The sequence below is a fragment of the Arachis hypogaea genome, chromosome 3 (assembly GCF_003086295.3).
Source record: "Arachis hypogaea cultivar Tifrunner chromosome 3, arahy.Tifrunner.gnm2.J5K5, whole genome shotgun sequence".
Taxonomy (NCBI): Eukaryota; Viridiplantae; Streptophyta; class Magnoliopsida; order Fabales; family Fabaceae; genus Arachis; species Arachis hypogaea.
In genome coordinates this window covers 76244300-76316388 of record NC_092038.1, presented here as the reverse complement: position 1 = coordinate 76316388, position 72089 = coordinate 76244300, and the positions used below count along the sequence as shown (strand labels likewise).

At 38.4% G+C, this 72089-nt stretch overlaps 2 non-coding genes across 2 annotated transcripts; one reads left to right on the top strand and one right to left on the bottom strand.

The window, feature by feature from the left end:
- Positions 1 to 21210: 21210 nt before the first annotated feature.
- Positions 21211 to 21318, bottom strand: LOC112793526 (small nucleolar RNA R71). The gene has a single exon (XR_003198213.1). It is a non-coding gene; the product is annotated as a small nucleolar RNA R71 (small nucleolar RNA).
- A 24355-nt stretch (positions 21319 to 45673) lies between these two features.
- On the top strand, positions 45674 to 45780 carry LOC112793000 (small nucleolar RNA R71). The gene has a single exon (XR_003197714.1). It is a non-coding gene; the product is annotated as a small nucleolar RNA R71 (small nucleolar RNA).
- Positions 45781 to 72089: the final 26309 nt, after the last annotated feature.

Here is a 72089-nt window from a genome sequence, read left to right as displayed (position 1 = left end):
GATGCGGTCGCGTCGCACGCCCTTTTTTTCACTCTCTCTCTCTCTCTTTAAATTTTTTGTGCAGTTATGTAATTATGCAGTATGCAGTGCTAAATGCAAATGTTATGAATAACATCCAGGTTCAATAGAAATAAAAAATATAAAATAAATGAAAATGAAATAAAATGGAAACAGGAACGATCATACCATGGTGGGTTGTCTCCCACCTAGCACTTTTAGTTAAAGTCCTTAAGTTGGACATTGGATGAGCTTCCTGTTATGGTGGCTTGTGCTTGAATTCATCCAAAAATCTCCACCAGTGCTTGGAATACCAGCATCCTCCGGGGTCCCAAACAAAGTACGTAAAGCCCTTGTGTGAGTTCAAACAGGCTTGTAGGCTACCGGAGTGTTGAATGTCAGAATAGACTCCAGCATCCCAAATTTTTCTTCTACACCCGTCTTTGTCTTGATCTGCATTGTTCCAGTCGAGTGGTGAGTAATCTGAATTCTCACTGCAGTGACCAAACAGCTTCCGAGATCCTTTAAACTGAGCTTGACACCAATTCCTGCACCTCAAGTTGAAGCGTGGAACCTTATTGAACCTTGTAGACCAGCTCTGAGTGCGAGCTATTTCCCTTTTTCTCTTACAGCCGCAAAGAGCTCTTAGCTGGCCATCTGTTTCAAGCAAACCATATTCAAGTGGAAAAGTAAAGATAAAAGCTAAGGATTTTACCCACTTGAAGTCTGTAATTGGTGGTAATGGCCTTGGGATAGGTGTTTCCAGTGGTTCTGCAAGCTCTACTCCCTTGTGGTCTTCAGTGAATTCCTCCACTTCCTTGCAAATCTTTTCCATCCCAACCATGTTCTGGTCAAAGTCGTCTATATCTTCCACATCACTTGAGTCATAAATAGGAGGTTGAGAAAAGTCGACTTCTACATCATCTTCGTATTCACTTGGGGAAGATTCTTCTGTTTCAAAGAATTCACTTGCGGGTACAAGTTCATCACTAGGAGGACTTGATTGGTGACTATCATCATCAAAGAAACATGCGTCCTGAGTTACTCCGTCCAGTTCTTCATAAGATATCCGCATTGGAGGTTGTGCAACATCCTCTCTAGCGTCAATTGTAACATCCTTGACGGGGTCTTCCATGACTCTATATTCCCGTGGAGGTTCAGCATCTCCTAAATCTTTAACCAACTCTTCTTCTTCTACAATGACAGCATCCTCTACTTGTTCCAGTACGAAGTTATGCTTTATGCTGTCCACTGGAGCCTCTAGTGTCTTCTTCATGCTGCGTTCTTCATTGGATTCTCCACATAAAGCCATGAGAGTCTGTTGAGGGGCTGAACGTCTGGAAGATAATTGATTTATTGCTTGCTCCAGTTGATGAAGGGTTGCTGTGAACTGGTTTACTAATTCTTTGAAGCGAACCTGTGATTCTTGGCTTGATGAATGTGAACATGGTGTATAAGGGGGTGGTGGTTCTCGGGAGTAATTGGATTGGTGTTGAGGTGGATAAGGATTATACGATGGTGAATGGCGAAAATAACCTTGTGAGTATGGTGGATTGGGACTGTGTTGAAGGGATGGTCTCTGAGCATAGGGTGGGGCTTGTTGGTAGCTACAAGGCGGTCCACCAAATCTATCAGTTGGGCATGCATTGTAAAATGGTATTTGTCCATGATATCTAGGATGATGTTGTTGCCCAAAAGGGTGATCAGATCCTTGTGGCTCCATCCATCTTTGATTGTTTAGACCTTGATGCATAGTCCTATTATAGCTTCCATTCCTTGCAATAAAATTAGAACCAAACTCAAAGCGAGAGGGGTGAGAATTCATAATAGCTATCAGAAATAAGGGAAAAAAGAAGAAGCTAATAAACAAGTAAAAGAAAATTTTTTTTTTGAAAAATATTTATAATAACCAATAATAAGGCACACGTTTGCAATTCCCCGGCAACGGCGCCATTTTGACGTTAGGATTTTTGCTAGTAAAGAATTTTATAAAAAATAGTTGCGTTGTAGATATAGATTCTAAACCAACAGAAATTTCTTCGTGCAAACGTTTTGGTTGTCATAAGTAACAAACCCCTTTAAAATTGATAACCGAGTATTTAAACCTCGGGTCGTCTTCTCAAGGAATTGCAGGGAAGTATGTTCTTATTATTGGTTATGGAGGTTGTAAATTGGCGTTTTGAGAACGAAGAATGAATATGGCAATTAATTTAAACGACAATTAAAATGAATAAATACTGTAAAACAAACTTTTTGGCAAGGTATGAGAAATTGGAAGTCCAGACTTAGTTATTCTTGTCAATAATAATGAAAGTTGAATCTTGATTCCACTTAGTTGACCTTTGCTAAAGCAAAGGAAAATCAAGGGACTAATTAGTTTGACCTTCGAATCCTATTTATTTCCTAAGAAAAGGTTGGGATTATTGAAGTTCAGTTCAATTAACAAAGATAACAGTTATCAATTATGTTGAGCTAAGATAACTCCTGAGTTACTGATTTCTTAACCAAGACCCAAAAGGGAAAAGTAAATTAATTCTACTGGAATGAAAATGTCTTCAGATTGGGAATAATCAATGGCATAAATAAAAGAAGGCAATATTAAACTGAAATACCTCAAATAACATTAAATAAGAAAATCATCATGAGTGTGGCATAAGCCAAATAGGCAACATAACTAATATAAGCATTAAAATATCTGAAAATAAGAAATAAATATAAAGTAAAAGAATATTGAACCTAGGATCGAGAGTCACTCCTAAAACTAAGAGAAGTCCTAAATCCTAATCCTAAAGAGAGAGGAGAGAACCTCTCTCCAACTAAACCTAAATCATGGAAAGTAACTAAAAATTGGATTCTCTCTTGAATGGATGCATTCCCACACTTCATAACCTCTGGTCTATGCCTTCTGGACTTGGATTTGGGCCAAAAAGGGCTTCAGAATTCGCTCTGAGCATTTTCTACAATTTCTGGTGCGTGGCCTCTGCCACGCGTCCACGTGGGTCACGCGGTCCCGTCAATTGGTGTTTTCCTTATCGCGCGGTCGCGTCAGTCATGCGGCCGCGTCATAGGTGTTCTTCTTTAGTTGCGTGGTCGCGTCAGTCATGCGACCATGTCGCTGCTTCTTCGCTCTTGGCACGCAGTCGCGTCGTCCATGCGACCGCGTGGATGCCAGTTTCTCCAAAACTCCGTTTTTTGCTTTCCTTCCATTTTTGTATGTTTCCTTTTCCATCCTTTAAGTCATTCCTACCTTAGAAGATCTAAAAATACTCAACACACTAATCATGGCATTGAATGGAAATAAAGGTAATTAAAATAATTAATTTTAAAGCATAGGAAACATGTTTTTCACATACATCACATAATAAGGAAGGGAAAGTAAAACCATGCAATTAATATGAATAAGTGGGTGAAGGATTGAATAAATCACTCAAACTATGCACAAAATATATCACAAAATATGGGTTTATCAATACTCATACTTCATTCTAGGACATTCATGATCCATCGTAGACCCCATCACCATTGTTTTAATTGGTGTGGAAAGGGGAAGAATAGGAGGAAAAGGGCAACAACAATAAAGATGAACTACAAGGTGGTAAAGTTCCTTTTTCCTCTTACTTATTTCTAGCACTTTAAATTGCATGATTTTCTTATATTTTCTTTAATAAGCATAATTTGATATTTGATTTGTAACATGTTGCTATGATATCAGGATTATCATATTGAGTTTTACTTGCACCCAATATCTTTAAGAATGCAACAAAAAAATCATTATTTTGAAAGGAAAATATTGAAGAATTTTATAAATCATGGGGCAAGCAAAAGATTAAGAGGAGTGGAGGTTTTGATTGTATGATTTTGTATTGAAGTTGCATGTTTGTGAAAACTTGCATGGGAGCTCATAGACAGGAAATGAAGTTTAGAGAAGTATTATGGAATTTCTCAAACATCTATTGATCCAAGAAGCAGTAACAAAAGAAAAATAAAAGAAAAAGAAAAACAAAGAACAAGCCCAAGGCTCTAAGTATCAATTTCTAGGAAGAAAAAGAAAGAAACAAGAGCTTAAAGAGTTATTGTCCTAGTTAAATGCTTGTGGTGGATTTGTATCAAAGAGAGAGCCATAAGCAAGTAAATCCTAAAGGGTGCTTCAACACCTAATACCTTAGACCAATTGGTTTGGGAGTATTGATTGAAAGCTTATCTTAAAAAGCCGCTTTGATACATGACACCTAGAGTCGAGGCCAAATTCCACAAAGAAAGAAAATTCTAGAAAATAAGTGCTGCTTCAAGGTGACAATCTATAAAGAGGATTCCATAATATCATTTGAATGGAAGTCCTAAGATCTAAGACTTCCAAAATGTGAGGACTAATGAGCACTGTAATCCTTGCTAAGCATACAAATTAGAGTTCACCCCACTGTCACTTATTCAGTTCACCCACTAAGGCGTCATAAGCAATTCTTCAATACATTCCAATTAAGAGAATTCTTTGTGCATAGTTCTTTTCTTGCTTGGGGACAAGCAAGATTTAAGTTTGGTGTTGTGATGTCAGGGCATCTTGGCTAGTTTTACTAGCCATTTTTGTATGCTTTATGTTGGTTTCATGTATTTTCTTAGGAAATAAGCAAGTATTTGGTTGAAAATGCAATCATACCATGATTCAAGCAAACATTGTGAATTTTGAATGATTTCATGAGAATTATGCATGAATTGAATGATAAATTGGATGATGCATGATCCCATGATTAAGAGCAAGACTTTGATGCACTTTGTTTGATTGATTTTAGGTAACAAGAAGCAGAGAAGAGCCACGTTAGTGGCTATGTTAGTGCCACTAACGTGGCTATTAACGTGGAAGAAAAGAGAAGCCCCAATGTTAATGAGAAAGTTAATGGCATTAACTTTGAAGAAGGAAAGCATGGAACGTTAGTGGTAAAAGTAAACACCACTAACATTAGCGAAGGGGCAAGAAGACCCACGTTAGCTTCCACGTTAGTTACATTTACATGGAAACTAACATGGAAGGAAAGGAAAATGCCAACTTTAGTGGAAAAAGTGAACGCCATTAACGGTTGCGAAGCCAAGAACACCCATGTTAGCTTTCACGTTAGTTACATTAACGTGGGAACTAACGTGGAAGAAAAGGGAAACTCCAACGTTATTAGAAAAGGTGAACGCCACTAACGTTTGCGAAGCAAAGGAAGACCCACGTTAATGGCCACGTTAGTTACACTAATGTGGACACTAACGTGGGCAAAAAAATCTCACTTGGCAGTCTAACCATGCCTTTTTCAAACAAGTATAACGTGAGCCCCAAAGCTCCAAATGAGGTGATTCTAATGGCGTTGGAAAGTAGGATTCCAGATCTTTCCAAGCATATATGGCACTACATGGTGGACACTGAATTTAAGGGAGAAAACCAGCCCCGAAAGTGCAAAGATGAACATGGTATCAACCTGTAGTAAGGCCAGCTGACCACTTCCCCTTCCAAGAAGTGTAACTTGAGCTTTAGAGCTCTAAATGATGCGCTTTAAAACTTATTGGAAAGTAGACATCTAGGGCTTTCCAACAATATTAATAGTATGGGGTGGACATTAAGTTTGAGCTCCAGAATCTGGCAATATTAATCCCCTTGATCGCTGACGTTATTGGCACTCACTTTTTCCAATAACGCCACCGACTGTGCCAGCGACCTTGTCCACTTCAAAGGAGAATAACTTGAGATGCATAAGTCCAATTGAGGTGATTTCAGTTGCGTTAGAAAGATGACATTTGGTGCACGAAATTGCAATCACACTTTTGCAATCCTGCACAACTAACCAGCAAGTGCACTGGGTCGTCCAAGTAATACCTTACGTGAGTAAGAGTCGATCCCACGAAGATTGTCGGCTTGAAGCAAGCTATGGTTATCTTGTAAATCTTAGTCAGGATATCAATAATTATCAGGGTTGATTGTGAGAAGTAAAAGAACATGAAATAAGTACTTGTTTTGCAGTAATGAGAACAGGTTGAGGTTTTGGAGATGCTCCATCTTCTGAATCTCTGCTTTCCTACTGTCTTCTTCTTCAAGCACGCAGGGCTCCTTCCATGGCAAGCTGTATGTAGGGTTTCACCATTGTCAATGGCTACCTCCCACCCTCTCAGTGAAAATGTTCAACGCACCCTGTCACGGCACGGCTATTCATCTGTCGGTTCTCAATCAGGTTGGAATAGAATCCAGTGATTCTTTTGCGTCTGTCACTAACGCCCAGCCTTCCGGAGTTTGAAGCTCGTCACAGTCATTCAATCATTGAATCCTACTCAGAATACCACAGACAAGGTTTAGACCTTCCGGATTCTCTTGAATGCCGCCATCAGTTCTAGCTTATACCACGAAGATTCTGATTAAGGAATCCAAGAGATATCTACTTAATCTAAGGTAGAACGGAGGTGGTTGTCAGGCATACGTTCATAGTTGAGAATGATGATGAGTGTCACGGATCATCATATTCATCCGGTTTAAGAACAAGTGATATCTTAGAATGGAAGCAAGCATGATTGAATGAAAAACAGTAGTAATTGCATTAATCCATCAAGACACAGCAGAGCTCCTCACCCCCAACCCTGGGGTTTAGAGACTCATGCCGTAGAAGGTACACAAAGAAACGTGTAAAGTGTCATGAGGTACAGATACAATGTCAAAAGATCCTATTAATAGTGAACTAGTAACCTAGGGTATACAGAAATGAGTAAATGACGTAAAAATCCACTTCTGGGTCCACTTAGTGTGTGCTTGGGCTGAGCATTGAAGCTTTCATGTGTAGAGACTTTTTCTGGAGTTAAAGCCAGCTTTTATGCCAGTTTGGGCGTTTAACTCCAATTTTTATGCAAGTTCCAGCGTTAAACGCTGGGAATTCTGAAGCTGATTTGCAACACCGGTTTGGGCCATCAAATCTCGGGCAAAGTATGGACTATTATATATTTCTGGAAAGCCCAGGATGTCTACTTTCCAACGCCGTTGAAAGCGCGCAAATTGGGCTTCTGTAGCTCCAAAAAATCCACTTCGAGTGCAGGGAGGTCAGAATCCAACAGCATCTGCAGTCCTTTTCAGCCTCTGAATCAGATTTTTGCTCAGGACCCTCAATTTCAGCCAGAAAATACCTGAAATCACAGAAAAACACACAAACTCATAGTAAAGTCCAGAAAAGTGAATTTTAACTAAAAACTAATAAAAGTATACTAAAAACTAACTAAAATATACTAAAAACATACTAAAAACAATGCCAAAAAGCGTATAAATTATCCGCTCATCACAACACCAAACTTAAATTGTTGCTTGTCCCCAAGCAACTGAAAATCAAAGTAGGATAAAAAGAAGAGAATATACTATAGACTCCAAAATATCAAGGAAACTCAGCTCCAATTAGATGAGCGGGACTAGTAGCTTTTTGCTTCCGAACAGTTTTGGCATCTCACTTTATCCTTTGAAGTTCAGAACGATTGGCATCTATAGGAACTCAGAACTCAGAGATAGTGTTATTGATTCTCCTAGTTAAGTATAATGATTCTTGAGCATAGCTAGTGTATGAGTCTTGGCTGTGGCCCAAAGCACTCTGTCTTCCAGTATTACCACCGGATACATACATGCCACAGACACATACTTGGGTGAACCTTTTCAGATTATGACCCAGCTTTGCTAGAGTCCCCAATTAGAGGTGTCCAGGGTTCTTAAGCACACTCTTTTTGCCTTTGATCACAACTTTATTTCTTTCTTTTTCTTCTATTTCTTCTCTTTTTTTTTTGAATCACTGCTTTTTCTTGCTTCAAGAATCAATTTGATGATTTTTCAGATCCTCAATAACAGTTCTCTTTTTCCTCATTCTTTCAAGAGCCAACAATTTTAACATTCTTAAAATAACAAATTCAAAAGACATATGCACTGTTCAAGCATTCATTCGGAAAACAAAAAGTATTGTCACCACATCAAACTAATTCAACTAGTTTCAAAGATAAATTCGAAATCCTGTACTTCTTGTTCTTTTGTCATTAAAGCATTTTTCATTTAAGAGAGGTGATGGATTCATAGGACATTCATAGCTTTAAGACATGAATTTTAAATTTTATTAATTATGAATTAAGAACAAGACTCAAAAATAGATATAAGATGAGACTAAAAAAAATAGAAAATAAAAATTTAAATAGGCTTCTAATGATAGAGATTTTCACAGAGTTAGGACTCAACAACCTTGATTTTGAGAAGTGGATGCTCCCTCAAATTGATGGGAGAATTTTTGGCGTTTCAGTTCTTGAAGTTCACGCCCCTGCTTCTCTTGTTCCTTCAGTAATTTGCAGAGCATGCAGTTCTGATTCTGCTGTTCTTCCTTAAGTTGCTCCATAGTTTCTTGCAACTTGGTGATAGATGCTTCTAGGCTGGCCCAGTAGCCAATTTCAGGAAATTTAGGGAGGAACTCCTGCGCCCTCCTTTTGATAGAGTTGTCTTGCATTTGTCCTTCCATTGACTTCTTGGTGATTGGATGTTCAATGGGTATGAATTCATCTACTCCCATCTTTACCCCAGCCTCTTTACAGAGCAAGGAGATCAAGCTTGAGTAAGCCAGTTTGGCTTCAGTGGAATTCTTATTTGCAATTGTGTAGATCTCACAAGCAATCAGATGATGAACCTCCACTTCTTTTCCAAGCATAATGCAATGAATCATCACTGCTCTCTTGATAGTGACCTCAGAACGGTTGCTAGTGGGCAATATGGAACGCCCAATAAAGTCTAGCCAACCTCTTGCAATTGGTTTGAGGTCTCCCCTCTTGAGTTGGTTTGGGACACCCTTTGAATTGGTTATCCACTTAGTTCCAGGGAGGCATATGTCCTCTAGAACTTGATCCAACCCTTTATCTGCTCTCACCATTCTCCTATTAAAGGATTCAGGATCATCTTGCAGTTGAGGCAATTTGAAGATTTCTCTTATTTTGTCCAGATGGAAGTAGATAACTTTCCCTCTGACCATGGTTCTGTAAGTATGGAAAGCAGTTCCAGTCATTCTCTGCTTATCTGTCAGCCACAGATTTGAGTAGAATTCCTGAACCATATTTCTTCCAACCTTTATCTCAGGATTGGTTAGAACTTCCCATCCTCTGTTTCGAATTTGCTCTTGGATCCCCGGATATTCATCTTCTTTCAGATCAAATTTAACTTCCGGGATCACTGACCACAGACCCATTATTTTGTGATAATGGTCTTCATGTTCTTTGGTTAAGAACTTCTCTTGATTCCAAAGATTCTTTGGATTATTCTCTTTCTTTCCTCTTAAATTGGTTTGTTTTCCCTTAGGAGCCATGATCTTGATGAATCTTGGCTTAGTGATCACGAAAAAGCACACCAAACTTAGAGGTTTGCTTGTCCTCAAGCAAAAGAAAGGAAAGAGGAGAGAGAGAAGAAGAGCAAATTCGAATGGTGTGGGGAAAGGGGAGGCCGAACGTGCATTTATAAGGGGGGGAGAGGTTTCAAAAAAAATTGGAAGGAGATTTGAGAAGATATGGAGAGAATTTGAGAGAAGGGTGAATTTTTGAACAAGATTTGGGATTGATTTGAGAGAGATTTGAAGAATGATTTTGATTTTTGAAGATTTGAAGGTGAATGATGAAAGGTTGAAATGTGTTTATGTAGAAAAGTATGGGTCAAAAAAAAGAAAGTCTGAAAAAAATTTGATCGGAAAGCAAAATCTCAGTCCCCCACCTTTCTGGCATTAAACGCCCAGAATGGCATCCATTCTGGTGTTTAACGCCCATTTGCTAGCCATTGTGGGCGTTTAACGCCCAGCCAGGTGCCCTGGCTGGCGTTAAACGCCAGAATTCCCTTTGTCACTGGGCGTTTTGCTAAACACCCAGGATGCTGCACACCTGGCGTTAAACGCCCAGAATGGTGCCCATTCTGGCGTTTAATGCCCAAAGTACCCCTTACTGGCATTTTTTCACTAGTAAGCTCTTTTTCTCTGCTTTTTGCACTGAATCCTTCTGTAACTCTGTGAATTCCTTCATTTTTGATACTTGCCCTTGTAGAAACAAAACATATAACCTGCTAATGACTGGGTTGCCTCCCAGCAAGCGTTTCTTTACTGTCTTTAGCTGGACCTTCACTGAGAATCACTCAAGTCTCAGTTTTGAGCATTCTTGCTCAAAATTGTTTTCAAGATAATGCTTGATCCTCTGTCCATTAACAATGAACTTTTTATCAGACTCAGCATCCTGGAGCTCAACATATCCATATGGTGATACTCCTGTAATCACATACGGACCCCTCCACCGGGATTTAAGCTTTCCTGGGAACAATCTGAGCCTAGAGTTGAAGAGCAGAACTTTTTGTCCTGGCTCAAAAACGCTGGATGACAATTTCTTGTCATGCCACTTCTTTGCCTTTTCCTTGTAAATTTTTGCATTTTCAAAGGCATTGAGTCTGAACTCCTCTAGCTCATTTAGCTGGAGCAATCTTTTTTCACCAGCTAACTGAGCATCCATGTTTAGGAACCTGGTTGCCCAGTAGGCTTTATGTTCCAGTTCCACGGGTAGATGACAGGCCTTCCCATACACCAGTTGGTACGGAGAGGTTCCTATAGGAGTCTTGAATGCTGTTCTGTATGCCCACAGAGCATCATCCAAACTCTTTGCCCAATCCTTTCTTCGGGCTATCACAGTCCGTTCCAGGATTCTTTTTAGCTCTCTGTTAGAGACTTCAGCTTGCCCATTTGTCTGTGGATGATACAGAGTTGCCACTTTGTGGCTAATTCCATATCTGACCATAGCAGAGTATAGCTGTTTATTGCAGAAATGAGTGCCCCCGTCACTGATTAGTACTCTGGGAACACCAAACCTGCTGAAGATATGTTTCTGGAGGAATTTCAGCACGGTCTTGGTATCATTAGTGGGTGTAGCAATTGCTTCTACCCACTTAGATACATAGTCCACTGCCACCAGAATGTAAGTGTTTGAGTATGATGGTGGGAATGGACCCATGAAGTCAATCCCCTATACATCAAACAACTCAATCTCTAATATCCCTTGTTGAGGCATGGCATATCCGTGAGGCAAGTTACCAGCTATTTGGCAACTGTCACAGTTACGCACAAACTCTCGGGCATCTCTATAGAGAGTAGGCCAGTAGAAGCCACATTGGAGGACTTTAGTGGCTGTTCGCTCACTTCCAAAATGTCCTCCATACTGTGATCCATGGCAGTGCCATAGGATCCTTTGTGCTTCTTCTCTGGGTACACATCTGCGAATCATTCCGTCTGCACATCTCTTAAAGAGATATGGCTCATCCCATAGGTAGTACTTGGCATCTGAAATTAATTTCTTTCTTTGCACTCTGCTGTACTCCTGGGGTATGAACCTCACAGCTTTATAATTTGCAATATCTGCAAACCATGGAGCTTCCTGAATGGCAAAAAGTTGCTCATCTGGGAAAGTCTCAGAGATCTCAGTAGAAGGGAGGGACGCCCCAGCTACTGGTTCTATTCAGGACAGATGATCAGCTACTTGGTTCTCTGTCCCTTTTCTGTCTCTTATTTCTATATCAAACTCTTGCAGAAGCAACACCCATCTTATAAGCCTGGGTTTTGAATCCTGCTTTGTGAGTAAGTACTTAAGAGCAGCATGGTCAGTGTACACAATCACCTTTGATCCCACTAGATAGGATCTGAACTTGTCAATGGCATAGACCACTGCAAGTAATTCTTTTTCTGTGGTTGTGTAATTCTTCTATGCATCATTTAGAACACGGCTGGCATAATAAATGACATGCAGAAGCTTGTTATGCCTCTGTCCCAACACTGCACCAATGGCATGGTCACTGGCATCACACATTAGTTCAAATGGCAATGTCCAGTCTGGTGCAGAGATGACTGGAGCTGTGACCAGCTTGGCTTTCAGGGTCTCAAATGCCTGCAGACACTGTGTGTCAAACACAAATGGTGTGTCAGTAGCTAGCAGGTTGCTCAAAGGTTTTGCAATTTTCGAAAAATCCTTTATAAACCTTCTGTAGAATCCTACATGCCCCAGAAAGCTTCTGATTGCCTTATCATTGGCAGGTGGTGGTAATTTTTCAATTACCTGTACCTTTGCCTTATCCACCTCTATTCCCCTGCTTGAAATTTTGTGCCCAAGGACAATTCCCTCAGTCACCATAAAGTGACATTTCTCCCAGTTTAAAACCAGGTTAGTCTCTTGGCACCTTTTCAGGACAAGTGCTAGGTGGTCAAGACAGGAGCTGAATGAGTCTCCATATACTGAGAAGTCATCCATGAAGACTTCCAGGAATTTCTCTACCATATCAGAAAAGATGGGTAGCATGCATCTCTGAAAGGTTACAGGAGCATTACACAGACCAAAAGGCATTCTCCTGTAGGCAAACACGCCAGAAGGGCAAGTAAATGCTGTTTTCTCTTGGTCCTGAGGATCTACTGCAATTTGGTTGTAACCTGAATAGCCATCCAAAAAGCAGTAATAATCATGACCAGCTAGTCTTTCTAGCATTTGGTCTATGAATGGTAAAGGAAAATGATCCTTTCTGGTGGCTGTATTGAGCCTTCTGTAGTCAATACACATACGCCACCCTGTGACTGTTCTTGTAGGAACCAGTTCATTTTTTTCATTATGAACCACTGTCATGCCTCCCTTTTTGGGGACAACTTGGACAGGGCTCACCCAGGGGCTATTAGAAATAGGATAAATAATCCCAGCCTCTAGTAATTTAGTGACCTCTTTCTGCACCACTTCCTTCATGGCTGGATTTAGCCTCCTTTGTGGTTGGACCACTGGTTTGGCATTATCCTCCAACAGGATCTTGTGCATGCATCTAGCTGGGCTAATGCCCTTAAGATCACTTATGGACCACCCAAGAGCTGTCTTGTGTGTCCTTAGCACTTGAATCAGTGCTTCCTCTTCCTGTGGATTTAAAGTAGAGCTTATAATCACTGGAAAAGTGTCACCCTCTCCCAGAAATGCATACTTCAGGGATGGTGGTAGTGGTTTGAGTTCAGGTTTGGGAGGCTTATCCTCCTTCTGAGGAATTTTCAAAAATTCCTTTATTTCCTCTGGTTCTTCTTAATCAGGCTGAGCATCTTTGAAGATGTCTTCAAGCTCTGATTCTAGACTTTCAGTCATATTGATCTCTTCCACCAAAGAGTCAATAATGTCAGCGCCCATACAGTCAATTGGTGTGTCTGGATGCTGCATAGCTTTTACAGCATTCAACTTGAACTCATCCTCATTGACTCTCAGGGTTACTTCCCCTTTTTGTACATCAATGAGAGTTCGTCCAATTGCTAGGAAAGGTCTTCCTAGAATGAGAGTTGGACTCTTGTGCTCCTCCATTTCCAGCACCACAAAGTCAGTTGGAAAGGCGAATGGCCCAACCTTGACAATCATGTCCTCTATTATGCCTGATGGATATTTAATGGAGCCATCAGCAAGTTGGAGGCATATCCGGGTTGGTTTGACTTCTTCAGTCAACCCAAGCTTTCTGATAGTGGATGCAGGTATTAGATTGATACTTGCTCCAAGATCACACAGGGCTGTCTTGGTGCATGGTATCATAAAGCTTCCTGGATCTTGAAGCTTTCTGGTAAGCTTTTTAGAATAACTGCACTGCATTCTTCAATGAGAAATACTTTTTCAGTCTCTCTCCAATCCTTCTTATGGCTTAAGATCTCTTTCATGAACTTAGCATAAGAAGGTATTTGCTCAAGAGCTTCTGCAAACGGAATCTTTATTTCAAGAGTCCTTAGATAGTCTGCAAAGCGGGCAAATTGCTTATCCTGTTCCGCTTGGCGGAGTTTCTGAGGATAAGGCATCTTGGCTTTATATTCTTCAACCTTAGTTGCTGCAGGTTTATTCCTTACAGAAGTGGTTGAAGAAGCCTTTTTAGAGGGATTACTGTCAGCACTCTCAGGTGTCTGATCCTCCCTTGGCGTTTGAACGCCAGGATTGGGTGAAGATTGGGCGTTTAACGCCAACTTCTCTCCTTTCTCTGGCGTTTGAACGCCAGAACTAGGCAGGGAATGGGCGTTTAACGCCAGCTTTCCTCCCTTTTCTGGCGTTTGAACGCCAAAAGTGCTCCTCTCTGGGCTCTTACTGTCCTCAGAAGGATTTTGAACAGTGGTTTGGTTATCCTCTGTCAATTGTTCCTTGTTTGGCTTTTTGCTACTTTGAGCAGTGTTATTCAATGTCTTCCCACTCCTCAGTTGAACTGCTTGGCATTCCTCTGTTATCTGTTTAGATATCTGCTGTTTTGCCTGATTCAATTGCAGTTCCATATTCTTGTTAGCAATTTTAGTTTCTTGGAGCATCTCTTTAAATTCTGCTAATTGTTTTGTCATTAGGTGCAATTGTTGATTAAGCTCAATCATCTGTTCTTGAGGATTAGGATCAGTGGCTACTGCCATGACTTCCTCTTTTGTAGAGAACTCATTGCTAGAGTATAAATGTTGATTTCTAGCAACAGTGTCTATAAGCTCTTGAGCCTCTTCAATTGTCTTCCTCATGTGTATAGATCCACCAACTGAGTGGTCTAAAGACATCTGAGCTTTTTCTGTAAGCCCATAGTAGAAGATGTCTAACTGTACCCACTCTGAAAACATTTCAGAGGGGCATTTTCTTAGCATACCTCTATACCTCTCCCAGGCATTGTAAAGGGATTCATTATCCTCTTGTTTAAAACCTTGGATGTCCAGCCTTAGCTGTGTCATCCTTTTTGGGGGGTAAAAGTGATTCAGGAATTTGTCTGATAACTGTTTCCATGTCTTTATGCTTGCTGTAGGTTGGTTATTCAACCACCTCTTAGCTTGATCTTTTACAGCAAATGGAAACAGTAATAGTCTGTAGACATCCTGATCCACCTCTTTATCACGTACTGTGTCAGCAATTTGTAAGAACTGTGCCAGAAACTCAGTGGGCTCTTCCTGTGGAAGATCGGAATACTGGCAATTTTGCTGCACTATGATAATGAGTTGAGGATTTAGCTCAAAGCTGCTTGCTTTGATGGGAGGTGTACAGATGCTACTCCCATATGCAGCTGTAATGGGGTTAGCATATGACCCCAGAGTCTTTCTGGACTGCTCAATTCCACTTAGGTCCATGATGGAGAAAGGGAATATGATATGAATTCACAAGCAAAGTATATTTTTTTTAAGGTGACCGAAAAAAAATAAAATAAAATAATTGGAAAATAAAATAAAATTTCAAAAATTAAAAGAAAATAAGATCAAAGCAAATTGAAAACTGAATCAATTAGTTAATTAAAAAGATTTTGAAATTAGCAATTAAAAAGATATGATTGAAAAAAAATTTTTTGAAAAAGATTTGATTTTTGAAAAGAGGAAAGAGAAAAACAACAAAATGACACCAAACTTAAAATTTTTAGAAAATCAAACACTAATTTTCGAAAATTTTAAGGGAAAAACACAAAGAGGACACCAAACTTAGAATTTTTAAGGATCAAAAAGGGACTAAGGACATGCAAATTCGAAAATTAAAAGAAAAATAAAAGCATGCAATTGACACCAAACTTAAAATATGAAACTAGACTCAACTAAAAGACTCTAAACCAACAAAAATAAAACAGTCCTAATCTAAGCAACAAGATAAGCCGTCAGTTGTCCAAACTCGAACAATCCCCGGCAACGGCGGCAAAAACTTGGTGCACGAAATTGCAATCACACTTTTGCAATCCCGCACAACTAACCAGCAAGTGCACTAGGTCGTCCAAGTAATACCTTACGTGAGTAAGGGTCGATCACACGAAGATTGTCGGCTTGAAGCAAGCTATGGTTATCTTGTAAATCTTAGTCAGGATATCAATAATTATCAGGGTTGATTGTGAGAAGTAAAAGAATATGAAATAAGTACTTGTTTTGCAGTAATGGAGAACAGGTTGAGGTTTTGGAGATGCTCCATCTTCTGAATCTCTACTTTCCTACTGTCTTCTTCTTCAAGCACGCAGGGCTCCTTCCATGGCAAGCTGTATGTAGGGTTTCACCGTTGTCAATGGCTACCTCCCACCCTCTCAGTGAAAATGTTCAACACACCCTGTCACGGCACGACTATTCATCTGTCGGTTCTCAATCAGGTTAGAATAGAATCCAGTGATTCTTTTGCGTCTGTCACTAACGCCCAGCCTTCAGGAGTTTGAAGCTCGTCACAGTCATTCAATCATTGAATCCTACTCAGAATACCACAGACAAGGTTTAGACCTTTCGGATTCTCTTGAATGCCGCCATCAGTTCTAGCTTATACCACGAAGATTCTGATTAAGGAATCCAAGAGATATCTACTTAATCTAAGGTAGAACGGAGGTGGTTGTCAGGCACACGTTCATAGTTGAGAATGATGATGAGTGTCACGGATCATCACATTCATCCGGTTTAATAACAAGTGATATCTTAGAATGGAAGCAAGCATGATTGAATGAAAAACAGTAGTAATTGCATTAATCCATCAAGACACAGCAAAGCTCCTCACCCCCAACCATGGGGTTTAGAGACTCATGCCGTAGAAGGTACACAAAGAAACGTGTAAAGTGTCATGAGGTACAGATACAATGTCAAAAGATCCTATTAATAGTGAACTAGTAACCTAGGGTATACAGAAATGAGTAAATGACGTAAAAATCCACTTCTGGGTCCACTTATTGTGTGCTTGGGCTAAGCATTGAAGCTTTCATGTGTAGAGACTTTTTCTGGAGTTAAACGCCAGCTTTTATGCCAGTTTGGGCGTTTAACTCCAATTTTTATGCCAGTTCCAGCGTTAAACGCTGGGAATTCTGAAGCTGATTTGCAACGCCAGTTTAGGCCATCAAATCTCGGGCAAAGTATAGACTATTATACATTGCTGGAAAGCCCAGGATGTCTACCTTCCAACGCCGTTGAGAGTGCGCAAATTGGGCTTTTTTAGCTCCAGAAAATCTACTTCGAGTGCAGGGAGGTCAGAATCCAACAGCATCTGCAGTCCTTTTCAGCCTCTGAATCAGATTTTTGCTCAGGACCCTCAATTTCAGCCAGAAAATACCTGAAATCACAGAAAAATACACAAACTCATAGTAAAGTCCAGAAAAGTGAATTTTAACTAAAAACTAATAAAAGTATACTAAAAACTAACTAAAATATACTAAAAACATACTAAAAACAATGCCAAAAAGTGTATAAATTATCCGCTCATCAACATTCAGGGCTTTCCAACGATATATAATACTCTATAGTGGGCATGACATTAGAGCACAAACAATAGGCATCCTTGAAACCCCAAAAACACCAACTGGGTAGCAAGTGTGACGTTAGTGATGAGCGGATAATTTGTACGCTTTTTGGCATTGTTTTTAGTATGTTTTTAGTATGATCTAGTTAGTTTTTAGTATATTTTTATTAGTTTTTAGTTAAAATTCACTTTTCTGGACTTTACTATGAGTTTGTGTGTTTTTCTGTGATTTCAGGTATTTTCTGGCTGAAATTGAGGGACCTGAGCAAAAATCTGATTCAGAGACTAAAAAGGACTGCAGATGCTGTTGGATTCTGACCTCCCTGCACTCGAAGTAGATTTTCTGGAGCTACAGAAGCCCAATTGGCGCGATCTCAATGGCGTTGGAAAGTAGACATCCTGGGCTTTCCAGCAATATTTGATAGTCCATACTTTGCCCAAGATTTGATGGCCCAAACCGGCGTTCCAAATCACCCTCAGAATTTCCAGCGTTAAACGCCGGAACTGGCACCAAAATGGGAGTTAAACGCCCAAACTGGCACAAAAGCTGGCGTTTAACTCCAAGAAGAGTCTCTACACGAAAATGCTTCAATGCTCAGCCCAAGCACACACCAAGTGGGCCTGAAAGTGGATTTTATGTCATTTACTCATCTCTGTACACCCTAGGCTACTAGTTTTCTATAAGTAGGACCTTTTACTATTGTATTAGGGAGATCTTTCAATCTTTCAATCTTTGGATCTTTTGATCATGTTTTGATGATTGAACCCTCATTGGGAGGCTGGCCATTCGGCCATGCCTAGACCTTGTTCTTATGTATTTTCAACGGTGGAGTTTCTACACACCATAGATTAAGGTGTGGAGCTCTGCTGTACCTCGAGTATTAATGCAATTACTATTGTTCTTCTATTCAATTCCGCTTGTTCTTGTTCTAAGATATCACTTGTTCTTCAACTTGATGAATGTGATGATCCGTGACACTCATCATCATTCTCACCTATGAACGTGTGACTGACAACCACCTCCGTTCTACCTTCGATTGGGTGAATATCTCTTGGATTCCTGATACACGATGCATGGTTGATCGCCTGACAACCGAGTTCTCGCCTGACAAATGAGCCAGCCATTTCGTGAGATCAGAGTCTTCGTGGTATAGGCTAGAACTGATGGCGGCATTCAAGAGAATCCGGAAGGTCTAACCTTGTCTGTGGTATTCTGAGTAGGATTCAATGATTGAATGACTGTGACGTGCTTCAAACTCCTGAAGGCGGGGCGTTAGTGACAGATGCAAAAGAATCACTGGATTCTATTCCGGCCTGATCGAGAACCGACAGATGGATAGCCGTGAGGTGACAGGGTGCGTTGAACATTTCCACTGAGAGGATGGGAGGTAGCCACTGACAATGGTGAAACCCTTGCTTAAGCTTGCCATGGAAAGGAGTAAGAAGGATTGGATGAAGACAGTAGGAAAGCAGAGAGACGGAAGGGACAGCATCTTCATACGCTTATCTGAAATTCCTACCAATGAATTACATAAGTATCTCTATCTTTATCTTTATGTTTTATTCGTATATCACCATATCCATTTGAGTTTGCCTGACTGAGATTTACAAGGTGATCATAGCTTGCTTCATACCAACAATCTCTGTGGGATCGACCCTTACTCGCGTAAGGTTTATTACTTGGACGACCCAGTACACTTGCTGGTTAGTTGTGCGAAGTTGTGTTTATGCCATGGTAATGAATACCAAGTTTTTGGTTTCATCACCGGGGATTATTTGAGTTGTGAAAAGTATTGATCACAATTTCGTGCACCAAGTTTTTGGCGCCGTTGCCGGGGATTGTTGAGTTTGGACAACTGACGGTTCATCTTGTTGCTTAGATTAGGTATTTTTTTTCGGAATTCTTGAAGATGAATTCTAGTGTTTCAAGATGATCTGTTGAAGTCTGGCTGGCTGTGAAGCCATGTCTAATTTCATTGGACCGAGGTTTCAACTTATCATCACAAAAGCTTGTTGATTTCTATCAATCTTGCTGTTGGAGCAGTGATCTGCTAAGGCTTGGCTGGCCATTGGCCATGTCTAGTGTTTTGGACCGAAGCTTTCTCTGAAAGCTTGGCTGGCTGTGAAGCCATGTCTAATTCCTGGACTGGAGTCTTAGACTAAACATTGCATGATTCCTGGAGTTCTCATTAAGAATTTTGATACTTTTTTCCACTTTATTTTCGAAAAATCAAAAAAAAAATTTACAAAATCATAAAATCCAAAAATATTTTTGAGTCTAGTGTTTCATTTTAAGTTTGGTGTCAATTGCATACATTCATTCATGTGTCTTAAGGATCTTCAAGTTGTTATTGATGATTTCTTACTCTAATCTTTGAATTCTCTTGACTTGAGTGTTTATGTGTCTCATATGCATTCTCATTAGTGTCAGTAGTATACAAACTGCTAAGTTTGGTGTCTTGCATGCATTGTTATTTGATTTTAGTTGCATTTTGATTATTCCTCACTATTAAAAATCCAAAAATATTTTTAATTTGTGTCTTTTCAAGTCAATAATACAGAGAATTGAAGATTCAGAATATACTGCAGAGGAATTATACAGAAAAAGCTGGGCGTTCAAAACGCCCAGTGAAGAAGGACAGACTGGCGTTTAAACGCCAGCCAGGGTACCTGGTTGGGCGTTTAACGCCCAAAAAGGTAGTGTTTTGGGCGTTAAACGCCAGAATGTGCACCATTCTGGGCGTTTAACGCCAGGATGGCACAAGAGGGAAGATTTTGTTTTCAATGCAAATTTTTTTCAGGTTTTCAAAGATTTTCAAAATCAAATCTTTTTCAAATCATATCTTTTCAATCACATGTTTTCAAAATCAATTTCTTTCCATTTTTAAAGATACTTGCTATCAATTAATGATTTGATTCAACATTTCAAGTATGTTGCCTTTTCTGTTGAGAAAGGTTTAATGTTTGAATCATATATTTTCTTGATAGCTAAGTCATTAATTTTCAAAATCAAATCTTTTTAAAATATTTTTCAAATCATATCTTCTCAATCACATCTTTTTAAAATCAATCATATCTTCTTAACCACATCTTTTTCAAAATAGTTTTCAATCAAATCTCTTTGATTTCTAATTTCAAAATTTTTTTCAAAAATCACTTGATTTCTTTCTCACTCTTATTTTCGAAAATCAATTAGTGTTTTTCAAAATGTTTTCAAAATTTCTTACTTAATTTTCGAAAATTACTTCCCTTCTTCTCACATCCTTCTATTTATGGACTAATACTATCCCTTAATGCAAAATTCGAACTCCATCTTCTTTGATAAGTTCGAATTTTCTACTTCTGCCTTCTATTTTTCTTTTCCTCTGACACCTCAAGGAATCTCTATACTGTGACATAGAGGATTCCATATTTTCTTGTTCTCTTCTCTTTCTTATGAGCAGGAGCAAGGACAAAAGCATTCTTGTTGAGGCTGACCCTGAACCTGAAAAGACCTTGAAGCGAAAGCTAAGAGAATCTAAGGCACAACTCTCTGTAGAGGACCTAACCGAAGTCTTCAAAGAAGAAGAACTCATGGCAGCCGAAAACAACAACAATGCCAACAATGCAAGGAAGGTGCTGGGTGACTTTACTGCACCTACTCCCGACTTCTATGGGAGAAGCATCTCTATCCCTGCCATTGGAGCAAACAACTTTGAGCTTAAGCCTCAATTAGTTTCTCTAATGCAACAGAATTGCAAGTTCCATGGACTTCCATTGGAAGATCCTCATCAGTTCTTAGCTGAATTCTTGCAAATCTGTGACACTGTCAAGACTAATGGGGTTGACCCTGAGGTCTACAGACTTATGCTATTCCCTTTTGCTGTAAGAGACAGAGCTAGGACATGGTTGGACTCACAACCTAAAGAAAGCCTGGACTCTTGGGAAAAGCTAGTCAATGTCTTCTTGGCAAAGTTCTTTCCACCTCAAAAATTGAGTAAGCTTAGAGTGGAAGTCCAAACCTTCAGACAGAAGGAAGGAGAATCCTTCTATGAAGCTTGGGAAAGATACAAACAATTAATCAGAAAGTGTCCCTCTGACATGCTTTCTGAATGGAGCATCATAGGTATTTTCTATGATGGTCTCTCTGAACTATCCAAGATGTCTTTGGATAGCTCTGCTGGAGGATCTCTTCATCTGAAGAAGACGCCTACAGAAGCTCAAGAGCTGATTGAAATGGTTGCAAATAACCAATTCATGTACACTTCTGAAAGGAATCCTGTGAACAATGGGACTAATCAGAAGAAAGGAGTTCTTGAGATTGACACTCTGAACGCCATATTGGCTCAGAATAAAATATTGATTCAGCAAGTCAATTTGATTTCTCAAAGTCTGTCTGGAATGCAAAATGCACCAAGCAGTACTAAAGAAGCTTCATCTAAAGAAGAAGCTTATGATCCTGAGAACCCTTCAATGGAAGAGGTGAATTACATGGGAGAACCCTATGGAAACACCTATAATCCTTCATGGAGAAATCATCCAAATTTCTCATGGAAGGATTAACAGAGACCTCAACAAGGTTTCAATAATAATAATGGTGGAAAAAACAGGTTTAGCAATAGCAAGCCTTTTCCATCATCTTCTCAGCAACAGACAGAGAGTTCTAAGCAGAACACTTCTGACTTAGCAACCATGGTCTCTGATCTAATCAAAACCACTCAAAGTTTCATGACTGAAACAAGGTCCTCCATTAGAAATTTGGAGGCACAAGTGGGTCAGCTGAGCAAGAAAATTACTGAACTCCCTCCTAGTACTCTTCCAAGCAATACAGAAGAAAATCCAAAAGGAGAGTGCAAAGCCATCAACATGGCCGAATTTTGGGAGGAAGAAGAGGCAGTGAACGCCACTGAGGAAGACCTCAATGGACGTCCACTGGCCTCCAATGAGTTCCCCAATGAGGAACCATGGGAATCTGAGGCTCAAAATGAGACCATAGAGATTCCATTGGACTTACTTCTGCCATTCATGAGCTCTGATGAGTATTATTCCTCTGAAGAGGATGAGTATGTCACTGAAGAGCAAGTTGCTAAATACCTTGGAGCAATCATGAAGCTAAATGACAAGTTATTTGGAAATGAGACTTGGGAGGATGAACCCCCTTTGCTCACCAAAGAATTGGATGACTTGTCTAGGCAGAAACTGCCTCAAAAGAGACAGGACCCTGGGAAGTTTTCAATACCTTGTACCATAGGCACCATGACCTTCAAGAAGGCCTTGTGTGACTTAGGGTCAAGTGTAAACCTCATGCCTACTCTCTGTAATGGAGAAGCTAGGGATCTTTGAGGTGCAAGCTGCAAAAATCTCACTAGAGATGGCAGACAACTCAAGAAAACAAGCTTATGGACTTGTAGAGGATGTTCTGGTAAAGGTTAAAGACCATTACATCCCTACTGATTTCATAGTCCTAGAGACTGGGAAGTGCATGGATGAATCCATCATCCTTGGCAGACCCTTCCTAGCCACAGCAAAGGCTGTGATTAATGTTGATAGAGGAGAATTAATCATTCAAGTGAATGAAGAATCCTTTGTGTTTAAGGCTCAAGGATATCCCTCTATCACCATGGAGAGGAAGCATGAAGAGCTTCTCTCAAAACAGAGCCAAACAGAGCCCCCACAGTCAAACTCTAAGTTTGGTGTTGGGAGGCCACAACCAACTTCTAAGTTTGGTGTTGAACCCCCACATTCAAACTCTAAGTTTGGTGTTGGGAGGTTCCAACATAGCTCTGAGCATTTCTGAGGCTCCATGAGAGTCCTCTGTCAAGCTAATGACATTAAAGAAGCGCTTGTTGGGAGGCAACCCAATGTTATATTTTATCTATTCTCTTTTGTTATTTTATGTCTTTTGTAGGTTGATGATCATGAGAAGTCACAAAATCAATGAAAAAGCAAAAACAGAATGAAAAACAGAAAGAAAAACAGCACATCCTGGAGGAGAGCATACTGGCGTTTAAACGCCAGTAAGGTTAGCTGTTGGGCGTTTAACGCCCAGTCTGGCACCATTCTGGGCATTTAACGCCAGAAAGGGGCACCAGACTGGCGTTAAACGCCAGAAAAGGGCAAGAAGCTGGCGTTAAAACGCCAGAAATGGGCACCAGCCCGGCGTTTAATGCCAGAATTGGCTAAAAACGCATTTTTGCTTGCCATTTGGTGCAGGGATGACTTTTCCTTGACACCTCAGGATCTGTGGACCCCACAAGATCCCCACCTACCCCACCACTCTCTCTCTTCTTCACCCATTCACCAATCACCTCACCACCTCTTCCCCAAAAAAAACCCTTCACCTATCAAATCCCATCTTTCTCTTCACCGTTCACATCCATCCTTCATAAAACCCCACATACTTCACTATTCAAATTCAAACCACTTTCCCACCCAAACCCACCCTCACATAGCCGAACCTCACCCTTCCCCCTCTCCTATATAAACCCATCTTTCCTCCTTCATTTTCACACAACCTAAACACTACTTCTCCCCCTTTTTTGGCCGAACACAAAGCCATTCCCTTCCTCCTCATTTCCTCTTCTTCTACTCTCTTCTTTCTTCTTTGCTCGAGGACGAGCAAACCTTTTAAGTTTGGTGTGGTAAAAGCATTGCTTTTTGTTTTTCCATAACCATTTATGGCATCCAAGGCAGGAGAAACCTCTAGAAAGAGGAAAGGGAAGGCAAAAGCTTCTACCTCCGAGTCATGGGAGATGAAAAGATTCATCTCAAGGGTGCATCAAGACCACTTCTATGAAGTTGTGGCCTTGAAGAAGGTGATCCCCGAGGTCCCTTTTTCACTCAAAAAGAGTGAATATCCGGAGATCCGACGTGAGATCCGAAGAAGAGGTTGGGAAGTTCTTACCAACCCCATTCAACAAGTCAGAATCTTGATGGTTCAAGAGTTCTATGCCAATACATGGATCACCAAGAACCATGACCAAAGTATGAACCCGGATCCAAAGAATTGGCTTACTATGGTCTGGGGGAAATACTTGGTTTTTAGTCCGGAAAATGTAAGGTTGGCATTCAACTTGCCCATGATGCAAGGAGATGAACACCCTTACACTAGAAGGGTCAACCTTGATCAAAGGTTGGACCAAGTCCTCACAGTCATATGTGAAGAGGGCGCCCAATGGAAGAGAGATTCAAGAGGGAAGCCAGTTCAATTGAGAAGGCATGACCTCAAGCCCGTGGCTAGAGGATGGTTGGAGTTTATTCAACGCTCAATCATTCCCACTAGCAACCGGTCCGAAGTTACCATAGACCGGGCTATCATGATTCATAGCATCATGATTGGAGAAGAAATAGAAGTTCATGAGGTTATAGCTCAAGAACTCTATAAGGTGGCGGACAAGCCCTCTACCTTGGCAAGGTTAGCCTTTCCTCATCTCATTTGTCACCTCTGTTATTCAGTTGGAGTTGACATAGAGGGAGACATCCCTATTGATGAGGACAAGCCCATCACTAAGAAGAGGATGGAGCACACAAGAGACCCTTCTCATCATGAGATCCCTGAGATTCCTGAAGGGATGCACTTTCCTCCACAAAACTATTGGGAGCAACTAAACACCTCCCTAGGAGAATTGAGTTCCAACATGGGACAACTAAGTGTGGAGCACCAAGAACACTCCATCATCCTCCATGAAATTAGAGAAGATCAAAGAATCATGAGAGAGGAGCAACAAAGACAAGGAAGAGACATTGAGGAGCTCAAGCACTCCATAGGATCTTCAAGAGGAAGAACAAGCCGCCATCACTAAGGTGGACCCGTTCTTTAATTTCCTTGTTCTTTATTTTCCTGTTTTTCGAATTTTAGTGCTTATGTTTGTCTATGTTTGTGTCTTGTGATCATTAGTGTCTTAGTGTCTATGCCTTAAAGTTATGAATGTCCTATGAATCCATCACCTCTCTTAAAAAAAAAATAAATAAATGTTCTTAATTGAAAAAGAGAAGAATTGCATGAATTTTAAATTTTATAACAGTTTAATTATTTTGATGTGGTGGCAATACTTTTATTTTCTGAATGTATGCTTAAACAGTGCATATGTCTTTTGAATTTGTGGTTCATGAAAATTGGCTCTTGAAAGAATGATGAAAAAGGAGACATGTTACTGAGGATCTGAAAAATCATAAAAATGATTCTTGAAGCAAGAAAAAAGCAGTGAATACAAAAAAAAAAGAGAAAAAGAAAAAAATTCGAAAAAAAATAGAGAAAAGAAATAAATAAAGTTGTGATCCAAGGCAAAAAGAGTGTGCTTAAGAACCCTGGACACCTCTAGTTGGAGACTCTAGCAAAGCTGAGTCACAATCTGAAAAGGTTCACCCAATTATGTGTCTGTGGCATGTATGTATCCGGTGGTAATACTGGAAGACAGAGTGCTTTGGGCCACGGCCAAGACTCAATAAGTAGCTATGTTCAAGAATCATCATACTTAACTAGGAGAATCAATAACACTATCTGGATTCTGAGTTCCTAAAGAAGCCAACCATTCTGAATTTCAAAGGATAGAGTGAGATGCCAAAACTGTTCAGAGGCAAAAAGCTAAAAGCCCCGCTCATCTAATTAATACTGATCTTCATAGATGTTTTTGGAATTCATTGAATATTCTCTTCTTTTTTATCTTGTTTGATTTTCAGTTGCTTGAGGACAAGCAACAATTTAAGTTTGGTGTTGTGATGAGCGGATAATTTGTACGCTTTTTGGCATTGTTTTTAGTATGTTTTTAGTATGATCTAGTTAGTTTTTAGTATATTTTTATTAGTTTTTAGTTAAAATTCACTTTTCTGGACTTTACTATGAGTTTGTGTGTTTTTCTGTGATTTCAGGTATTTTCTGGCTGAAATTGAGGGACCTGAGCAAAAATTTGATTCAGAGACTAAAAAGGACTGCAGATGCTGTTGGATTCTGACCTCCCTGCACTCGAAGTAGATTTTCTGGAGCTACAGAAGCCCAATTGGCGCGCTCTCAACGGCGTTGGAAAGTAGACATCCTGGGCTTTCCAGAAATATATGATAGTCCATACTTTGCCCAAGATTTAATGGCCCAAACCGGCGTTCAAAGTCACCCTCAGAATTTCCAGCGTTAAACGCCGGAACTGGCACCAAAATGGGAGTTAAACGCCCAAACTGGCACAAAAGCTGGCGTTTAACTCCAAGAAGAGTCTCTACACGAAAATGCTTCAATGCTCAGCCCAAGCACACACCAAGTGGGCCCGGAAGTGGATTTTTATGTCATTTACTCATCTCTGTACACCCTAGGCTACTAGTTTTCTATAAGTAGGACCTTTTACTATTGTATTAGGGAGATCTTTCAATCTTTCAATCTTTGGATCTTTTGACCATGTTTTGATGATTGAACCCTCATTGGGAGGCTGGCCATTCGGCCATGCCTAGACCTTGTTCTTATGTATTTTCAACGGTGGAGTTTCTACACACCATAGATTAAGGTGTGGAGCTCTGCTGTACCTCGAGTATTAATGCAATTACTATTGTTCTTCTATTCAATTCCGCTTGTTCTTGTTCTAAGATATCACTTGTTCTTCAACTTGATGAATGTGATGATCCGTGACACTCATCATCATTCTCACCTATGAACGTGTGACTGACAACCACCTCCGTTCTACCTTCGATTGGGTGAATATCTCTTGGATTCCTGATACACGATGCATGGTTGATCGCCTGACAACCGAGTGCTCGCCTGACAAACGAGCCAGCCATTCCGTGAGATCAGAGTCTTCATGGTATAGGATAGAACTGATGGCGGCATTCAAGAGAATCCGGAAGGTCTAACCTTGTCTGTGGTATTCTGAGTAGGATTCAATGATTGAATGACTGTGACGTGCTTCAAACTCCTGAAGGCGGGGCGTTAGTGACAGACGCAAAAGAATCACTGGATTCTATTCCGGCCTGATCGAGAACCGACAGATGGATAGCCGTGCCGTGACAGGGTGCGTTGAACATTTCCACTGAGAGGATGGGAGGTAGCCACTGACAACGGTGAAACCCTAGCTTAAGCTTGCCATGGAAAGGAGTAAGAAGGATTGGATGAAGACAGTAGGAAAGCAGAGAGACGGAAGGGACAGCATCTTCATACGCTTATCTGAAATTCCTACCAATGAATTACATAAGTATATCTATCTTTATCTTTATGTTTTATTCGTATATCACCATATCCATTTGAGTTTGCCTGACTGGGATTTACAAGGTGACCATAGCTTGCTTCATACCAACAATCTCTGTGGGATCGACCTTTACTCGCGTAAGGTTTATTACTTGGACGACGCAGTACACTTGCTGGTTAGTTGTGCGAAGTTGTGTTTATGCCATGGTAATGAATACCAAGTTTTTGGTTTCATCACCGGGGATTATTTGAGTTGTGAAAAGTATTGATCACAATTTCGTGCACCAGTTAGCCACACTAACTTCAGCACTAACGCCACACTTGTAGCGTTGGTATGGCTAACGGTAACACTAACGATTACCACCTAGACCTTAACTTTATTCACTTCTCTTCAAGGACCACCCAACCTAAAGGAAGCAGGCCCACAAGTGTCAACCAATTAAGGCCACAAGAAGCATCTAGAGTAGGAACTTTCATTTAATTGTAATTTGCTTTTAATTTCATTTCATTTTGTAATTTAGGAGAGCCTATATAAAGGCCTTAGTTTTTACATTCAAAAGAGGGGACGGGAATTCTAGAATTGGGGATTGAAGAGGGGTCTTCGGATTCCCTCCCCTCACACACCTTTCCTTCTCTTTCTTTTCTTTGTACTTTTCATTTATGAATTTTGAAGTTTCAATTTTAGTTTTAATCTTCATCTTTACTTTTCTACACTTTCTTTCTTTTCTATTTTGGTAGAGCAATGATCAACTAACTCTTTTCATTGGGTTAGAGAGCTCTATTGTGATTCAATGGATCAATTGTAGTTCTTATTCTTATTCTTCTTTCTTTTTTCTTGATTTTACTAGAGAGCTTTCGATCTTCATCCAATTGGGTAATTGTCTCGGAAGAGAAATTGCTCATACTTGAATTTCCTCTGAACCTTGGAAGAGGAATGAGAAAATCATGCTAGAAATGCTCTCTCACATTGGATTAGGTTGGGGGTTGGATGGATATTGTGACATTTAATCCTACCAATACTTTGATCTATGAATGTGTGTAGTATAATCAGTGACCAAACTTCATCTCTTCCCTCGAGCAATTAAATTAAGGAATTGGGAAATTGTTCAAGCTTAGAGAGATTGGATTGCCAAGGAATTGGGATCCAATAACTTAAGATTGCCAAGGAGATCAATGAATGCATTGATTTAGGAAGAGATGAGAATAAGCTTGATCTGGAGGATTGCAATATCTCTTGATCCCAATGTTCATTTTATTTTTAGTTCTTACATTTACTTTTCTTGTCATTTTACTTTTCTGCACTTTATTGCTTTCTTTACTTTTATGCCATTTACATTTCCTTGTTACTTATCACTCCAATATGATTCGTCTAACTAGGATAATTAATTAACCATTGATTACTTAATCTGTTAATCCCTGTGGATTTGACCTCACTCTATTGTGAGTTTTTATTTGACAACAATTCGGTATACTTGCCGAAGGGAGATTTGTTGAGAGACAAGTTTCCGTGCATCAACAGGGCCCAAACTGGGCCCAAGGCCTAACATATATAAGTGAGTTAATAAGCCAAATCAGCTCATTTCTTACCCGATATGAGAGAGAGCTCGAATTGAGAGAGAAGAGAGATAAGGGTTTGGTGGCACTATTCACCTTCATCTTCCAGGAGCCATAAGTTGAGTTACGGAGCACCGATTGACGAGCCGTTTGTGGTCACGTGAAGCTCTTGATAAGATTTTCATTTATATTTTATGGTTTAAGTTCTTTATTTATGTAATTTAATCTAAGCTTGAATATCCGTATTTGATGTGAAGTTCTAGGATTGCCTTCAGCGTCCCAGAGCCTTACATCTTACTTATTGGGCACTGTTACCATACTGAGAACCTCTGGTTCTCATACCATATATATTCTGTTGTTGTGTTTAGATGCAGGTCGCAACCCACTTAGGTGAGTTGTTTTGGTGGTGACAGAGCAGAGGATCTCTATCTATTTTGGAGTCTCTTTGCTTGTTTTGTTTATATCTCTCATCTTTTGTATTTTACTTTTGCCTAGAGGCTTATTTTCAGAGAAAACTTGTATAAGCTGTTTTAACTTTTAGAATTCTGTATTGTCTATATATATAGCTAGTCGGCTTAAACTCTGCGAGCCATGGCTAGATCTTTATGCTATACCTCTCTGATATTTTGTTATATTATATCTTTATCCTGTGCATTAAGTTTGTAGCTTTGTGAGTACGTTTTGCGCTTTTCAAATCCTGTTTTTGAGCTATATCCTTCATCGGGCTTCTAGACTATATTAATTCTTTCTATATATATTATATGTATAAGCTTTAGACTCGTCATAACCTTTGATTAACCTTTGCTTTACGACACGAGGTGAAGCTTAGGGTAATTAGGGTGTTACACTATAACATAAGGATCCTTACCATCGCGCTGTGCAAGTGTGGCTCCCACGGCATGGTTAGACGCATCACACATGAACTCAAACGATCTACTCCAATTTGGCCCTCTTACAATGGGAGCTTTGGTCAAGGCTTCCTTCAATGTATCAAATGCTTCCATACACACCTCATTGAAGTCAAACTCCATGTCCTTTTGAAACAAACGAGAAAGAGGCAAAGCTACCTTACTAAAGTCCTTTATGAACCATCGGTAAAAACCTGCATGACCAAGAAAAGCACAGACTTCCCTCACAGAAGAGGGGTAAGGTAATCCATAAACAACTTCAACTTTGCAGGATCCACAGAAATACCATTGCCAGAAACGATGTCGCCTAGCACAATACCTTGTTTTACCATGAAGTGACACTTTTCAAAATTGAGAACAATGTTTGGGCTAGCACATCTTTCTAGTACTTTGGCCAAACTATCCAAGCAATCATCAAACGATCTCCATAAACACTAAAGTCATCCATAAAAATTTCCATGCAATGTTCAAGGAAATCAGAAAAGATGCTAGTCATGCACCTTTGGATTGTCACAGGTGCATTACACAAGCCAAAAGGCATCCTCTTGTAAGCATATGTTCCAAAGGGACATGTAAAAGTAGTCTTTTCTTGATCTTTCGAAGCTATATGAATTTGGAAATAACTAGTATAACCATCTAGAAAATAATAACGTGATTTACCTGACAACCGGTCAAGCATTTGATCAATAAATAGAAGTGGGTAGTGGTCCTTCTGGGTTGCCAAGTTCAAGTGCCTATAGTCAATGCATACCCTCCAAGAGTTTTGCACCCTAGTTGCCATGAGTTCCCCACTTTCACTCTTGACCATGGTGACACCCGACTTCTTGGGCACAACTTTCACTAGGCTCACCCATTCGCTATCCGAGATAGGTTAGATAATGTCGGCCTCTAGAAGTCTAGTCACCTCTTTCTTAACAACTTTCATGATAGTGGGATTTAACCACATTTGTGGTTGGTAGACCGGTTTAGCACCCTTTTCTAGAAAAATGTAATGCTCACAAACATGGAGGCTTGACGTTAAGATTTTTTCTAGTAAAGAATTTTGTAAAAATATAGTCGTGTTGTGAGTATAGATTCTAAACCAATGAAAAATCCCTTCGTACAAACGTTTTGGTTGTCACAAGTAACAAACCCCATTAAAATTGATAACCGAGTATTTAAACCTCGGGTCGTCTTCTCAAGGAATTGCAGGGAGGTATGCTCTTATTATTGGTTATGAGTCTTGTAAATTGGGGGTTCTGAAAGTGAGGAAGGAGTATGTTGAATGACAAGTAAAATAAATAAATAACTATGAAAAAAACTCTTGGCAAGATATGAGAAATTAGAAGTCCTATCCTAGTTATCCTTATCAGGTGTGATGAGAATTGGGTTTTAATCCCACTTAGTTATCCTTTACTAAAGTAAAAGAAAGTCAAGTGGACTAATTAGTTTGATCCTCAAGTCCTAGTCAATTCCTGTGGGAAGCCTAGCTTTAGACCACCAATTAGGATCCACCAATTTCAACCACTGCTGAGTTTAACAACTCAAGAGTTACCAATTAATCAACCAAAACCAAAAGGGAATAAAATCTACTTGAATGAAAATAATTTGGATAGGGCCCAAGCATCAATAACATATAAGTCTGAAATACCTCAATTTATATTAAATAAAGATGTCAATTCTAACATGGACAATATTCATAAGCCAATTGGGCAATATAAATCAAACACAAATAAAAGTATCAGAGTAAATAAAAGTAGAAGAGAAACATGAATTATTGAACCTAATATGATGAAGTAATCCTAATGACTAAAGAAATCCTAATCCTAAAACCTAAGAGAGAGGAGAGAACCTGTCTCACTAAAAACTACATCTAAACTATGAAAAGTGCCTTATGAATGAATGAATATGAATGGATGCATTCCCCCACTTTATAGCCTTTAACCAGTGCTTTCTGGGCCAAAAACTGGGTTAGAAATAACCCAAAAATTGCTAATTTCGAAATCTGGTACATACAGATCGCGGGAAACTGACGCGGAAGCGTCGTCCACGCGTTTGCGTGGGTTGAGATTCGCAGATGCGATGCGGGCACATCATTCACGCATCCGCGTCACCTAACTTCGGGACAGCTATGGCAAATTATATATCGTTGCAAAGCCCCAGATGTTAGCTTTCCAACGCAACTAGAACCGCATTATTTGGACATCTGTAGCTCAAGTTATGGCCATTTTAGTGCAAGAGGGTCAGGCTGACAGCTTTGCAGTTCCTTCAACTTCTTGTATTCCTTCCACTTTTGCATGCTTCCTTTCCATTCTCTAAGCCATTCCTATCCTGTAATTTCTGAAAACACTTAACACACATATCAAGGTATCAAATGGTAATAAGAGAGGATTAAACATAGCAAAATTAAGACCAAAGAAGCATGTTTTCAATCATAGCACAAAATCAGGAAGGAAAATGTAAAGCATGCGAATTCAATGAATAAGTGTGAGACTAGTGGATAAAATTCACTCAATTAAATACAAGATGTACCATGAAATAGTGGTGCATCAAATCTCCCCACACTTAAACATTAGCATGTCCTCATGCTAAGTTCAAGAGAAGATATAAGAGTAAAGGCATGATAGAGAGTATGCAATGCAACCTATCTATATGAATGCAACTACATGCAAAATGTTTCTATCTATTTGGTTAAAAGTAAATAAGTTCTCAAAGACAAATATGAATCAAATTCCACTAATTCAAATCATACAGTGAAAACAAGTAAACTTGTAAGAAGATAGCTCATAAAAGCAGGGAACATAGAATCAAGCATTGAACCCTCACTGGTAGTGTATATGCAATCTAATCTCTCAAGTGTCTAGGGTAAATCACTCTACTCTTCCCTATTCATGCTTTCTAAGCTTTGTTCTTCATCTAACCAATCAACAAATATTTAGTATACCAATGCAAACATCATGAGGTCTTTTCAGGGTTGTAATGGGGCTTAGGTAAAGGTAAGGATACATATATAAGGCTAAGTGAGCTAACAAAGTAAATCCTTGATTAGTCTAAGATCTCACCTAACATATACATACTTTATACAATTTAAAATGCTTTACCTAACTACCCAAATTTTTCCACTTTTGTATTACATGCTCATGTATCAAACTTATTTTTTAATTTTGTCCCATATGCATTGATTCTTTTTATTTTGCATTTGGGGTAATATATTTTTTTTGTATCCCCTTATTTAATTACTTAATAAAATTTTTTTCTATTTTTTAATTATTTTTATTTTTTTTATCAATGCACATGGTAATTTAATTATTTTGATTTCACATGAGCATGCTTCCCAAATTTTCAAATAACGTATTCAATTCAATTCCCTACTTTTTTTATCATCCCATGTTCCCATAAAATTCCCCACACTTAAATTATACACAATATCTATCTTAAGCTAACCAAGGATTCAACTTGGGATTTTTAATTTGTTTTTCTGCTTAAGGCTAGTAATGTGGTTATAAAACAAAAGGGGATTAAAAAGCTCAAGGTGGCTAACAAGGGTAACATAAAAGGGTAGGCTTTATTTGGGATAAGTGAGTTAACAATCAAATATGGCCTCAATCATATACAAGCATGTAAATACACTAAATAATGGACATATAGAATGGAACAAAGCAAAGATTTCAGTTATAGAGAAGAAAACACACAAGAATAAAATATTTATGGTTAAATAATGTAACCATGTAAATAAGCTCAAATCTCACAGGTTGTGTGTTCTAGCTTTTAACTATGTTTCCAAATACAACTTCCAAACAAATTTAACATTTAAATATTGATTTAAATTAGTGAAATTTTTTTTTTCAAAAATTGGGTCTTAAAAAGAAACTTATTACTTTAACCAAGTAGTAGCTAAATGCATAAAATCAAACAAACATGCAATGCAACAATGAACTACAAATGAAACAATGGTGTTGAAAAGAAGAAAATAGCTAACCCATGGAGATCGGTATCGACCTCCCCACATTTAAAGATTGCACCGTCCTCGGTGCATACTGAGATGTGCAGGTGGACGGGTTGCTCCAACTGATGCTTTTCTCCAAAGATTGTGCGGTAAACTTGTTCATAGTTCCAGTTAGAAACTCGTCTTTTTCTCTCTTGGTGGCCATCCTGAAAGAAGAGGAAAAAGAAGAAAAAGTAACCAAGAAATAAAAATAAGAATATAAATAAACTCTGGGTGGGTTAATGCCAAATAATGAGGGTCTCAATTACATGGTAGCTACAACATACAAGTGAGAAAATAATAGAAGCATATGGCATGTCAACTAAATAGTAAACAAGTTAAGAAGCACCTAAAATAATGCAGGAGATATGCAACAGATGAGTAAAAAGATTGTAACACCAATGTAAAATAGCAGATATAGAAAAGAAAGGGAGAAGAAGAGAAGAAGAGAGTAAAGAGAGAAGAAGAAAAAGAATGAATAAGATAAAGAATAGAGATAATAGAAGAAGGTAAAGAAGGAAGAAGAAAGAATTAAAAAAGGGGAAAGAAAAAGATTAAGAAAAGATAAGATAGTTGGCGCTGGGATGGATAGGTTGTGCGGCACAGGGGACGCGGACGTGCGGGGCACGCAGTCGCGTGGATAGCGCTTCGAGAAAGTGACGCGAACGCGTGTGGCACGCGGACGCGTGACTCGATTTGTGCTAGTGGCGAGAGTGCAACCTCGAGTTCGCACAACTCTCTGTTTAAATGCATTTTGCCAAAAATCTGGGTGACGCGGTCGCATAGGGGACGCAATCGCGTGGTTGGCCTTTTTCTGAAAAACAGCGCGGATGCATAGGGCACGCGTTCACGTGGTAGGGCTTGTGCTTCTAGCACGAGTCCAGCCACGATCCAGCTCAACTTTCGGCCATACACCATTTTTACGTCGATTTACAGGGCACGCGTTCGCGTGGGTGACGTGGACGCGTGGAAGGCATTTTTCCCACATGACGTGGACGCGTAGGCGACGCGGTCGCGTGGACCAATTTGTGCCAAAGGCACGCCTTCAGCCGCGCTTTCAACTCTCTGTTCAGTTTTCTTTTCTTTTGAATGCACTTGTGACGCAGACGCGTCAATGACGCTTGCGCGTCGCGTGCGTGATTTTTTTTATAATGCAGTATGCAGAATGCAATGCTTAATATGAATGCTATGCATGATTCCAAGTTCAATCAAAGCTCAAAAACAAACAAAATAGACTAGAATTAAAATTGAAAAAGGGACGATCATACCATGGTGGGTTGTCTCCCACCTAGCACACTACAAGAAATTTAGTCTTTACCGACAAATGTTTAGCGGCCATATTAATATAGCCATAATTTCCCTTGTTAAATGACTTTTTTCCGGCAAATAAATAATTGCCTTTAATACTTCATTTGTAATGGCAATTACATGAATGGCCACTAACTAATTATTAACTTTGCATGTAGTTCTTCTTCTTTCAATCCTTTTTTATTTATTTTAATTATGAAGAATATCACTTTTCACTGTTGAAGCCGTTTTTTCATTTCTCACATTTCATCCCTCTTTACTCTATCAGTGCCTCCACCACCTCACTTTGCTATCGCAACCTCTTTACTTCGCCGTCGCCGCCATCTCTTCCTCTTTCTCACACTAAGTTCGACACCGAACGACTCAAGTAACATTCTTGGCTACCACCTTATCCTCAATCTGCATTGGTTGTCGCTAGTTCATGTCACAGTCTCTGTCGATGGCTTGTAGCCTCATGTGGTGGTTTCTATCGCCGCCTCTACCATACATTATGATCTCTAGTTTTGGTTCGCACCTCAGTAACCTTTTCATCCATCTCTTATTCAATTGTGGTTCCTTATTTGAGAAATTCTCATTTTCTAGGGTTTATGTGATTCATGCTAATTAATCCATTCTTGCATATCATCATGCGCCGATTTTTATGCTCCAGCAGAAATTAATTTGAAATTTAGATTTGCTAGTCTGAGGCTGGCTTTAGACTTAGTGAATTTGCATACTCACCATTTCGGTCTTTCTTTAAAGATGTCAACTATGGCACTGAAGCATACAAGGAGGTAGTCCTTCAGGCAAAAGAACATATTAAGGCAGGGGATATTTTTCAAATTGTGTTAAGCCAGAGATTCAAGCGAAGAACATTTGCCGATCCGTTGGAAGTTTATAGAGCCTTGAGAGTTGTGAATCCAAGTCCATATATGACTTATTTGTAGGTTTATATGCAAGATCCTGATATAATTCTTCATGTAATTGAATTTGTTAAAGTTCAGCTCTTTCATGTCTCTCTCTATATATTTATAAAACAGGCTCTTTCAAGTCCGGAGATTCTTACGCGCATAAAGAAGGTAGGTTTTTCACAATACTTTATCACTAAGTTATTTGCTGTAAATCTTAATTGAATCATCTTAGGTTTATTGAATTACACTGTCATTTTATGTTATAGTGGATACTTATTTTGGTCTTGTTATGAATAGAACAAGATTTTGAATCGTCCATTGGCCGGGATGTGTAGAAGAGAGAAGACACTAGAGGAAGATAAGCAGTTAGAAGTGAAGCTCCTGAATGATGAAAAGCAATGTGCAGAGAATGTCATGCTGGTTGATTTGGGACGCAATGATGTTGGAAAGGTTTGCGAAATATATTCACTTTGGTAGTGGAAAAATTCCAGCCTTGTTTCTTGCATTCTGTTAATCTATAATCTCCTCCTCTATTAGAGTTAAAATCTTATTAAACTTAAAGTTAAATAAAGCAATATAACATTATAGAGTATGCAGGTGAAGGCAATGCAATATCTAATTATAGTTTGGTTGTTGTTTTATTTGTTATCAATTTTGAATTTCATTCTTTCTATGTTTTTTAGATGTTGGCCAAGCTCTTGGCTAATGCTATCTTATTGTATGTAGCAGTCTCTGTTAATGGTAAAGAAAATTATTACCTTGATAAAAAGTGAAGAATAGATAGTTTTTGGGTCCAATTACACAGTCCCACTTACATTCTTTTTTGCAGTGATCTACAGTGTCCTTGCATTATATATGTTGTAGTCCCTAATATTGCTATGACTTATAACACCTTTGTGTTTGAGTATGAAATTTTAATTAATATTGCTATGACTTATAACACTTAGATATTTTCTGTCATTGCTTATTTTGTGGCACTTTTTGTGTTAAAGTGGTTGCCATATGTGTCTTGTGGCTGTGGGGATATATTGTTATTTCCTTTTTTATTATATTTGTGCATTGATGTTAATTTATTCCTAAGCTAACTTTATTTTGATTTCATCCTTTAAAGTGAATCACTTGTTAAGCTTCCCTATACTCTTGTTATTGTCTTTGAATCTCTTCATTTACCCGTGCGGCAACTTGCTGATGTAGCCATCTAATGTATTTTGGATCGTCTCCAAAGTTAGTTTGCAAACATATTCACATTTTCTGTGTTCATGCAGTTGCATATGTAAAGCTTTGCCCGAGGCATATTGTACAAATGCAATTAACTTCGACAAAACATGATCATTTATTCATTAGTTTTCTTGTCATATAGAGTAAATGAATTTTTAAAAAAAAAATCAAGGTCCAAATATTTGTAGGTTTCAAAAACCAAGATTTGATTGAACTTCTATTGATTGACATATATGAAACACAGAAACTATTTTCTTTCAGATATTTAAAGTATGTATCCACTTTATATGAAGCTCCATCTAACATTTTTGAGTTTTTCACATTCCGGTTATTCTATATTTATTTGGATCTGATAACTACATCTTATCATTTATAAATAGAAATCCAGAATTAGAGATAAGAACCTGATGTTCCTCTTTATCTGAATTCTAGTTTTTTTTCCTCTCAAGTATTTCAAAGTTTCCTCTTAGATTCTGACATTTTAATTTGCTAAAACACTCTTGGACTTTCCAAAACTATGTAGTCATTCAAATAAATTGTAATATTATTTGGCTGTATCGTATGATTGTTAGATGCCAATGAGTTTATAATGATCATATTCCTTTTTTCTTTGTTTTAAGTTGTTGCTGTAATATATGAACCAACCAACAAAATGGCATAGTACAGGTACTTGAACCAACCAACAAATGGCATCCTCGGCTGCAGAAAGATTGAAGAAGCTATTGCACATGATGGATTTATATTCTTTGCCAGTGAATCCTTGTTCTGAAGAGTAAATTGAGTGCCTTTTGTTTGGTTAACACATGATGATGGATTTATATTCTTGCTTCTTGCAGATCCAAAAGACCCTAGCCTAAGGAAACTTAAAAACTCGTTTTTGTTTGGACCAGTTTAGTTGGAAATTGATATAATTGTATAGAATTTTGATGTGAATATTTTATTATTCAAAATCTAATGGTTGGCAAGACTAAGGAATAATTAATTGTTAATTGATTATTGGTTCATGATTGTTTGGAGTCCTTGACAATGATTGTGTGTTCACAAGACAAATGTGGTGGGAACACTAAACATGTTGGGGCTTGCAAAGAGAGTTGGAGCCAGATTCTTGCTTACAAGCAACAGTGAGGTTTATGGAGATCTTCTTCAGCACCCTCAAAAGGAGCCTGCAAATTGCTTTTTTCCTTGTGTGTTCTGTTTTGAGTTCTGACATCAGTCTTTAATGGAGGCCAAGGTTGATTTTGAGGTGGACAATTTGACCACAGCTACAGGGAGCAGTAGTCACTTCAAGTGATTCTTCTTCTGCTGCTTCATGCAACCACACCACTACCCCATTAACTCCATGTCCAAGACCAATGTAATAATCTTCCTTTTTTCTTTATTTCTTTTCTTTTTCTTTCAAATATTTTGTTTTGTTCACCGTGTGGCTCAAAGGTTTGCAGAAAAAGCGAAATTGATCGGGGCTACAACCCATTATGAAGGTGCCTAATAGTAACAATAAGAAGAACAAAACAGAGAATCCTCCGAGTTCAACTTCAAGCGATCATGCAAAGGTGAGGAATTTCAAACATTTTAATTGTTTGTGTTTTGCAGTTGCATGACCCTATTCTCTTTCAACTCAACAATTCTGCTGTCACACACATGACACTTCCTTTTCATATTAAAAAACAACAAACACGTTACATGTGTGATTCTGTTTCTGTATACATATTTACAAGTATATGGTTTTATATATTTTATATAATTAATATTTGGAATTGTTTTAGCAGAAGAAGGAGAAACTCGGGGAACGAATTGCAGCATTGCAACAGCTAGTTTCTCCCTTTGGGAAGGTATGACCATAATATATTAATATTAATAAAATTCATATTATTCATTGATCGAATGAAAATTGAGAATGCAATTGATGATGCATGCGCAGACAGATACAGCTTCGGTTCTTCACGAGGCAATGGGCTACATAAGATTTCTCCATGACCAAGTTCAAGTGCTATGCTCCCCTTACTTGCAGCTCTTGCCTTCTTCTTCTTCTCCTTCTTCATTTCAACATCAATGTGTACGCTATCTCTTTTTCTTTTGTTCTTTTGAATTCGGTATGAGCCTAGACCTTTCTCTCTTTGTTTTTTCTTTTGTCTTTTCTTTAAGGAAGTTAATTCCAATGTAGATCCAAGTTTCAAGAAATTTCAAGAAACCACTGATAGTTAACACCGTCTCTAGTGAGAAAACTGGAGCAGTTACATGTTTTGGAAGAGCGACCTATGCCATCATTTTTCCTGTGTTCAATCCTTCAGGTACATGTTCTTTCTTGTTATGTCAGTTTTATTACTAACATGATTCAATGACACGGATGAAGTGCACATGTCTTTTAAAGGGCTTATGAATCAAATGCTAATCCATACTCAAGTTTTCTTAATTTGAACTCTGGAGAAAAGTCTTATTTTCTTTTTACTAGATGAAGATATGGATTGCAATATATGTGGCTAATTTTTATTGAACACCTTCCTTAGGAAATAATGCATGATCCTCAAGATCAAACTGCAATATAACTTGACTTAAGAATATTAGACAAGTGTTTTGGCATGGATGAATTAAGATTTTTGTTTATATTTGATGGAAACCTTGTATTGCCTTTAATTTTCTATATTTAGTGAGTTAAATGGATGAGTTTTCACTACTCAATCATCATCAAGCCATGTAAGTGTTTCAACAACACATCATCATCAACAGATCTCAACACGTTCTTCTTCTTCAAATTCTCGCAAGGCCATGGTGAAAGTTGCATAGAATAATAAGAGAAATTTCTGTAGTATTTTTTGTTGTAACATTGATGTAACATAGTTATAGTTTTGTAGTATTTTTTGTTGTTTAGATTTGTAACTTGATTTATTATTTTTCAAGGAAAATTTGTGTATCAATATTTTGAGTTTAATGAAATATCGCATTTTGTAGTAATTAATTTCAGTATATTTATATTATGCATAATAACTATTGTTGGCAAAAATATATACTTGATTCTAGAAAAAAAAATAGTTCGTTGCTTATAAGAAAATGAGTATAATATAACTAAAAAATGTGTTAAGATTTTAACAGCAATAGTAGTGGCAACTAAAAGTGAATAGAGTTACAATTTTAGAATTATTTTTAGTGGCTATATAAATTGCCGGTAAAATGGGTTTTGACGGCAATAGTAATTGCCACTAAAAGTGAATAACATTGAAATCTTAGAATTACTTTTGGTGGCCATATAAATTGCCAAAAAAATGGCCGCTAAAAATTATATACTTTTTGCGGCCATTAAACCGGTCTTTAGCGGCAAATGCTATAATTGCCGCTAAAACCTTTTAGCGACGAAGCATAAGACGGCTAATGTTTAATTGCCGGTAAATGTATTAGTGGCTATTTTTATTGCCGCTAAAAGTAAAACAAATGGCCACTAAAAGTAATTATTTTTGTAGTGGCACTTTTAGTTAAAGTCTTTAAGTTGGACATTGCTTCCTGTTATGGTGGCTTGTGCTTGAATTCGTCCAGAAATCTCCACCAATGTTTGGAATTCCAACAGCCTCCGAGGTCCCAAACGAGGCATGTAAAGCCCTTAGGTGAGTTCAAACAGGCTTCAAGGCTCTTGGGGTGTTGAATGTCAGAACAGACTCCAGGATCCCAAACTTTTCTTCTACACCCGTCTTTGTCTTGATCTACATCTTTCCAGCCGGGTGGTGAGTAGTCTAAATTCTCACTGCAGTGACCAGACAGCTTCCAAGATCCTTTCGATTGAGCTTGACCCCAATCTTCGCACCTCAAATTGAAGTGTGAAACCTCAGTGAATCTTGCACACCATCTCTGAGTGCGAGTCATTTCCCGTTTGCTTTTAAAGCTGCAAAGAGCTCTAAGCTGGCCATCTGTCTCAAGTAAACCATATTCAAGTGGAAAAGTAAAGATGAAAGTCAAGGATTTTACCCACTTGAAGTTCGTATTGGGTGGTAATGGCCGTGGGATAGGTGTTTCTAGTGGTTCTGCAAGCTCTACTCCCTTGTGGTCTTCAGTGAATTCCTCCACTTCCTTGCAAATTTCTTCCATTTCAACTATGTCTTGATCAAAGTCTTCCATATCTTTCTCATCACTTGAGTCATAATTAGGATGTTGAGAAAAGTCGACCTCTGCATCATCTTCATATTCACTTGGGGAAGGTTCTTTTGTCTCAAAGAATTCACTTGCGGATGCAAGTTCATTACTAGGAGAACTCGACTCGTGATCATCGTCATCAAGGAAACTTGTGAAGAGATGCATTAAATTGGTGTACTGATTCTTCGAAGTGAACTTGTGATTCTTGGCTTGATGCATATGGACATGGTGTGTAGGAGAGTGGTGGTTCTTGGGAGTAATTGGATTTGCGTTGGGGCAGATAAGGATCATGTGGTAGTGAATGGTGAAAAGAAGCTTGTGAGTATGGTGGGTTGAGGTTGTGTTGAAAGGATGGTCTCTGAGCATAGGGTGGGGCTTGTTGGTAGCTACAAGGCGGTCTACCATATCTATCAGCTTGGTATGCATTGTAGAATGGTCTCTGTCCATGATATCTAGGAGGGTGTTGTTGCCTAAAGGGGTGATCAGATCCTCTTGGCTCCATCCATCTTTGATTGCTTAGACCTTGATGCATAGTCCTTTTATAGCTTCCATTCATTTCAACAAAATTAGAACCAAACTCAAAGCGAGAGGGGTGAGAATTCATAGTAGCTATCAGAAATAAGAAGGGAAAACAAAAAACAAATAAACAAGTAAAAGAAAAAATATTTACAATAATTGATAATAAGGCACACGTTTGCAATTCCCCGGCAACGACGCCATTTTGACGTTAGGATTTTTGCTAGTAAAGAATTTTGTAAAAATATAGTCGCGTTGTGAGTATAGATTCTAAACAAACAGAAAATCCCTTCATACAAACGTTTTGGTTGTCACAAGTAACAAACCCCTTTAAAATTGATAACCGAGTATTTAAACCTTGGGTCGTCTTCTCAAGGAATTGCAGGGAGGTATGCTCTTATTATTGGTTATGAGTCTTGTAAATTGGGGTGTTCTGAAAGTGACAAAAGAGTATGTTGAATGACAAGTAAAATAAATAAATAACTATGAAATAAACTCTTGGCAAGATATGAGAAATTGGAAGTCCTATCCTAGTTATCCTTATCAGGTGTGATGAGAATTGGGTTTTAATCCCACTTAGTTATCCTTTACTAAAGCAAAGGAAAGTCAAGTGGACTAATTAGTTTGATCCTCAAGTCCTAGTCAATCCCTGTGGGAAGACTAGCTTTAGAGTGATCTAGATCAATTAGGATCCGCCAATTTCAACCACTGCTGAGTTTGACAACTCAAGAGTTACCAATTAATCAACCAAAACCAAAAGGGAATAAAATCTACTTGAATAAAAATAATTTGGATAGGGCCCAAGAATCAATAACATATAAGTCTGAAATACCTCAATTTATATTAAATAAAGATGTCAATTCTAACATGGACAATATTCATAAGCCAATTGGGCAATATAAATCAAACACAAATAAAAGTATCGGAGTAAATAAAAGTAGAAGAGAAACATAAATTATTGAACCTGATACGATGAAGTAATCCTAATGACTAAAGAAATCCTAATGCTAAACCCTAAGAGAGAGGAGAGAACCTTTCTCACTAAAAACTACATCTAAACTATGAAAAGTGCCTTATGAATGAATAAATATGAAAGGATGCATTCCCCCACTTTATAGCCTCTAATCTGTACTTTATGGGTTAAAAACTAGGTCAGAAACAACCCAAAAATCGCTAATTTTGAAATCTGGTACGTACAGATCACAGGAAAGTGACGTGGAAGCGTCGTCCACGCGTTTGCGTGGGTTGAGATTCGCAGATGCAACGCGGGCGCGTCATTCACGCGTCTGCGTCACCTAACTTCGAGACAGCTATGGCAAATTATATATCATTGTGAAGCCCCAGATGTTATCTTTCCAACGCAACTAGAACCATATTATTTGGACCTTTGAAGCTCAAGTTATGGCTGTTTTAGTGCAAGAGGGTCTGCTGACAGCTTTGCAGTTCCTTCAACTTCTTGTATTCCTTCCACTTTTACATGCTTCCTTTCCATCCTCTAAGTCATTCCTGCCCTGTAATCTCTGAAAACACTTAACACACATATCAAGGCATCAAATGGTAATAAGAGAGGATTAAACATAGCAAAATTAAGACCAATGAAGCATGTTTTCAATCATAGCACAAAATCAGGAAGGAAAATGTAAAACATGCGAATTCAATGAATAAGTGTGAGACTAGTGGATAAAATCCACTCAATTAAATACAAGATGTACCACGAAATAGTGGTGCATCAGGGCTTATACCCACTATATCCACCAAGCTTCACCCGATAGCCTTCTTATTCCTTTGCAACACATCAAGTAATCTCCCATCTTGATCGGAAGTGAGCTCCCTTGCAATAATCCCCGAGAGTTTTGGATTGTTATCAAAAAAAGGCGTATTTAAGGTGTGGAGGTAGAGGCTTCAATTCGACGCTCAACTCATGACTTGGTACATTGTTGTCCGACAATATTGGAGGTGGTAAGGTTTCTTCTTCATTATCATTTAGCTTTCCCAAAATTGCTCTTTTGCTCATATTCATCTCATCAAAGGTCTCATGTAGGACTTCGGCTACAACTTCATCAACAATGTCGCACCGGAAAATAGACTAGTCTTCTGGTGGATGCTTCATAGCCTCATTCAAATTAAAGCTTACCGCTCTACCATCAATCTCAAATGAGTATGTGCCTGAGAATGCATCAAGTTTAAACCGAGGGGTTTTTAAGAAGGCCCTCCCTATTAAGATAGATGACGGTTTTCCAGAGTCATTAGGAGGCATCTCAAGGATGTAAAAATCAATTGGAAAGGTCAATTCCTTGATGCTCACTAAGACATCCTCAGCAATACCAACCACAGAGATAATGCTCTTGTCGGCCAAAACAAGGCATGCTGCCGACTGTTTCAATGATGGAAGGTTCAGTTCATCATAAATAGACAAAGTCATAATACTCACACAAGCACCAAGATCACACATACAATTCACAAATTGAGTACCACTTATAGTGCAAGATACTAAGCAAGGTCTCGAGTCCCCATATTTTTTAGAAATAGCACCCATTAAAGCAAAAATTGAACTACCCACAGGAATAGTTTCCAATTCATTAATCCTTTCCTTGTTCATGCATAAATATTTTAAAAATGTGGCACATTTAGGAACTTGGTGAATAGCATCATAAAGGGGAATGTTTACCTCAACCATTTTGAAGATATCCACCATCTTTGGATCTAACTCCAATTGTTTATTGGTCCTCTTTGCCAAGCTTGGGAATGGGATTAGAATGACTTTTTTCAACACATCTTCTTCCTTAGAGCCACTTCCTCTTACTTGAGCAACTTCCTCTTCAACAACTTTTTATACTTATTCCTCATCTTCCACCTCAACACTTGACTCCTTGGGACTTTTCTCTTGTACTGTGGTGTTAGACCTCAAGGTGATGGCATTATGACCATCCTTGGGGTTAGGTAATGGATGAGAGGGAATCGCACTTGAGCTTGGAGGTTGAGTATTGTTGGAAGATAGGGCTAAGTGGGATATGGCTTCAGTCAAAGTGGCCATGTATGAATATTATCTCTTTTGAAAATCCATTTGCTTTTGAAGAAGAATGCGGAGGTTATCATCCATGGGAGCATGATTGGAGGAAGAAGAATGGTAGGTGATTTGAGGTACTTGCAGTTGGGTGATTTGAGGCACTTGAGCTTGTCTTTAGTGTGTAGGTTGGTATCTTTAGCCTTGGCTTTGGGATTGGAATGATTGGTTTTGTTGGTTACGGTATAGTTGAAAGTTGTTGTTGTGCCACCTTTGACTTGCACCATCTCTCCACCCTTGGTTATAGTTGTCTCTTCACCCTTGGCTTGAGTTCTCTTGCCAACTTTGGTTTTTCCACCCTTGGTTATAATTATCCCCTTGTTGATAAGGGCCTTGATTTGAATAGTTGAAATAAGGATTGGTGGTTGCCAAGATATTGTCCTCTTAGAGTTATGGACATTCATCAGTATAATGAGAGTTGCAAGCACAAATTCTACATACTCTTTGTGGGGCTACCGGTTGGTATTGTTGTTGTAGTGGAGGTTGTTGTTGATTAAGGTGGATTTGCTTAAGGATGGTTGTCATCTCCCCTAAGGTCTTGATGAAAGCAGACTCATTAGAAGAAACCTAATTGATGGTCTTTGGATGATTGTTCCTTCGCCTTGCATGTTGTGTAGATACGGCTAAATTGGTAATAAGTTGCCAAGCCTCTTCTGTCGTTTTGTACTTTACTAAAGAGCCATTGCTAGAAGCATCCAAGAGAATTTTTATCTTGAGACTTCAAACCTTCGCAAAAAGTAACTAATCAACGCCAAATCATCAATCCGATGATGAGGACAAGAATCAAGAAGCTTCCTAAAACGCTCCCAATACTCATGAAGGGTTTCTAATTCACCTTGCATGATTCATGAGATCTCCTTCCTCAACCTATAGGTCACTTTCACTTGGAAGAATTTATCTAGGAATTCTCGCTAAAGCAAGTCCCAATTGGTGGCAACCTCACCGGGTTGGGTGTAAAACCACTCTTTTGCCCTTTCCTCAAGAGAAAATGTGAAGGCAAACACCCAAATAGATACTTCATCTGAACCATCCCTTCTAGTAGTAGACCATGCACCTTGAAAGTCCCTAAGATGCTTGATGGGGTCTTGAATGGATAACCCATGAAACTTGGGAAGTAGATTGATCAAGCCGGTCTTTAGCTCAAAATTGGCATTCAAGTCCGGATGACACACTTGAAGTGGTTGGAGAGTGAAGTCCGGAGCACCCGCCTTTCTTAGAGTAATTCTTCTTGGGCAGCCATGGTATCGGTACATAAGTCAATAGAAGAGACTCAATAGAGCCAATGGAATAGTAAATGGTTTCTCCTTTGAATGATGCTTCGGACTCGACCTCGGATAAGGTAGGTGATTTGGCGGAAGCCGCTTCACCACCCTCAAAGGCTAACCGACGCCGAACTTGCCTAGCATGTAACAAAGTCCTTTCAATTTTGGTATCAAACGGGGCTAAGCTTGAATCCAGAAATAAATGCATCATGCAACAGAAGAAGAGCTCATGAAAATAAGATATACTGGAGTAAAATAACTACTAATTACTACTAACTATGAATCCTAACAAAGAACTATACTAACAAACAATCAAGAAAAGAGTAGCTATTCACATATAAACATATTCACACCAATCCGTAATATAACACCATTGCAAGTTCCCTGGTAATGACGCCAAAATCTTGATGGAGGAAAATCGTTAGTATAGAATTTTCACAAAAATAATATCGTCGAAGTATATATCTAAACCGACAAACAACCCCCATCAAATTTTAATTCGTTTGTCACAATGCAAACAAAAAATTGAGAGTATTTAAACATCGGGTCGTCTCTCAAGGAATTACAGGAAAGTGTGCATGTTATTGGTTATGAGATATTTTCAGGGTTTTGGAATAAGAGACAAGAAATATAAATAACAAAAAGATAATTTAATAACTAAGAAAGGTCTTGACATGAGGTGAGAATTGGAATTCATATCCTCATTATCATCCTCAATTGTGATGGTAATTGTCTTTTGCTCTCACTTAGTTATCCTCTAACAATTGAAAGAAAGTCAAGTGAGCGAAATTAACTCTAATCCATAAGTCCTAATCAAAGATTAGCTTTAGTAGAATTCAAGTCAATTAGCAATCCTTAATCGCCAATCAACAAAGAAATTTGACAACTCAAGAGTTTCCAATCATTCAACCCAAGCCAAGAACACAAAATTCTATACTAAAACCCAACCAAGCATTTTATCAAATACTTGAATGCATAAAATAAAAGCATGGTGAAATTGAAAGAATAATAAAATCTAAAGCTACCAAATGCAAAATAACAATAATTACAACTCAATTGAACAACCATAAACATAGAAACATCAAATTGCATTAATGAAAATTAAGATCCAACAAGAGTTCATAAACATAAAAGTGACCAAAATAAGAAATTTCCAAGAAGAACTAAGAAAATTAAAGCAATAGAACAAGAAAAAGTAAAGAAAACTAAATCAAAACAAGTAATTAAACCTAAATCTAAAAAGAAATTAAGTTAAGAACCCTAAATTCTAGAGAGAAGAGAGAGCTTTTCTCTCTAGAATTCTATCCTAAAATATGGTAAAGACCAAAACTAAGATTACTTGGTTCGTCCCCCCTTCAATCCCTGGTCAACAGCATTAGAAATGGGTTGGATTGGGCCCAAAATTCTTCAAAAATCGCTAGTCACGTGTTTCTTTAATGAATCATGTTTTCGGTGTCTCGCATACGCGAGCATTTGGCCACGTACGCGAGCAGCTTGCTCAACATCCACCATAAAAAATTGTATATCATTTTGAAGCCCTAGATATTATCTTTCTAATGCCACTGGAAATGCCTCATTTGGAGCTCTGCAGTTCAAGTTATGATCACTTGAGTACGAAGAAGTCAAGATTGACAGCTTTTACAGATCATTCACTTCTTCATGAATTCTCCAGTTTTGCATGCTTTTCCTTCATCCTTTAAAGTCATCCTTGCCTTCTGAAGCTTCAATCACTTAAACAAATATATTACAGTATCGAATGGAATAGAAGTGAAATTAAAATTAGCAATTCTAAGAAAAAAAAACATGGTTTTCATCACTAAGCATAATTAGGAAAAATTCACAAAACTATGCTATTTCAATGAATAAATGTAAGAAAAGTTGATAAAATCCATCCAATTAAAGCAAATAAATACTATGAAATGTGGATTCATCAAATTTCCACACTTAAACAATAGCATGTCCTCCTGCTATACATCAAGAAGGATAAGACTAAGGGATGCAACATTTATTCAAAATAAACTATCTATAGGCAATCTAGATAAATGCATACAACTACTTGGTCAAAATAAATCAATTTCCAAGAATTCAGATATGAATATAAGGGCTAATGGCATTATCAACCAAGTCAAATCCTCAATTGAATTGAGTCCTAGAAAAGAATTGTAAACTTGCAAGATAAGAAGTAATCATAGGTAAAAACATAGAATTAAGGAATCAAACCCCTCACCAGATGTGTATACGCTCTAATTGCTCAAGTGTTTAGGGTTGATTCACCCGACTCTCTTCTAATCATGCTTTCCAAGATTTGTTTTTCATCTAACAATCAACAATTATTCAATACATGCATGCAATTATCATGAGAACCTTTCAACGTTGTAATGGGGCTAGGGTAAAGGTAAGGATGCATATGGTCAAGTGAGCTTAAAATTTGAATCTTTGATTAACTTAGACTTCCCATCTAACCTATGACAACCTATACAATTCAAATTCAAACCTAAATACCCATTATTCACTTTTTTCACACAATCATACATTCTTTTCAATTCACATCCCATATGCATTATTCTTATTACTTTTCTTTGGGGCATTTTGTCCCCTTTTTGTTGCTTTCTTTTTCTCTTTTTCGTTTTCTATTTTTTTCTCCTTTTTTTCAAAATAAAGTATATGCAAAAGTATCAAAGCATATGGTTTAAACATTTAATACATTAGTATGTACCCAATTCCCAAGATCTTCAATGAAAACTCAAAATACACTTTTATCTCTACCAATGTCACCAAACATCCCACACTTGAATGATACACACTCTCACTAGCTTAAGCTAATCAAAGATCCTAATTAAGGACATTTATTATTTTTCACTTAGGGGTAGTGACGTGCTAAAATTAAGAACAAAAGGGGATTAAAATAGGCTCAAAATTGGTTAACAATGTGAGATAAAAGGGTAGGCTATTTGGGTAAGTGAGCTAAATAAAATGATGGCCTCAATCATATAAATGCATTCATAGACAAAATAATGGACATAAAGAATCAAATAAATCAAAGATTACAATCATAACAAAAACCATGTTCCACAATATAGTTCAAGCAAGTTTTAATGAAAGATATTTTAAGTCAAAGCAATTTTGGAATGCCCTATATATAAATTCCTTGGAAAATTTTATTATTTTGACTAAGCTTATTAGATATATAAAAAGAAATGTAATAAACCAAGAAAAATGCAACTAAGAATTCTAAATGGCATAGTAATAGAAGAAAATAAATGAAATGTGAAATTGTTTAGATTAAAAATTTTTCACCAAAAATGCCGATTGGTCGGATGATCTCCCCACACTTAAAAGTTTGCACCGTCCTCAGTGCATTCAAAGATGAGCAAGAGGGTACGGCGACTTCATGAATTGCCACTTTCAGTTGGTGGATCAACTGGCTACTGCATGTTCTTTCTTCTACTTTCTTTTTTGCTTATGGTGGGTCATCCTGAGAGATAGAAAATAAGATAATATAATGGGTAAATGCAAAAGTAAGGAAGCATAGATTGTTGGAATGAGGTAAGAATCACTAAAATGAAGTGAGGTAATAAGGTTGTGACATTGATGAAAATAGTGTTTCATAACTACACAAAAGAAGCATCCACTTCACCCATTCTAGTATGCTTGAAATACTTTAAAGAAAACTTGTAGGTTATGACAAACAAACAAGTAAAAAAGAAGCATAAAAGCATTCAAGCAAGAATTAAGAATTTGTGAAATGGATGATGAATGGGAATTGGTTGATCTACAAGAGAATTTAATGAACCAAAGAGAATATGAAACTCACACATCAATCAATGACACACCTTGAAATTTGTTTGCATCACCTTATTGACATAAAGTGGGAAACACAGTTGCTATGCAATTTATAAAAAGTGAGATATAAGGTAAAGTCAATCACATAGCAAGCATGGTCTATATAACTTGAGAATTTCAAAAAGATATCCATTGGTGAGCTTACAATCTAATTTCACAATTCTACAATTCTGATTCATCAATTAGGTAATATAAATAAAAATCAACATAAGAATGTATTGTAAACCCCGAGTAATTAGTTAATAATTAGTTCATAAATTAATTATTAATCATATAAGTTAGAAAAGGGAATTTAATGATTTAGTGAGGTAAAACTAATTAAAATAAGAATTTTGACACTAATTTTAAAGGATTTGGCCCAAGATTGGGCCAAACGGGCCAAACCAAGTGAACCAGGCCCACGTAGGTCTAATAAACCCCATTTTTAGGGTTTATCTTGTGTTAAATTTAGAGGGTTTTGTCAACTTTTCTCCCATTTATTCACTAAAATAGCATGGTTTTGTAAATTCCCCTTTAATTGTGCTTAAGAGTAAAAACATGCTTTTTAGGTCTTAAAATAGCTAAATTTAATTCACATTGATTCCATTAGATGCCTTGATATGTTTTTTAAGGGATTTTAGGTTTAGAAGGCAAAGATTGGAATTGAGGGAATGAAGAAAAAGCATGTAGAAATGGAGAACTCATGAAGAAATGAAGGAATCGCAAAGTTGTCAATCCTGACCTCTTTGCACTTAATCGATCATAACTTGAGCTATAAAGATCCAAATGAGGCGCTTTCAGTTGCGTTGGAAAGCTGACATTTGGGGCTTCAAAATGATATAAGATTTTCAATAGTTTCCTGGCGTTTAGAGATGCATAATTGTGATATACACATACACATGGGAAGCTGCACGTGACTCACTAAAGGCAACTCGTGGCCAGTGATTTTTGAAGCATTTTGGGCCCAATCCAACTCATTTCTGATGCTATTTGACCCAAGGATTGAAGAGGGATAAACCATCTAGTTAGTTAATTAGTTTTAGTTTAGTTTTCATTAGGCTTTAGTTAGTTTCTAGAGAGAGAAGTTTTGTCTTCTCTCTAAAATTAGGGTTCTTAGTTTTAGATCTAGATCTCTCTCTTATAGTTGTAGCATTCTACTTCTCTTGTAGTTGTAGCATTCTACTTCTCTTGTAGTTACTTTGTATTGTTAATTGTAGTTTATGAATTCTTTTGAAGATCTACATTTCTTCTTCAATGCAATTGGTAAGTCCTTTGTTGTTTCATAATTGTTTTGCCTTTCTATTATTAATCTCTTACTTTTGTAGTTGTAGATTCCTTTAATTCTAGCAATTAAATAATGTTTGTCTTTATTGCCTTCTATGTGTTTGTTAAAATGTTTCTTCTAGTTATGAGGTATATTTTTTTCCTCTTGGCTTTGGTTGTGTAATTGGTGACTCTTGAGTTATCAACCTCATTTATTGATTAATAATTAAAAGTTGCTAATTGACTTGAATACCACTAAAGCTAGTCTTTCCTTAGGATTAGGCTATGCCTTGTGGAATCAAGTTAATTCATCCACTTGACTTTTCTTCATAGTAGAGGTTAACTAAGTAGGAGCAATGAACAATTCTCATCACAATTGATAAGGATAACTAGGATAAGACTTCTATTTCTCATACCTTGCCTAGAGCTTTCTTAGTTGTTAGTTTATTTCTTTTGCAATTTACAATTCTTGTCTCTTATCCCAAAAACCCCAAAATATACCTCTAACCAATAACAAGAACATCTTATTGCAATTCCTATGGAGAACGACCCAAGGTTTGAATACTTTGGTTATTTTCATTGGGGTTTGTTTTAGTGACAACCAAATTTTTGTATGAAAGGATTATTGTTGGTTTAGAAACTATACTTGCAACGAGATTTCATTAGTGAAATTCTTTACCATCAATTTTTCGATCATCAAGGCCCAAGCCCACCAACCCAATCCATATATAAGCTTGCCTTCAGCCTTTCATCCCCTTCATTATGGTCCTCCACGCTGAGGAAAGAAGGAGATATCAAGAACCCTAATCCCAAATCCCTCCCAACTTCAATTGCCCGTAACTTTTGATCCAGGACTCCAATTAACGATCCATTTATCTTGGAATTCTCTCCAAAACTAATGCAACAATTTGGTAGGAAACTTGAGTTGTCATGCCCAGTTCCTCCTCTTTTAGTTTCGTGATTTTGAGGTTTTAATTTTTGAAAAATTATGTGATTTTGGTGTTTAGGATCAAATTAGCTTTATGGGCTTGCTGGGTTTTGTCCCAAATCTCCGTCGGTAAGTTGAGAAACCTTTAAATCTTTTGAACCATTAATAATTTTGAACCCTAGTTTGGTAAGAACCATTAATGAATTTTGTGGTATTTATTTGGAATTAGAGTGAGATATATGTTTTGGAGACAAATTGGATGATATCGGTGACTAGAAAGCAAACCGTGGAGGTTGGATTTTTGTTCGGTGAGGATTTGGGGCTTTAGACACTGGAGGAATGGAGATAATTGAGGTGCTTCAACATTAGGGAGGAATTGGCCAAGGTATGGTTTTGGTTTCTCGTATTTAATATATAATGTCTTGCGAAAGCTTAGGCTAGATGACCATAGGGTAAGCTTGGATTTAAGTCAGCGGTTGATTTGATTAGTGAACATATAAGTACTTATTATTAGTGTTGTTGAGTGGAATTGTTGAGTTGTATGATGGATGATGGATGATAATATTTGATATGGGTAATGATTATTTGTGGAAGAGTGCTGAATGCTTATGTATTGATGATGTTGATGGTGTTATGTAATAACATTGAATGTTTATGATTGTATTAAATATGAATGCAAAATGTTGTGAATAAAACTATTTATAATTGAGAGATAATTGGATATGAAAGAGTGCGGGGCTATGTGGTTGTCATCTGGTATGTTTTACTGTAGGATATGGCTGTGTGTAAATGTAATTATGGCCCCGGGTAGTAGGCAGTAGCGATGTCCACTTGCTCCGGGTATGAGATAGGGAAGAAGAATTATGAGGAATGAATTTAATTATTGAATTTGAAATGAATTTATGTTTGAGATCCTGGGCAATAGCAAGGATGCTGGTTCGTCCCGCTTGCTCCAGGTTAGTGATTGTGATGCATGGGTAGTAGCAGCAGTAGTGGATTATTCCGCTTGTTCCAGATTGCTCTTTTAAACACCCACCTGGGTAGTAGCCATAGTAGTGGTTATTCCATTGGCTCTGGGTTAAGGGGGTAGTAGCAAGGGGGTTGTAGCTCAAACCCACTTGTTCTGCATGGGTGTTTCAGTCCATGGTTAGCTACCAGGACATGTCGGGTTGGCTATATAACCGACAGATGATACCATCAACCATAGGGTAGACATTCATCATATGCATTTGTCTATTTTGCGTGTGTTTGCATTTATTGGGATTGCCTAATTGATAATCTATGCTTGCCTGCTATACTTACTACCTACTGCAATTGTATTCTAATTGTGTTTGTCTTTGCTTGTATTGTTTGTCTGTGCACTGGTGAATCTGGAGGGTTGGAGGAGGTAGAAGGTGAATTGTAGAGTTAGAGTTTTATGAGACAGTGAGTGGATTGTAATTTGAGAGATTAAGTTAGGATTGAGTTAGAACCTTAAGAACCTTAGATATCTATCCTGGCTTATGGTTTATGTTTTAGTCCCTTAAGATTTATAATATGAGTGTCGGCATTCTAGGATTGCCTCTGGCTTTTCTGGGACCTTATTTATTATATGTGGGCACCTTAACCATACTGAGAACCCCCAGTTCTCATCCCATATAATATTGTTATTTTTCAGATATAGGTTGTAAAGCACCACTCCGTATATTTTGGAGACTCTGATGAAGCAAAGAACTCTTGGGACTCAGGGGTGTATTTTGTTTTTATTTATATGTGTATATAGATTCTCCACCTTGTATTTTGTATTGTGTCCCTCCTAGAGGTTGACTTGTAAAAATAGGTGTTTGTCATATATTTGGGGTTACTTTTTGGGTTATTTATATGTATATGTATATATTTGCTTTAGCCGGTTCTAGTTTCATAAGCCGAGTTAGAAGCCTTGCTATATGTATCTTTGGAATTTTTTTCTCATATTTATCGCTTACGCAAGTGATGCAATTTTCTGTTTAACGCTTTGCTTAACTTTCCTTCACAGGCTTCTAGTTAAAATTCCTTTCAACTAGTATTATATATATATATATATATATATATATATATATATTTATTTATTTTTAGAGGTTGTAACACCTTGCCACTTCAGCTTTGTGACTTAAGCATAAGACTCTGTGTGGTAGGGTGTTACAAGCATCACCTAATAAAAAATGCATCAAATATAAGCAAATTGCCTAATGATATATAATGAAATCAAATCACATGGTGGCCACAACATGCAACTCAAAAGCTTTAGAATGCTTTGAAGGCAATTCACATGCACTTGGTATTCACAAATATTAAGCATGAAAAACTCAATACCAAGCAACAAAGTATAACCTCAACAAAGGAATCCAATAATGAACATTAACAACAACGATACTAAAATAGCATTATGTCGGTAATCAGCAGCAATATCTCAGCACATTCAACAAATCAAATCAATAATCCAACATTTATCACCAAAAGATAACCTAAACTAACAACCTAGTACCCTAAAACAGAAAATTAAACAAAGAAAAGATGAGAGGAATTGAAATAGGACTTTTTTTAGATATGCGAGCGTGCGTACACACCAATATCCGTGCGTACACATGATGAGGAAAGTAAGGGGTATACGCGAATTGATGGAACACGAATGAAAGGTCGCATACGCGAACATCTTGTACGCGGATGGTGGCCTCTGTTTGAGAGGGTTGCGTATGCAGAAGGTGATTGCGTACGCGTCTTGGTCCAAATTTTGAAGGATGCGTACGCATGGAGAAGGGGCGTACGCGGGGCCAGCAAGACTCTCTTTTTTTTTCTTTTTTTTTTCACAAGATTTAAACATAAACAAAAATTTTCACCCAACTATTTACATTTTAAAACCAACCAAATTTCAAAATTAACAAAATCCTTAATTTCTAAAAATTATTCAAACATTTAACTAAGTAATTCAAATAAAAATGCAATTCAAAACAAGATTTTCAACTATTCTAACATACAACTTGAAGCACAAATTGAAACAAGCAATTAACATCTAATGGCAATATATACAAGAGTGGTATAAAGAAGGAATGTACCTAATAATGGAAACGCAATTCATTCATCAACTATATATACAAGAGAGAATGGAAAGAGTTTATCATGGTGGGGGTGTCTCCCACCTAGCAACTTTATTTAAAGTCCTTATGTTGGACATTTTGTGGGATTCTTGTCAAGATGGCTTGTGCTTCAATTCTTCCTTGAATCCCCACCAATGCTTGTATATCCAATGTCCACCGGGATCCCAAACTAGGCGTAACAAGCTTCCAAGAGATCTCAAACAATTAATAAGACCACAAAGTTGTTGATTCCTAAATTGTATTTTGAGGTCCCAAACCTTGTTTGTCAACACCCTTTCTTCAAGTTGATCATTACAATCACAATCGGGTAGCAAGCAATCCGAATTCTCACTCAAACATCCAAACATCTTCTTAGATCCTTCTAATTTAACATTACACCATCCCTTGCAATTAGACTTTGAGCTTTCAACTATAATGAACCTTGAATGTTGTTTTCAACCATTAATCGTCTCCCTTTTGCTCTTAAAGCCACAAAGAGCTCTAAGTTGACCATCCGTCTCAAGCAAACCATATTCAAGTAGAATAAGAAAGCTTAGAAATAAGAGATTTACCCACTTGAATGAAAGAATGGATGATGATGGCTTGGGGAGAGGTGTTTCCAATGATCTTGCAAGCTCCACTCCCTTGTGTTCTTCTTTATTTACCTCCACTTCTTGGCAACTTTCTTCGAATCCAATCTCTTCCTCATTGCATGCCAAGGGACTTAGAGGTTGTGCACATTCTTTCTTGACCTCTATTTCATGTACAATGGGAGAGGATTCAACAAAATTATCGAGGTGATTAGTTAGTGTAGTAAGAAACTCATCGATGATGGAATCCATTTCTTGATCAACTCCTCCAACCTTAGAGGGATCTATAACTTGAAATTCCCATGAGCATTCGGCATCTCCTAAATCTTCAACCACTTTTTCCTCTTCAACTATTTTGGCTTCCTCTACTTGTTCAAATACAAAATCCCACTCTTCATTAGACTCTCCACATGTGACCATGGAAGTACTTTGAGTATCTAAGCATTGGGAGACTAAATTTGTTACTATCTCGGTCAAGGTAGCCATGAATTGGTCTTGTCTCCTTTGAGTTTCAAATTGATCTTGAAGTAATGAAGTGAGAATGTCTGACGTTAGGATTTTTGCCAGTAAAGAATATCATAAAAACAGTTGCGTTGTAGATATAGTCTCTAAACCGACAAAAATCCCTTCGTACAAACGTTTTGGTTGTCATAAGTAACAAACCCCTTTGAAATTGATAACCGAGTATTCAAACCTCGGGTCGTCTTCTCAAGGAATTGCAGGGAGGTATGTTCTTATTATTGGTTATGGAGATTGTAAATTTGGGGTTTTAGAAATTAGGGAGCAGTATGTTGCATAAGAAGAAATAAAATAAATAAATAACTATAAAATAAACTCTTGGCAAGGTATGAAGACTGGAGGTCCTATCCCAGTTATCCTTATCAATTGTAATGAGAATTGGATTTTTCTCCCACTTTATTAACCTCTAACTATGAAGGTAAGTTAATTGGATGAATTAATTCTTGAAGAATTCCAATTCTCAATCAACAATGAGTTTGATAACTCAAGAGTCACCAATTATTTAACCAAGGCCAAAAGGGAGAAAAATATCTAAATTAAATTGAAAGCAATCTTAAACAGAGCAAAGCAATCTTAAATCTGAATTACCTCAAATAATATTAATTAAGAAAATCATAACATGAATGTAGCATAAGCCAAATAGGCAACATATCTAATACAAGCATTGAAGCATCTAAAAGTAAAAAGAGGAATATAAAGAAAAAGAACGTTGAACCTGGGATTTTGAGTCACTCCTAAAACTAAGAGAAATCCTAAGTCCTAATCCTAAGAGAGAGGAGAGAGCATCTCTCTCTAAAAACTACATCTACTCCTAAAATTGTGAATGTGAGAGCCTAATTATGAATGGATGCATTCCCCCACTTTATAGCCTCTAATCTGTGTTCTCTGGGTCAAAAACTGGGTCAAAAACAGCTCAGAAGCCACTTCCAGCACTTTCTGGTCCGTACAGATCGCGAAAAAGTGACGCGGCCGCATGGCTCACGCGGCCGCGCGGGTTGCGTTCCTGCCAGGTCACGTGTTCGCGTGACTCATGCGTTTGCGTCACCTGACGTCGAAGCAACTATGACAAATTATATATCAAATTGAAGCCCCAGACGTTAGCTTTCCAACGCAACTGGAACCGCGTCGTTTGAACCTCTGTAGCTAAAGTTATAGCCGTTTGAGTGCGAAGAGGTCAGTTTGGACAGCTTAGCAATTTCTCCATCTTATTGTATTCCTTCCACTTTTGCATGCTTCCTTTCCATCCTCCAAGCCATTCCTGCCCTATAATATCTGAAATCACTTAACACACATATCAAGGCATCTAATGGTAATAAGAGAGGATTAAACATAGGGAACTTAAGGCCAAAGAAGCATGTTTTCAATCAAAGCACATAATTAGGAAGGCAAATGTAAAACCATGCAAATAGTATGAATAAGTGGGTAAAGAGTTGATAAAAACCACTCAATTGAGCACAAGATAAACCATAAAATAGTGGTTTATCAATGTCATTCATTGGGGCTTGGGGTGGATAGGAGGGTTCATTATGTAGGAGAAAGGGTTCATAATAGGGAAATGGTTCATCTTGGTGAGAATATGGAGAAGGTGTATATAGAGGTGGTGGCTTTTGGGAGTTGACGTTAGGATTTTTGATAGTAAAGAATTTCATAAAAACAGTCGCGTTGTAGATATAGTCTCTAAACCGACAGAAATCCCTTCGTACAAATGTTTTGGTTGTCACAAGTAACAAACCCCTTTTAAAATTGATAACCGAGTATTAAACCTCGGGTCGTCTTCTCAAGGAACTTCGAGGAAGGTATGTTCTTATTATTGGTTATGAGTTTGTAAATTGGGGTTTTGGAAGTAAGGTGGGAATATGTTACATGACAAATAATTTAAATGGCAATTAAAAATGAATAAATATTGTAAAGCAAACTTTTGGGCAAGGTATGAGAAATTGGAGGTCCAACATAGTTATCTCTCTCAACTATAAGGAAAGTTGAATCTAAACTCCACTTGGTCAACCTTTACTAAAGCAAAGGAAAGTTAAGAGACTAATTAAATTGAACTTTGAATCCTATTTATTTTCTAAGAAAAGGTTGGGATTACTTAAGTTCAGCTCAATTAGCAAGATAATGATTATCAAATATGTTGAGTTTAATAACTGTTGAGTTACTAATTTCTTAACCAAAACCAAAAGGGGAAAAAGTAAAATTGCTAGAATAATAGAGGTGACCTTAGATGGAAGGCAATAGTAACTTAAATCAAAGAGAATAATCTTAACTGAAAATACTTCAAATATCATTAATTCAAAATAGAGATCTGTAACATGGAATAATTCATAAATCAATTCAAATATTAAAAGCAAATAAATAAATAAAAGTAAACTGAAAATAAAAGAACATTAAACCTGGATCCAGAGTTACTCTCAAAATAAGAAGAAATCCTAAATCCTAAAGAGAAAGAGAGAATCTCTCTCTAAACTAAATCTAAATCATGAAAACTAGAAATTGGCGAGCTCTCCCTGAATGGATGCATTCCTCCACTTTATAACCTCTAATCTATGCTGTCTATGCTTGGATCTGGGCCAAAAAGGGGTTCAGAAATCGTTGGGGCGTATTCTGTGAATTCTGATACGTGGCCTCTGTCACGCGTCCGCGTGGATCACGCGGTCGCGTCGTCTGGAGCTTTTCCTGGCCATGCGGTCGCGTCGGTCACGCGTCCGCGTCGTGGGTGTTCTACTTGAGGCGCACGGTCGCGTCGCTGCTTCTTCGCTTCTGGCACGCGATCGCGTCGTCCATGCGATCGCGTGGATACCAGTTCCCTTAAAGCTCCATTTTGCCTTCTCCTTCCATTTTTGTATGTTTTCTTTTTCATCCTTTAAGTCATTCAGCCTTAGAAAACCTGAGACTACTCAACACAGTAATCATGGCATCGAATGGAAATAATGGTAATTAAAATAATTAATTTTAAAGCTTAGGAAACATGTTTTTCACAATATGACATAATAAGGAAGGGAAAGTAAAATCATGCAATTAATGTGAATAAGTAGGTGAAGGATTGAATAAATCACTCAAATTAAGCACAAAAGAACTCATGAAATATGGGTTTATCAACCTCCGCACACTTAAACACTAGCATGTCCTCATGCTAAATCCAAGGTAAATAATTAAGGTTAAAGTGATGGAATGTTATGAAATGCAACCTATTCTAAATGCATTTACCTAATGAGTCATGCAATTCTAATTTATCCACTCATATATAAAGCCTACATGTAGTTAAATTATTTCGCATTCTCAAGGAGTTATATATACATATATAGCTAACCCTCAAATAATAACGCAAGTGAGATGAGAAAGAAAACATTAAAACTTGCAAGACAATTATTAATTTGAATAGAGATAAATGTTAATGAGCTATTGAACCCTTACTGGATTTTGTGTTTACTCTCTAATCACTCAGTGTTTATTGGGTTAATCACTCTATTCTTCTTTTTATTCTTCCCTTCTATAACTTTGTTTTTCGTCTAACCAATCAACAATTATAGAACATAGTCATACCAAAACTCATGAGGTCTTTAATCAAGGTTGTAATGGGGTCAAGGTAAAGATAAGGATATATGTATAAGGCTAAGTGAGCTAATAAGTGAATCTTTAATTAGACTAAGATCTCACCTAACATACATATTTAGTAATGCTTCTTTACCTATTCTCCCTATTTTCTCACTTTTGATGTGACATGCTCATGTTTCAGTTCTTGTTTTTATCCCATGTGCATTTATTTTTATTTTGCATTGGGGAGTTCTTTTTGTATCCCCTTATTTACATGCTTGAAAAATAACCCTTTTTTTTAATACATATGGTAATTTTAATTAATTTGAATTTTCATGAGCATGCTTCCCAAAATTTTTGAGTTGCTTTATTCTTTCTAATTTTTCTACCTTTTGTTTTTATCAACTATGTTCCCATAAGTTTTCCCACATTTTATTCTATTAATAATTTTCTATCTTAAGCTAACCAAGGATTCACTTGGGATTTTCTTTTGTTTTTCTGCTTAAGGCTAGTAATTTGGCTAAATAGAATAAAGAGGTTTTAAAAGGCTCAAGGGGGCTAACAAAAGTGATGTAAAAGGTAGGCTAATCTGGGGTAAGTGAGCTAAAATCAAATATGGCCTCAATCATTATTTTGGGATGTACCTATATTCTACAATCGGACATATAGACTAAAACAAAGTAAAGAACACCAGAATAAGAAAGAAGGTTGGAACACACAGGAATAAAAATTATGGTTTGAATGTAACCATACAGCTAAGCTTAAACCTCACAGGCTATGTGTTCTCTAGCTGAAAAATCATTTATCACTTATGTATGTCATGCAGGTTTAAAAATTCTCATTATTCTCTTAAAAAGTAATTTAGGGTAGCCTTTGAAATTTTAATGTTTCTCCTTGATAAAATGTTGTCAGTTTAACTACTTCATGTAATGCTATATATACAAGGTTTTATGGATCTAAATTTATTATGTTCAAGTTCCTAGCTTACTCTTTATTATTTTTGTCAATTTAAACTAAGCTATAATTAAGGTATCTTATGTCAAAAGGGTAAACTATACTAATTGATCCACTAATAAGTTAGAATTGCAACTAAAATAATGAACTTAATAACTTAAAATATGTACTAAAAATGCAAAATGCAGAAAATAGAGTAACAATACACAAGTAGCAATGTATAAGTACTCAGAAAATAACAAATAAAAGGAAAAAAGAGAAAAATACAGAAAAGTATCCAAAATAAAAGAAAAGTATGTAGTGGTTCACCAAGATAAATGCCAAAGATGGCGACCTCCCCACACTTAAAATGAAGCATCGTCCCCGATGCTCAATCAAGCCGGGTGTGAAGGAGTGTCAGCACTGGTAGGGATGGTAACTGGGGTCTCTGTGGTGGTGGTGGGCTGAGAGTCTGGCTGCTGTAGAGGAGGGACAGACTGGATCGGGATCTCCGGGTCTGCAGCCTCAAGCTGATGTGGGACCTCCTGGTGTGGTGCAGGCTATTCTGCACCTGCCTGTTGATGAGTCTCCGCCTGGGGGTGAGGCTGCTCCTCGTGCTCATCCTCCTCCTCCTTTGATGGCTCTGATGGTGTGTCGGGCTCGGAGGGGATGTCGGCGCCCTGTCTGATCATCAGCTTCAGATACGAATAACGTTGCCTGCTGCGATGCTCCAGTCTCTCATACCGGCGCCTGTTACGGTGCTCCATCTGATCGAGCTGGCGGAATAGGCGGTGCACGAGGCAGTATACCGCCTCAGAGGCGGGTGGAGGTGCAGTGGTGGCAGCAGGTGCAGAAGTGGATGAAGAGGGTCCAGCAGACGGAGGGGCTGTCTCATCAGTAGCAGTGAAAGGTGGTGGTCTGTAGCCCAAAGCGAGGAAGTTCCTACTGTGAGGAATGATCTTCCTGCAGTCCGCCGCTGGTGGTCTCTCATCGGCATCCTCCCATGGCACGTCAGCTCGACGGCCTAGCTGTGTAACCAGGTAAGGAAAGGGGAGGGTGCCTCGGACGTGGACCCTGGCCATATAGAGCCGAATAAAACGTGGCAAGTACAGGTCCTTACCCTCCAGCACACACCATAGGAGGGTGATCATGGCAGCCGGGATCTCTGTCTCATGAGTACTTGGCATCACAAAGTTGCTCAAGATCTGATGCCAAAGCCGAGCCTCATTATTTAAGTACACTCTCTTGATCCCGCGAGGCATAGTGGTGTCTTGACCCATCTCCCAAGGAACAGCAGGGTAGAGAGCTATCTGGGCCTTTACAGCATCCCAATCAAACCTCATCTGGCCCATGTCCTCCTCAGCCTTTGCATAACCATCAGGCTGGTCGGATTTGGTTAGGAGCCGGAGAATGTCCTCTATGGCCTCCTCAGTGACCAGAATTTGCTTTCCTCTCAGGTTTACTGCATCTAGGGTAGTAAGGTAGTAGTTGCAATAGAATTCCCGTACCCAAGATGCGTTGACCTCTGTCAGTGCTCTTTCCAGAAAGAACTAGCCTCTCTGCTTGATTTGCTCAGTGGTGTACTGCTGGAGGGCTTCTGGAATCCTCAGAGTTCTCTCCAGGTACAGATTCCTGGAGTTTGCAAATACCGGGTTCTTCAGCTCACAGTATCGGTTTGCAAATTTTATAGGATTAGTCGAAGGGAGCAGCTGGTCAGCTTTTTCCTGCGGTGTGAAGTTCTTCTCCCGCCAGGAGGAATCGTGCATGAGGTCAATAATGGACTGGGAGGAATCGCCTCGCTTGCGCTTTCCAGTAACCTTGCCTTTCCCTTTTCTCTGTGAGACAAACATCCTGAAAAACAGAAAACCAGGGAATGGATAAAATAGGGAAGCAAAAGACAATATAAACAAAGAAAACTCAAAGCGGCAAGGAAGAATAAGGAAAATAAGTAAATGAAATGTGATGGAATATATGTTAAATGGAAGAAATAGTCAATATGCCAAGGTGAGAAAGTTAGAGAAAGCGAAAATAATCAGACAAGAGAACAAAAGGGTTAGTATGGTAAAAAAAGGAGTTAGTAAATTAAAATAAGGAGTTAGTAAAGTAAGTGGCATATAAAAACTCCATATAACAAGGATTCACAGGTAAGAATAGAAGTACTCATAATCGAATAAAGAAAACAGGGTGATGCTGATTCGAATAAAAAAATAAAAAAGGAAAAAATTGGAATCAGTGAATCACAATTGCAGTTTATGAACCAGGAAACAAAAAGGATAAGAAAGCTGGCCATAGCATTCATGAATTGGTTTGGGTAAAGTAGAGTAAATCAGAGTTTAGAAATGCCAAACTAAAACAAGAATGAAAACAAATTTAAAAAATTTGGGCAGCATTCTGGCTAAAATTGGATTGTCCCGGAAAACAAACAGCAATCACAACAATTTAAAAATAAAGCTGCATGTACACAGATGTAAAATAAATATAAAAACTCAATGTAACAGCAGCAACATACAAGAAATGTAGCATATGAATTAGGATTATAGCAGCACAGAGATGCACATAGGATAAAACAGAAGTAAGAATAGTGCAAGTAAACAGACCTAGATCCACTAACCACAGCCTAATCTACCTAACAACCTAAAAATCCACTAAGACTATCTATCCTAATCATGAACATAAACGGGAAAAAGAATTCAGAAAAATGACGAACGGATAAAAAGGGCTGCGTATTGCGGAACCTGGTAAGCGGAAGGGGTGGAACAGGGAAGAAGGTGGCCGCGGCGGCGTCCGGTGCGGTGGTGGGGCACGGCGTTGCGGTGGCAGTGGAGGGGGGCGGTGGTTGCGGTAGGCAGCGGCGGAGAGGGGAGGAGAGAAGAAGAAGGAAGGAGAGAGAAGGGGAGGGGGTGGTACGGCGGTGGTGGCGGGTCGGCGGCGGCGTCTGGGTGACGGGGCGGTGGCGGCTGGGAGATGATGGGTGGTGGCTGGAGGGAAAGGAGGCAGAGAAGGGGAGGAGGGTTGGGGGTTGGGGGCTGCGCGAATGATAGGGTTCGCGTGGCTGGGGGGTTATATTTTTGGATCCACGCCGCCGCGTGGGGCACGCGGTTGCGTGGTTAGGGTGAAAAATGAGAGGGATGCAATCGCGTGGGGAGCGCCATCGCATGAGAAGGGGAAAAGAGGGGTGATGCGATCGCGTGGGCCGCATGATCGCGTCGCTGGAATTCGTGCTAAACGCACGACGCCAGCGCCGTTTCAACGCAACTCTCTGCTCCTTTTGGGGTGATGGGCAATCCATGCGACGCGATCGCGTCGCTCATGCGGTCGCGTGGGATTTGGTTTGGGTAAGTGACGCGATCGCATGGTGCATGCGATCGCGTGGGCCAATTTGTGCGAATCGCACAAGGGCCGCACGATTCCAGCCCAACTTTCTGTTTGTTGGATCCTTACGCCGATATGTATATCACGCGGCCGCGTGCATCACGCGGTCGCATGGGTGGTATTTTTTGCGATTCGACGCGATCGCATGGGGCATGCGGTCGCGTCGTGCACCCCTTTTTTTTAACTGAAAAATGTAGGATGCAGTGATTAACATGAATGCTATGCATGATTCCAGGTTAATATTAAGATGAAAAAGGAAAAATGAAAACAATAAACAAGAAATAAATTGAAACAGAAGCGACCATACCATGGTGGGTTGTCTCCCACCTAGCACTTTTAGTTAAAGTCCTTAAGTTGGACATTGGAAGAGCTTCCTGCTATGGCGGCTTATGTTTAAATTCGTCCAAAAATCTCCACCAATGCTTAGAATGCCAATATCCTCCGGAGTCTTAAACTAGGCATGTGAAGCTTCTGAGCAGCTTCAAGCAGATTTTCAGGCTCCTGGGATGACAAATGTCAGGATGGAGTCCATGATTCTGAGCCTTGCTTTTAAATCCGCCTCCGTTTTGATCTACACGTTTCCATTCGGGCGGGTTAAGAGGTAGAATCTCACCGTGGTGACCAAACGTCCTCCGTGATCCATGCAATTGAGCATGATACCAATCCGTGTACTTCGAGGTGAAGCGTGGAACCTTATTAAACCTTTTGCACCAGCTCTGAGTATGAGCCATTTCCCTCTTACTCTTAAAGCCGCAGAGAGCTCTAAGCTGGCCATCTGTTTCATGTAAACCATATTCAAGTAAAAAAATGCAGTTAAAAGTTAAGGATTGTATCCACTTGAAGCTTGTATTAGGTGGTAATGGCCTTGGGATAGGTGTTTTTGGTGGTTCTGTAAGTTCCGTTTCCTTGTGCTGTTCTGTGAATTCCTCCACTTCCTTGCAAGGATCTTCAATTATATCTGTATCTTGGTCAAAGTCTTCTGTGTCTTCCTCATCATTTGAGTCATAGATTGGAGGTTGAGAGAAATCTACCTCCGCTTCATCTTCATATTCACTTGGGGAAGATTCTTCGATCTCAGAGAATTCGCTTGCGAATGCAAGTTCATCACTAAGAGAACTAGACTTGTGACTATCATCATCAAGGGAAATTGCTTCCTGGATTATTCCGTCTGATTCCTCATAAACGACTTGCTTTGGAGATTGTACTTTATCCTCCTTAGCATCAACTGTGATGTCCTTGACGGGGTTCTCCTCAACTCTTGATTCCCATGGAAGTTCAGCATCTCCTAGATCTTCAACCAACTCTTCTTTTTGAACAATGACAGATTCTTCTAATTGTTCTAGTACAAATTCATTCTCTGTCTTGTCCACTGGAGTCTCTAGTATTTCTTTCATGCTACGCTATTCGTTAGACTGTCCACATGGAGCTATGGTTGATCCTTGTATATTTGAGCGCCTAGAAGCCCATTGAATTAATGCTTGCTCCAGTTGTTGAACGGTTGTTTGAAATTTAATTACTATTTCTTTGAGGCGATCCTCTGCTTCGCGGTTTGCTGGACTTAGACATGATACAAAGGGAAGTGGTGATGATTGGGAACGATTGGATTGGTATTGGGGCAAGGAAGGATCATATGGTGGCGAATGGTGAAGAGAAGCTTGTGAGAGTGGTGGTTCGAGGTTATGTTGAAAGGACGGTCTATATGTACGGGGTTGGGCTTGTTGGTAGTTACAAGGTTGTCCACCATGTCTTTCAGCTGGGTATGCACGGTAGAATGGTCTTTGTCCAGGATATCTTGGAGGGTGTTGTTGCCAAAGAGGTTGATTAGATCCTCTTGGTTCCATCCATCCTTGATTGGTCTGACCTTGATGCACATTCCTGCTGTAACTTCTATTTCCTTTAATAATATTAGAACCAAACTCAAAGCGAGAGGAGTGAGAGTTCATAGTAGCAAATAAAGGTAAAAAGGAAAAATAAAAATAAAAATAAATAAGCAAGCAAAAGAAAAGTATTTACAATAACCAATAATAAGGCACACGTTAGCAGTTCCCCGGCAATGGCGCCATTTTGACGTTAGGATTTTTGCCAGTAAAGAATTTCATAAAAACAGTCGCGTTGTAGATATAGTCTCTAAAGCGACAGAAATCCCTTCGTACAAACGTTTTGGTTGTCACAAGTAACAAACCCTTTTAAAATTGATAACCGAGTATTAAACCTCGGGTCATCTTCTCAAGGAACTGCAAGGAAGGTATGTTCTTATTATTGGTTATGAGTTTGTAAATTGGGGTTTTGGAAGTAAGGTGGGAATATGTTATATGAAAAATAATTTAAATGGCAATTAAAAATGAATAAATACTATAAAGCAAACTTTTGGGCAAGGTATGAGAAATTGGAGGTCCAACGTAGTTATCTCTCTCAATAATAAGGAAAGTTGAATCTAAACTCCACTTGGTCAACCTTTACTAAAGCAAAGGAAAGTCAAGGGACTAATTAAATTGAACTTTGAATCCTATTTATTTTCTAAGAAAAGGTTGGGATTACTTAAGTTCAGCTCAATTAGCAAGATAACGATTATCAAATATGTTGAGTTTAATAACTGTTGAGTTACTGATTTCTTAACCAAAACCAAAAGGGAAAAAAGTAAAATTGCTAGAATAATAGAGGTGACCTTAGATGGAAGGCAATAGTAACTTAAATCAAAGAGAACAATCTTAACTGAAAATACTTCAAATATCATTAGATCAAAATAGAGATCTGTAACATGGAATAATTCATAAATCAATTCAAATATTAAGAGCAAATAAATAAATAAAAGTAAACTGAAAATAAAAGAACATTAAACCTGGATCCAGAGTTACTCTCAAAACAAGAAGAAATCCTAAATCATAAAGAGAGAGAGAGAATCTCTCTCTAAACTAAATCTAAATCATGAAAACTAGAAATTGGTGAGCTCTCCCTGAATGGATGCATTCCTCCACTTTATAACATCTAATCTATGCTGTCTGTGCTTGGATCTAGGCCAAAAAGGGCTTCAGAAATCGCTGGGGGCGTATTCTGTGAATTCTGATACGTGGCCTCTGTCACGCGTCTGCGTGGGTCACGCTGTCGCGTCGTCTGGAGCTTTTCCTTGCCATGCGATCGCGCCGGTCACGCGTCCGCGTCGTGGGTGTTCTACTTGAGGCGCGCGGTCGCGTCGCTGCTTCTTCGCTTCTGGCACGCGATCGCGTCATCCATGCGATCGCGTGGATACCAGTTCCCTTAAAGCTCCATTTTGCCTTCTCCTTCCATTTTTGTATGTTTCCTTTTTTATCCTTTAAGTCATTCAGCCTTAGAAAACCTGAGACTACTGATGAGGATGCAGAGGCTGGTGAATTAAAAATTTATTAAAATGGTTACGTTGCAAGTATAGTTCTTAACTCACCGAAAATCTTCCTATCAATTTAGAAATATGTCATAGAAAGTTTAAATTAAAATTACTGGGAGTTTTAAGTCCCAGGTCGTCTCCCAACGAGTTGCAGAAAAGTGTGCTGTATTATTAATCAGATATTCCAAAAAGAGTTGAGCTAAGTAAATTGGGATTTAAATTAAGGAATTTAAATAATAAAAATGAAAGGCCTTGATTGGGAATTGATTGGTTAGACTCTCTATCATTGATGGTGTGATTGTAAGATTAATTTATAATTAATAGTTGTTCTGTTTGGTTATCCCTTACTAGATAAGTGAAAGTCAAACAAGTGGAAATGCCAGATCTGTTCACAAGTTGCAACCCACTTAGTTTAAAGGAATTGGCGTCAGTGACAGGATAGCAATCCAACATTTAACCCAATTACAAATTTTTTCTTTCAATCCTTCCAACTCAAGAGTTCCCTTTAATCAACTCCCCATCAAGTAATAAAACTACTCACGCATTGTAAATAAAGAATTCATGGCACATGAAAGGGAATTAAAAGAAGACATGATTATTGGAATGGAAATTAAATTAAAAAGAAATAATCCTTGCATTAATTAATCATAAAAATATCTGAATGACAAAATTGAACATAACAAAGAACATGGAAGAATAAAACCAAGTTAAGAGAACAAACTAGGGTGATGAAGTCTTGATGAGGAAATAACTCTTATCAATGTTCCAATGCTAAGATCAATTGAAAATTAAAATTTTCAAAACTAGAGAGAAAAACCTAAGAGAGTCAAAAACTAGATCTAAACTACTCAATGAATGTGTCTCTTGTTTCTGCATATTCTCTGACTCTAGTCTGTTGTTCCGGGCCGAAAACTGGGCCGAAATAGGGTCCAAAGTCGCTAGTTTCAGATTCTGCAGTTTATGCAGATCGCGCATGTCACGCGATCGCGTCGTCCATGCGGACGCATCGCTAGCACTTTTCCTCTTCACGCGTTCGCGTCGCCCAGGCTACCGCGTTGCTTGTGCTTTCCAATCCGCGTGGCCGCGCAAGTCATGCGGCCACGTCACTGCGATTTGCGCTCCTTCGCGCGGTCGCTTGAGCCATGCGACCACGTCACTTTTCACTGGTTATCTCCTCAAATTCTTGTGTTCCTTCCATTTTTGCTAGCTTCCTATCCAATCTCCGTCTCATTCGTGCCCTATAAAGCCTGAAACACTTGACACACAGATTACGACATCGAATGGAATAAAGGAGAATTAAAATTAAATAATTAACGTCTCTAGGAAGCAATTTTCAAACATGTTATAAATTCAGGAAGGAAATCTAAATGCATGCTAAATTGATGAATAAGTGGGTAAAGATCACAACAAAACCACACAATTAAACACAATATAAACTATAAAATAGTGGTTTATCAACCTCCCCACACTTACATGTTAGCATGTCCTCATGCTAAATTGAAGGAGACAAGGAAATAAGTACGAACATGCAGAAACTCACGAAATGCAATGCAATCCTCCATATATAAATAAATGCAACTATATGATTATTATCCACTTGATCAAAAGTAAATAAGCCCTTCAAAACCATTACAAATCAAATTTCACTAATTCTATCATCATGTAATAAAACCGATAAAAGTGCAAGAAGATAGCTTATAAAGGCCAGGAACATGAAAATTCAAGCATTGAACCCTCACTAATAAAGTATGTATGCTCTAATCTCTAGTGTATAGGGTAATCACTCTATTCTTCTCTAGTCATGCTTTCTAACTTTTGTTTTTCTCCTAACCAATCAACAACAGTTAATATACCAATGCAAACATCATGAGGTCTTTTCAGAGTTGTAATGGGGCCAAGGTGTAGGTAAGGATATACATATGGCTAAGTGAGCTTTATAAATTGAATCTTTAATTAACCTAAGCTCTCACCTAATATACATATATTCTATATACTTTTAAATTCATGCTTAGCTACCCATAATTCCCTTTTTCAACCCATACTCATGTTTCAACCTTGTATTTTAATTCTATCATATGTGCATTGATCTTTGAATTTTGAATTTAACATTGGGGTAATTTTTGTCCCCTTATTTATTGATTTATTGATTTTTTTTTTGAATAAATAAAGCTTATCAATACATATAGATTTTTCATTCTTATATTTTCACATGAGTGGGTATCCAAATTTCCTTTAAATTTTCATGACACATTCCCTTAAAAACTTTTGTTCCCACAATTTCCCATACTTAACTAGCACACACAATTCTATCTTAAGCTAACCAAAAATTCAATTTGGGATATGCAATTGTTTTTCAGCTTAAGGTTAGTAATGTGGTGAAATATAGAACAAATGGGGTTTTAAAAGCTCAAAGTGGTTAACAAGGTTAATTGAAAAGGGTAGGCTTGATTTGGATAAGTGAGTTTAAACAAATAATGGCCTCAATCATCTGCAAGCATGTAAATATAATAAATATTGGACATATAAGATAAAACAAAATGTATATTACAATCATAGAGAAGTAAACACACAAGAATAAAATAATTATGGTTAAATAATGTAACCATACATAAAGGCTCAAATCTTTCACAGGTTGTGTGTTCTTTAACTAAAACATCATGTTCCAAATACAACTCAAGCAGATTTATCATAAAAATTTTGAAAAATTAGTGAAATTTTATTCCAAAGATAGATTTTTAAAAGAAACTTATTGTCTTTTCAATCAAGTAGAACATGCATGCAACTATCCTAACCTATGCAATTTATTCTATTCTATAAAAGAAAGAAAAATATAACTAAAATATCCTAATTATTGGTGTCAGAGAAGAGGATTTACCTCTGGAAGTCAGGTACTGACCGAGCTCCCCACACTTAAGGCTTTGCACCGTCCTCGGTGCCGTCTGTCAGGAACAGGGGTGGGCTGGTAGCAGTATCTCCACAGTCGGGATCATCATGGCTCCCAGTGCTGGTAAAAGAAGTGGAGTCCGGGGTGTCTGAGTCTCTGAAGCGTCCCTTGAGTAGCTCCTTGAGGCATTTGAATCGGCGCTCGTTACGACGTTCTCTCATCTTTGCTTTTTGTTCATGCCGATCCAACTTTTCAAGTATCTGCTGGAACAATTGCTCAGTGGTAGATGCTTGTGGTGTTGAAGAAGGAATATCGTCAACCGGCTTAGTAGGCTGGCTTGTAGTGGCTGCTGAAAGTCTGAGGTATTTCCCATTAGGGACATATTGATCATCCCGTGGAAGCATGGCTTTGGTGTCCCCAGCGCTGCAGGAGACTCCGGCTGTAGAGACAAGGGTTGAAACCAAGGCGGGGAAAGGTAAGTTGCCCGCGATTTGTACATGCTCCATAGCATGCCGGATGTGTCTTGAGAGATCCAGAGGTTGGTCTGTAAGGATGCACCATAGTAGAACAGCCATGTCCGCAGTGAAAGAGGACTCATGAGTGCTCGGGAAGACGTAATGGGACATGATCTGTGCCCATACACGAGCCTCAAAGGTAAGTGCGGAAGCCAAGATTCCCTTAGGGCGGTTGCGGTGGTATCCGTAGATCCAACGGTTGCTAGGTAAAGCAATGACTTTGAGAACGGAGTCCCAGTCAAATTGGTATCGCTGGTGCTGAAGGGTGGCTTCTTGAAAAGCGTCTATTCCTGCGGGAATAGGGGAAGACTCAGAACTTGCTGAATGGCCTCTTCTGTAAGGGGGACTTGCTTCTGCCGGACATAAACAGACTGCAGGGTTGGTATGTAGAAGTTGGAGTAGAACTCAACTACCCAAGAAAGATTGACCTACCTTGGCTGTCTCTGTAGGAAACCCCATTGTCTTCGCTCAATTTGCGGCTCAACAAAGGTGGCAATATTGGGCGGGAGGATGAGAAGGTATTCATTGTTATAGTTCCTTTCTGCTAGGATAGGGAACATCTACTCACAGTAGCGATTGGGAAATCGCGCAGTGTCGTTTGCTGGAAAGGCTTTCTCTTTGTCGTCAACCTTTATTATCCTCTTAACTCTTTTTGTTGAGGGCTTGACTGCGGTTGAAGAAGGCTCTGCCACTAGTGCTCTTTTAGTTCCTCTTTTTGCTGGTGGTTTGGAGGCAGCTTTCTCTTTTCCTTTCTTGGTGGCCATCCTGAAAGAAGGGAAGAGAAAGGAAATTAAATTCAAAGAGATAGAGCAAGGAAGAGGGTATTGTAAGTGATAGTCAATGCACAATAACGATAAATGGCACTAACACATGGTCCGGATTACATGTGAAAGCTCATCAATGGAAATATAGCAAGTGCATGTAGGACAATGGAATGCAAGAGGTTTATTGGCATGCAGGCAAAGGTATGAGAAGCATATATCAAACACTCAATGTCCAAGTTAGGTTACCATTTGTAACAAACTAACTATCACGTTTGTATTGACAATTAAATTTAATTAATAAAATATGAAAGGGAATTTGTGAAAAGCAAGCATTGCAGAGTA